At 39.9% G+C, this 71,445-nt stretch overlaps 3 protein-coding genes and 6 long non-coding RNA genes across 11 annotated transcripts; 1 reads left to right on the plus strand and 8 right to left on the minus strand.

The window, feature by feature from the left end:
- Positions 1-5,684: 5,684 nt before the first annotated feature.
- LOC133713844 (uncharacterized) lies at positions 5,685-8,136 on the minus strand. The gene is made up of 6 exons (XR_009848274.1): positions 8,012-8,136; positions 7,171-7,368; positions 6,898-7,030; positions 6,663-6,716; positions 6,504-6,568; positions 5,685-6,089 (listed from the first exon to the last, which is right to left on the minus strand). It is a non-coding gene; the product is annotated as an uncharacterized LOC133713844 (long non-coding RNA).
- A 6,816-nt stretch (positions 8,137-14,952) lies between these two features.
- Positions 14,953-17,822, minus strand: LOC133715830 (uncharacterized). 2 transcript variants are annotated; one of them, XR_009849238.1, is made up of 6 exons: positions 17,417-17,822; positions 16,798-16,965; positions 16,620-16,731; positions 16,292-16,509; positions 15,527-15,617; positions 14,953-15,201 (listed from the first exon to the last, which is right to left on the minus strand). It is a non-coding gene; the product is annotated as an uncharacterized LOC133715830 (long non-coding RNA). The 2 variants fall into 2 exon arrangements; XR_009849237.1 differs by having other exon boundaries at positions 16,620-16,965; positions 17,417-17,821.
- A 1,681-nt stretch (positions 17,823-19,503) lies between these two features.
- LOC133716217 (uncharacterized) lies at positions 19,504-20,022 on the minus strand. The gene has a single exon (XM_062142936.1). It carries the CDS (start codon positions 20,020-20,022, stop codon positions 19,504-19,506), a length of 519 nt encoding a protein of 172 aa, XP_061998920.1.
- Positions 20,023-23,714: 3,692 nt separating this feature from the next.
- On the plus strand, positions 23,715-27,363 carry LOC133718692 (uncharacterized). The gene is made up of 4 exons (XR_009850513.1): positions 23,715-24,136; positions 24,251-24,357; positions 25,362-25,813; positions 25,922-27,363. It is a non-coding gene; the product is annotated as an uncharacterized LOC133718692 (long non-coding RNA).
- A 4,387-nt stretch (positions 27,364-31,750) lies between these two features.
- On the minus strand, positions 31,751-33,012 carry LOC133717538 (cytosolic sulfotransferase 15-like). Its single transcript, XM_062144256.1, has one exon. The coding sequence runs from the start codon at positions 32,964-32,966 to the stop codon at positions 31,974-31,976; it is 993 nt and encodes a 330-aa protein (XP_062000240.1). The 5' UTR covers positions 32,967-33,012; the 3' UTR covers positions 31,751-31,973.
- Positions 33,013-35,563: 2,551 nt separating this feature from the next.
- LOC133717539 (uncharacterized) lies at positions 35,564-59,917 on the minus strand. The gene is made up of 3 exons (XR_009849715.1): positions 59,773-59,917; positions 36,528-36,617; positions 35,564-35,892 (listed from the first exon to the last, which is right to left on the minus strand). It is a non-coding gene; the product is annotated as an uncharacterized LOC133717539 (long non-coding RNA).
- LOC133718079 (uncharacterized) lies at positions 47,842-49,244 on the minus strand. Its single transcript, XR_009850098.1, has 3 exons — positions 49,133-49,244; positions 48,440-48,479; positions 47,842-48,341 (listed from the first exon to the last, which is right to left on the minus strand). It is a non-coding gene; the product is annotated as an uncharacterized LOC133718079 (long non-coding RNA).
- Positions 49,247-51,299, minus strand: LOC133718078 (uncharacterized). 2 transcript variants are annotated; one of them, XR_009850097.1, is made up of 4 exons: positions 50,870-51,299; positions 49,802-50,062; positions 49,619-49,696; positions 49,247-49,475 (listed from the first exon to the last, which is right to left on the minus strand). XR_009850097.1 is itself a non-coding variant. In XM_062144881.1 (4 exons), exons 1-4 carry the CDS (start codon positions 50,993-50,995, stop codon positions 49,469-49,471), a joined length of 306 nt encoding a protein of 101 aa, XP_062000865.1. In that variant the 5' UTR covers positions 50,996-51,299; the 3' UTR covers positions 49,247-49,468. The 2 variants fall into 2 exon arrangements, 1 of the variants encoding a protein (XP_062000865.1); XM_062144881.1 differs by having other exon boundaries at positions 49,968-50,062.
- An 8,397-nt stretch (positions 59,918-68,314) lies between the features above and the next one.
- LOC133714356 (uncharacterized) lies at positions 68,315-69,967 on the minus strand. The gene is made up of 2 exons (XR_009848620.1): positions 69,784-69,967; positions 68,315-68,972 (listed from the first exon to the last, which is right to left on the minus strand). It is a non-coding gene; the product is annotated as an uncharacterized LOC133714356 (long non-coding RNA).
- Between the last annotated feature and the right edge of the window lie 1,478 nt (positions 69,968-71,445).

Below are 71,445 nucleotides of genomic sequence, written 5' to 3' on the forward strand. Positions count from 1 at the left end.
AATGTGTTTCTACATGATAACCGTTGGCACGAATATCTTTGAAACTTAACAAAGGTTCGATTAGCTCTTGGTGCATACAGAGCGTCTGTGACTTTAAACGTTGTGCCGTTAGGCAGCAAAAATTTGGCAGTTCCTCACCCTTTTATTACTTGTGATGATCCAATCATCGTAGTCACAGAGGAATTATAGGCTATTAATTCAATGAATAATTGCCTATTCCTGAATATGATGTGGGTAGTCCCACTATTAACTAAGCACTCAAGTTCTCGTCGATTCATTCCTACAAGTAAATGGGAGGTTATTAAATAATTCGAAAATATATCTCATTTTCTTTAGAGTATTTCTATTTGGGTAGAATGATATTCTTTTCATTCTAATAATTTTTCCTTTTTCTAGATGTATTGCTTTACATCTTTATAGTGCTATTTCGAACCATGCATATATGTGTATTAAATAAGCCAATGATAATCAAATCAAGGTCTTGTTCAGAAATCTAATTCATCAAACCATTATTGAAATAAACTTTAAGACCAAGCAATACTCTAATTAAAAATGAGGCATTATGCCTTCACAACTGTCTTTGGAAAATAAAGTAAATAAAGCAGATCAGTCAAAATCTAGTGCATCCATTGACTGAGCAAGTTCCTCGTTGCCATTAAAGTCTGCAATTGTTGGGTTGACGTCTGGGTCATGGCCTCCTTCTTCCATATAGTGAGCCTCTTTTTCTTTAGACTCCCTATACTCTATTGCTTGCTTGGCAGTTCTTGTACCATGAATGTTCTGTAAGTGGCTGCTACTCTATTGCTTGCTTGGCAGTTCTTGTACCAATGCCCAATGACTCCACACCTATAGCATGGTTCATTGCCAACTCTTTCCTGTTTGACTGAAGGTTTCTTAGGTGCCTTTTGCCCACTAGGGCTAGCACCACCATCTCTACGCCATACATTGGGAGGGCCTCCACGGCCCATATCACGACCCCCATGTCCCTTGCCACGTGGGTAGGGATCAGCACGTCCAACCCCCTTTGCATTGGGGTTCTATCCACCTTTCATTTTGCCATAATTAGCCTCGGGAATTTTCTTTGTCCTAACGATCCTGGCATTGTTGTTCAAAAGAACCTCATTATACCTCTCAGCCACTTGCAGTAGGTTGATCAGCTTATTGGAGGTTGTGATTCTTTTGTTGTCATACTCCAGCCTATACTGGTTCGCTAGTATAAGTGCTGAAGTAGGAAAGGTGGAAATAGTCTTTTCGATCATCTCATTTTCTGTGAGTTCCCTTCCACAGAAATTGAGACGTGTCTTTAGGCGCAACATGTCCTTGTTGAAGTCATTGACCCTTTTGTAGTCAAGAAAGCTAATTTCATTCCACTAAACGGTTAGTTCTGGGAGCAAAGTGTCATGAATGTTCCTAAAACGTCCCTTAAGGGCATCCCACAGTTCTTTGGGTGTCTTCAACTGAAGGTACTCCCAGCGGAGGCTAGGATCAATATGTCGCCTTAGAAACATTAAGGCATTTGCTTTCACTTTGTCAGACGATCCATCATGTTTGGGGTCGGTGGGAGTTTTGATGGTGGCAGTGTAGTCTTTTGCCACAAAGGCAGTTTCCACATCGGAAACCCAACGATGGTACTCAATTCCTTCTGAGTCCAAAATGTCAAATTCAGGTCGAGTTGGATCAGTCATTTACATAAACAAGAGAGAATATATATAAATTATGCAGTCATAAAGACATCCATGTGAATTATTTAAAAAAAATATGAATTAGATTTCAAGACCAAGATTCGTAATGGTCACATTTTTTTCCGAAGCTATGTGAAAATGCTTTATCACGATAAGTATGTATTTATAATGCGCATGAATTTTCATTATCATGGCAAAACGCAATTTATATGTAGCATTCTAAATAAAACAACATACATAGGGGTAATTATATAAACATAAATAAAAATCACTAAACGTGCTCAAAATTTTCTTAAATAATATATAACAATATATATATATAGCATGCTCAAAATAAAATATAAATAATAGAATAATATAAAGGCATGCGTAGGCATAATTATATAAGCGTAGATAAAATAAAAACATGCTCAAAATTTCATAAATAATAAAAACATAAACAATAAAATATAAGGCATGCTTAAAAATAGTAAACATAAATAAAATTCACATGCTTTAGATTCCACGAATATATATAACACATATAATAAGATGAAGAGTGGAATATAAATAAGGCAGCCAACAAAAAAAAAAACATACTTAGTTTCGAGAAAACAAAACAATCCTAGCGCACGTGCGTGTTGATGCAAGCGTGCGTAGCGATGCTTTTGGGCTTAAGAAAAAACTGGGCCGCTTCCTCTCTCTTTTCCGCAGTGGGCCACGGGGCCTAATTTTTTTATTTTTTTTTCTTGCTGGGCCGCAGCGTCTTTTTTTTTCTTTTTCTTTTGTTTCTGCTGGGTCGCGTCACCACTCAGGGCCCATTTTTTTTCTTGTTTTTTTTTTATCTGGGCCGGGATTCTTTTTTTTCTTTTTTTTCTTTTTTCTGGGCAGCTTCTTTTGTTTTTTTTTTTTTTTTTTATATATATTTGTTGTTGGGCCGGGTCTTTTCTTTGGGTCGGGTCACCCCCTTTTTTTTCTTTTCTCTCTTCTTCCTCCTTCACGTCTTCTTCTTTCTTCTGGTTTGCAGGTGGGTTGTGCAGAGCGGGGGGCCGCGCTGGGCAGTGGTGTGCGGGTGGGTTGAGGCTGAGACTAGCTGCAAAGCGCGGGGGTCGGTCGGTGATGCAGGCGCTGGGTGAGCTGCGCGGGGTGTGGGGATGTTGGGCGAGATGCGCAGGCGTGGTGCTAGAGGCGGGCTGCGCAGGGTGCGTGGGGGCTGTGCAGGCGTGGTGCTAGAGGCGGGCTGCGCAGTGTAAGGCTGATGCGGGGGCAGTAGCTCGGGGGGCGATGTGCTCGTGTGGAGGCTGGAGACGGAAAATTTAGGGTGGCGGCAGAAAGAAAAAAAAAAAAAATTCTTCGTAGGGTTTGGATTTTTTATTTTCGAAGCTAGGGCTAGAGGCTCGTGTTGATAACGTGTGTAAAAGTAAATTGGAATTGGTCTACTCATTTCATTTCATAGTCCATTTATATAGGGATAGAATTACAATGGAAACATCAATTACAATAATGATAGTAAATGCTGATTGAGCTGTGATTGCAATTCCTTGATTCCCTCTTCGTCAGTTACTTTGACGAAGGCACATAATGTGCTTTTCCTTTAACATGAATATATTTTTACCAGCCATCACTAATGGTAGAGGTTGAAAATAAATAGTTAATTCTAAATTGATTTTGACAGTCTCATCCATTATAAATACTTGCGTCCAAATTAATTTGGACAGTCTCGTCTATACTCACTACTGACATAGCCCACTAAGAACCTTATAGTTGTATTTTTCACTTTAGTATTTTTTTTTTTTTTGAAAGATGAGAAATTTTACTAATTCACACTAATAACATCGTACACTAAGGCATCCAGGATGAAATCCGGAGCATATGTGAACGAATCCTGATGAAGGTTCGAATCAAAACTAATGCTAGCAAGTCTATGAGCTACACGATTTCCATCTCTTCTAACATGGTGCAAACAAATATTAGGACATTGAATTAGAAGCCCCTTGATATCAGCAACTAGAGGACTCAAAGGAGATAGATCCTCACCGGAGGAGGAAATTGCCTGGACCGCTAGCAAACAATCACTTTCCAGTTCAGCTTGTAAGTAACCATGCTGCTGCATGAATCGTAGACCTTGTTGTATAGCTAGTAATTCAACATGTAGGGGAGAACTGACAAAGTCCTGTCTATAACAAAAGGCAGCATCAAAGGTGCTCATAGAATTGCGCAAGACACCCCCTACTCCTCCATGCTGAACAGTAGATAAAAAAGAGCCATCCACATTCATTTTCAGTAACTCACCACGAGGGGGAATCCATTTCTTAATCATTGCATGTTTTGGACTACTAGAATGGTCTCTAAATTGCGTAGCCCTTAGGTACTCCTCATACCATGCCATGGCAGAAGCAATTAGCATGGAGTTGTACTTCTCCTTATCATTCCACAGTTTGTCATTACGGTTCATCCAAATGCTCCAGAGAATAATCAACAGTTTATCAAATAAATGAGAAGGAAGAGATAGTACCCGTTCCAGCATCCATTCTTTCAAATTAAAGGCCGGAGAGACATAGATTGGAATTGAGAAAGGAGGTGACTGTAGGATAGATTTGGTAATAGCACAATCACATAAAACATGACCAATAAACTCATAAGGAGCTGAACAAAGAACACAATGCAGATCACCAGTGTAACCTTTAGTACTTAAAGCTGCTCGAGTTGGAAGTATGTTGTGGCAAGTCCTCCAACCAAAGATAGCTACTTTACTGGGCACTTTAGCATTCCAAAGAGCCTTCCAGAGCGGCGCATAGGGATCTCCAGAAGAGGTAGAAGCAGAATAGTTCCCCATAGACAGCTCGCTAGCCACTCTGTAAGCTGACTTAACTGAAAAGAAACCTTTTGGTTCTAATTTCCATGCAAAACTATCAGTGTTAAAACGTCTGCTTAGAGGAATACACAAAACTTTAGCAGCTACATCTGCAGGGAAACATAGATGAACAGCAGCCACATTCCAAGCACATAGATCGATCAAATAAGCAACTAACTCAAAGATAGTATCCTCAGGTTTATTCAATAAATGGTGAGGAATATCTGGAATCCAATTATCCTCCCAAATACTAACCTTGGTGCCAGTTCCAATTTTCCAATACAAACCAGCTTGTAAAACTGAACGAGCTTCCAAAATGCTTCTCCAAGAAAATGTGGATCTGTCACCCATATCAGCAGTGAGAAAGGTACCATGGGGGTAGTAAACAGCTTTGAAGACTTGAGCAACTAATGAATCTGCACTACTAGAATTTTGTTCATAGACATCGGCCCAGAACCGATGTTAAACTAATTTTCGACCGATGTCTTAGTGGGTGTAGAGAAAGATATAGACATCAGTATAAGCGCGTTTTTAACCGATGTCCCAGACAACATCCAACATCGATTCTAAAAAACAAATCGATGTATAATCGTTATAATCATCATATTTTTGTATGTTAGGTATGTCTAATTCTTCATATTTTCACATTTTATGCTTAATAAAGTATATGTCGAACAATACCTACGTGAACATTTGCATCGATTTCTATTCCAGAAGCGATGTCCAGTACACTTGTAGACATCAGTTGCCATGAGTATTGTTTGTTCGTGGGCATTTTTACATGTAGCTTGGCACATTATTTTCTTAGGAACGATGTCTGTATCTTTAGGCATCATCGGTTTTTTTTTAAGGACTGATGTTTCACTTAACACAGCACATCGTTTTCATTTAAGCAAAACGATGTTCAATGGTTTTATGTACATCGCTTACTTTTTCTAGAACCGATGTGTTGTTTCATTGTAGACATCGCTTTTGTTTTGTAAAATCGATGTGCACTGATTTTGAGTACATCGGTTCTGCGGACACAACTCGATACATTAATAATCATAAGACATCGATTTTCATTTTGATACTGATTTCTAATCTCTCAAGTGACTTCGTTTTCCTTGGCATTACTGTTTTGTTATGCTTTTATATACTTCACTTCATTTTGACAAGCGTGATGAGCTAAGTTTGCATCTAGCTGCTGCTGGGAAAAGAAATGCATTTCATAATCATCCAAAAATTGGGGCTTTCCATTAATTTTCTTTCCAAATTCATGATTGAACATATGTCACAAAAGAAAACCCCAAAACCTACAAAGGATATCCTAGAAACATATGAGCAACAATCTACAAAATTTCTACACCAAGCTTTGCTTCAAAGCAAAAAAGTAGCCTTGCTCAAAATTCATCTTGGTAGTCAAGTGCAAGAGAAATATGTATTAAGCTAAAGGTTCACATGAAGTGAAGTTAACAGCGGTAACCAGACCAATGTGACTAGATCACCTTATCAGGCTTGCCCATCCATTTCACTTCACACCCTAGCTCTTCATATTTGGCAGCCAAATATTTCACAACTTGTAATCCAAGGCCCTGCAAGAGAATGACAAAGTCAGTTTCACAGTGCAACATAAACCATTAGACAGTGATTTTTGGTATTACTAAACTCAACAAAAAGAAATACCGACATGACTGAGCTTAAAAGGTACTAAAAAGGCAGTGAATCTCAATACTAATATAACTAGACTTTACCAAATGTAAACACACATAAATTAATGACAAGAAAATTATAGATCCACCTATACCGAATGGCAAAAGACCGAACTAGTATAACATGAGTTTTCGTGATTTTGAATCTAGTATAACATGAGTATTCATGATTTTGAATCTGCAAATGGAACAACTGAAAACATAATCCTGAAGAAACAGTCAATAGGGGAAGCGCAAAGAAAGAATCAATCAAGCAAAATAGGAATAAAGACAAGCCTCTTGGACTATTTCACTGACAAAATTCAAGCCTCTGGGTGACTGGGTCCAATGGCAGATCCTGCTAGTAAGTATCCAGTAATGACCTGAAAACATTCAAAAGTAAAAAAAGATAAATTTTTTGAAAAGAAGCAGTTCTAGAAGCAAAGAAAAAACTCTGTACAAATGCCAAGGCCTCACTCTTGAGTTTAAACTCTGTAGCTTTGACATTGTAGCTGCTGTTCTGCTTTAAACCTGCACAAAAGAGTTCAGTTAGCCCCAGCTTTTGGTACTTTGTATGGTTACGTTCACAAACAAATCAAAAGCATTTTGTGAACTAAATGTTTCCGGGGGAGTTGACAGTGTACCAATTCAAAAAAAGAAGAAAGAAAAGAAAAGCACAACCAGTGCAAAGAAACTAAAAGAAAATAGTTACCTCAGTTGGGCCACCTCAAACAACGGCAAAATGAAGAATTCTCTCCTTCTCCTCATCATTTACAGTTGGCAGGCTAGCCTTTTCAAAGCATTCAATAACAGTTCTTCGTATCTTCTGGGGCATCTTCTACTTCCTGCATGAGGCAAGTATCTCAAGATGAGTTAGTAACAAAGATGCATACATTGATTCCCACTACCTGAGAAACCTCATTCCAGAAGAGATAATTTTAAAGTATTGCAAGACATGAATATACAAGGTTGCAAAGGACATCACCTTCAAGAAATGGCAGTTCTCCATCACACCAGGAGTATTGAATGTATTAACATTTGCTCCCACAAATATTACAAGGTAGTCGTAGTCCACTCAAATTTCTTTTTCCCCATTCTCTAAATTAGATTGGCAATAGACTTTCTTCTCTTTTACATCAATCTTGAGACACTCAGCTTCGGTGAATTGAAAGCCAATCTTTTTCTGTATAAAAACGTCAAGAAAAAGAAGTTAAATGACAAGTAATTGAATTCTGGCAGGCATTGCAATCATACAAATTAATAGAGACTTTATCTGCAGGGATATGAACCTAATTTCCAGGTTAACATAACTTCAAGTTACAGCATGCACAATTGTCTAATCAAAAGATTGCTGACATGTAGTCAACCAAAGACTGGTAAAAGTTTAATACATAATAAGGAAAATAATGTTTACCAGAAAAACAGAGACAAATATGCAACAGCTTATATTAGCTCACTGTGATTTACCTTTCTGACAATGTTACGAATTGGTTCAACAATGCTCCGAACCAAAGCCACATGTTAGGCTAACATTGAGCTTAATTGTCTATGTTATAAAGCCAGAGAAACGTAATAATTACTTCCTATTTGAAAAAAAAAAAAAAAAAACAACCATCTCTTTTTTGTTTAATCTCTTATATTGTTTTTCTAAGCAAACAAACAAAGGTCAAATCTGAAACAAAGCTCCCTACGCACTCAATTCATTCAAACTTCACCAATTCAAAGCCAAATCACACACACAGTAAGACCTAGATTCCAGAAACCAAGCCAGCATTTCAAAGATCTAAAATGAAAACGAACCAGAAAAACCCACACAATTCACTCACCCTTAGAATTCTCAAAGCTTCAGAATATGTTGTCTTCTTCAAGGAACGCAGATATCCCTAAATATCCACCCATCTATAATTCAATTTTCGATTGTTTGAGCTATGAAAATATACAAGCTCTGTAAATCATAAAGCCCTAAACCTGTTATTCTGTTTGACACATAGAAATGTTCATCAAGGACAATGAAATGATCCTACAGTAAAAATAAACCATATTCTCAGTCTTGTCTCCTTTGTTAGTCATCTTAATGTAATTGTTCCATCTCTTTTTAAAGTTTCACATTTCTTTTTCAGGATAAATCCCTTTGACTTTATTAACGGAAACTCTTCCTCCAAAGCAGTATCAGTAAAAAAAATAGTTAAGACATGAAGTCTGATGTAATAGAAAGAATAACTAAAACTTTGAAGAGAGAAAATCCTTAAATGAAAGAGTCAAATCATCATCAAAATTTGCATTTGTTTAAGGTCCACAGGATAAAGTGAAAAGGCACTGGCAGCAAGTTAAAAAGAAAATAAGTAACAAGATAACACTAGTTCATCAGAACTAAATATAACGAACAAATTCAGAATAAGCAGTTGGAACTTACTCGACAAGTTTCTCGCATCCTCTCAATTTGATCAGGAGTTTTGATCTTCAAAATGAATATATCATTAATGATTTTCCAAAATAAGAAAAAAGAACACCTAGAGAGCAGAAAAGTCTAACTTGATTGCAGTCATAGCACATCAACCTATACCAAACTGGAAATACCAATGTAAACTGCAAAATGAAATACACATGGATCAAATGAAAGAATTTGACCTGCGCTGTCCTTTGGACTACCATCTGTGATAATTAAGGAAGCAGCAGCAGTAGAGAAATAAGAGAAATAAGATATATCACTCTATAGGCAGCATCGCAATCAATACCGATACTAACCACAGCAAAGTGCTCATCAAGAGTGAAGTGCTAGACAGCAAACAAGCCATCATCACTGACAGTAAAACCACAATTAGCCCACAGAAAAGCACTGATTAAAATGAATGAAGTGAAAGTTATGACGCATAAGGAAAAAAAAAAAAAAAAAACTGGCAAAGCACTCATGCTAATGAATTTGGTCTCTAGAACAAATCAGCTTTCTTCTTTTGCATGTCTTGCTTCCATTTTGGCAGTTGATAGAAAGCATCTTTCGTCATCCCAAATATGGTCTGAAAGTCTTCATCAGAGAGGTAGGCCTGCAAAGCCAAACAGAAAATGTAATTACCATTTCAAAACAGATGATGAAGTGTAAAAACATTCACAAATGACCAACCTCTCTTCTCTTAAAATCAATTCCAGTTACTGGATTGTCAGATTTAACCCTCAGTTGGTCATAACTGAAAGTACTTTGACTGCTTTCACTGCCATTTTCATCCTGCTCTTGCTTTGGTTCTGATCGTAAGAAATACCAATGCAAATGGAAAATTAAAGCTTAATTCAACAAAAGTTCCAATCTTTCAAGCCATGAACATTCAAGAAATCTCATAATCAAGTATTTCTGATTCAGTAGCATCAAGATTATAGCTTTATTAATCAAAAAAATCATAAAGATTAGCGAAATTGAAAAAAAAAAAAATTGAGAGTGAGAAATTGACATACTGAAGATTGGCGGGTTTGCTGCAACGAGCACACGACTGGGTGGCGAAGTCGGCCATGATCGCATTCAGTAGCCTCAGGCGAGCTGTGAGACAAGAGGAGGAGGGGCTAGGGTTTGAGTTGAGAGGGAAAGTAGCTCCAATCGACCAACATATTCAGATTATCAGGATACATTCATACATACAATTTCATTACTCTAGGAATTCAATTTCAATTTCAAATGGGTTATTCATGAATCAATCAGATTAAGAAGAAGAAGATAAGAAGAGAAGAAGAAGAGGAAGAGGAGTAGAAGAAGACGGAGAGGGAGACTGGGAGAGAGAGATACCTGGAGCTCGGAGACGGAGACTCGGATATGGGAGACCGGAGAGGCGGAGACGGAGAGTTAGAGACGGCGGAGACCGAGACACGGAGTCACGGAGAGAGTCAGAAACGGCGCAGTTGAGTGCAGCTGGGTTGCTGTGTTCGGGTTTAGGGTTCCAACCCCGACTTCGGTGGGGCTTGAGAGGAAAGAACCATTCCTCTTTAATTTCTTCAACTCTGCCAATCTCAGATCGAGGCCGGGCTCAGGATTTAGAGTTGTTACTTCAATTTTATATCGAGGTCGGGATCTCGGCGCTTCAGATTCTGCCTGAGAATGGAGGAGGGAGGATTGTGATGGTGAGGAGGAGGAAGAGGAGCTCGAGTTTAGGAGGAGCTCGAGTCTGGGTTGAGAATGGAGGTCGACACTGAGCTTAGGGTTTGTGTTTCAGTTTTGGGGTCGGGCGCAATTTTTTTTCTAAGTGTGAAAGTTTTGAGTTTTAGTCCCCGCTTCTTCATTTCACTTAAAAGACTTAGCGCTTTTTGCAAATATAGGTTCCCGCAAATTTTCGAACTAAATTTTTAACACCAGTCATTTTAAGAACTGATGTTAATGACATACATTTAAATCAGTATTTTTGTAAAACGATGTTAAATTACTTTTTTACATCGTGGGCAAGTCTAACCGATTTAAATGATGTGATGTAAATGAACAGATTTCTAGTAGTGCTGGGTTGGAAATCAACCTCCAACCTTGCTTGGCTAGCATGGAAAGATTGTGGGCATGCAAATGCTTAAAGCTCATACCTCCCTCTTCTTTAGGTAGACACATTATCTCCCAAGACAGCCAATGGATTTTTTTTCTTCTGATCAGTACTCCCCCAGAAGAAATCAGTGCACAATTGTTGCAAATCATCACATAAGGATTTCGGCAACATATAGCAACTCATAGCATAGGTTGGAATTGTCTGAGCAACAGCTTTGATCAAAACTTCTTTTCCTCCAGCACTCAGTAACTTGGAGCGCCAACTAATGAGTTTTTAGTTAGCCTCTCCTTTAGATAAGCAAAGATAGCCACTTTAGAATGCTCTATATGAATAGGCAAACCTAAATAGAGACCATGCTCAGAAACACATTGCACTCCAAGGATGTCTGCCAATTGAGATTGAGTTTGGGAGTCAACACTACCACTGAACACAACACTAGACTTATGCAGATTAATTTGTTGACCTCAGGCTCTAGCGTAGACATTGAGAATCTGTTTAAACTGAGTACATTCATTGGTAGTAGCTTCCCCAAAAATAAAGCTATCGACAGCAAATAGCAAGTGATGAAGAGTAGGAGCAGAGGGAGACATAGACAAACCTTTGATTGTACCATGTTGAACTGAGGGGAAATCAAGGCTGATAAGCCTTCCGCACAAAGTATAAAAAGGTATGGAGACGAAGGATCTCCTTGCCTAATTCCCCTTGTAGGTAGAATGAAACCTGTAGGTGCACCATTGATTAGAATAGAATAACTAACGGATTTGATGGTTTCCATAACCACATCAACCCATCTGCTACAAAAACCCAACCTCAATAACATTGCCTCAAGGTAAGACCATTCTAATCTGTCATAAGCTTTGCTTATGTCTAACTTCAAGGAGAAGAAACCATATGCTTGGTGTCTTAACTTCTTCATAAAATGTGCTACCTCAGTAGCTGTAAGTGTATTATCCGAGATTAAGCGACTAGGGACAAAGGCGCTTTGAAGTGGAGATATAATCTGAGGGAGAAGAACTTTGAGTCTATTAGCAAGAACTTTGGAAGCTATCTTGTACACCACGTTACAGAGTGCAATTGGTCATAGATCCGAGGCCAATTTTGGTTCTTTCACTTTGGGAATAAGAGTGAGATGAGTAAAGTTCGATTCCTGAGAGAGCTGCCCAGTTTGCAAAACATGCTTAATAGCCAAGCAAACATCATGATGAACTACATGCCAAAATTTTTGAAAGAAGAAAGGAGACATACCATCTGGCCTGGGAGACTTAGAGGGATGCATTTGGAAAAGAGCCTTCTTAATTTCTTCATCAGTATAAGGAGTAAGAAGTACCTCATTCATCGAAGCTGTGACTTTAGGTTGTAATGCTTGAAGCACTATAGAGGTGGCTGCACTATCAGATCCCTCAGTATGAAAAATGTTTTCATAATATCTAACAAGTGTCTCTGAAATCTGATCTTGATCAGAGGTCCACATCCCTTCCTCATTTATGATTCTTGTCACTTTATTTCGACTCCTTCGATTAGATGCTCGACGATGAAAGAAAGGTGTGTTCCTATCTCCTTCCTTCAGCCATTGAATACGAGACCGCTGCCTCCAGTAAGTCTCGTTGATTGTGAGTAGCTCATTAAGCCTGAACTGCAAAGCTTTCTGCTCCTCAAACTGAGAAGGTTCAAAAGGTTTACTCATAATAGTTGCAAGCTTATCTTGTACAAGTCTCATCTCCACATATTATTTTTCACTTTAGTATTATTTTGTTGTTCCAATGACATATTAGTAACCTCTAACATGCTATACATGTGGTGAAGAATTAGAAAATACTTGCATCCAAATTGGTTTGGTCTAGGAGGTCCAAATTCTCTCTTATTTGTATACATTTGGCAATCTAAATATATGATTTAACTGTTCAAAAGTTAAATAAACTTTTAAAGATTATGAAAAAAATCAATGCACAAACAAAAATAGTTTACTCATTCAATTGCATCAAACAAATGTAAAATTTTGGTGAAAGTTAACAGCCTCATGATCAACCATGCATTTGTTTGATGCAATCAAATGAGCACAACATTTTTTTTTTTGGACTAAATACTGTTTTAGTCCTTGAACTTTTGACCAAAAAACACTTCAGTCCCTGACCTTCTAATTTCACACGTTTAGTCCTTGTACTTATCAATTTTGGACCAATAGGTCCTTTCCGTTACTCTCCATCCAAAACCTCCGTTAAATAGTTGACGTGGTAATTATTTCCCCACTAAATTGTCTATTCTACCCTCACCTCCGTTTGTTTTTTTAATATATATATATATATATATATTTTTTTTTTTTCTCTGTTTATTTTTTCTTCTTCCTCCTCTCTCTCCTCCACCTACTCAATCTTCCTCACTTCCTCCTCCGAGACTCCTCAATGCCGTGCCCTTTTCGTCCTCCTCTCTCTTCTTGTTGTCCTCTACACCCAGATCGAAGGGACTGATTCATATACAACATATATGTTAGCTGTTTGGAGCTCGATTCGGATCGAAAATTGAGGCCGAGAGAGAAGATGATCCATCTAGGGAAAAGATGATCCGATTTGGGGCGTTTTTTTTTTTTTTGTCAATCTGTTTATCTCTTCTTCTTCCTTCTTCCAGCTCCACCCCCTACATCGTCCTCTTCTCCACCCTCTACGACATCCTCTGCTGCGTTTCCAACACCGCCCTCCCCATTCGCCACTTGCTTCAGCACCTCCCATAAACAAAGAAAACACAAGCAAGCCAGATACCCAAATCATTGAGTTTCAGAAAACAGAAAATCAAAGGCAAGCCATATACCCAAAATCAAAGGCAAGCCATATACCCAAAACACAAACACCATTACCCCAAACTCAAATCGAGACCCAATCCAAAATAACCCGAATTGAAACCCTAAATCCCCAAATCAACCACAAAAGAATCAAACTTTGGGAATCAGCAACGATTTAGATCAAGAAATGGATTTTCGGGTGAAGATTCAGACGACCTATTTGTATGATTCCAATTCGGAGGTTGTGGTGTTTTGGGCTCCCGAATCCTTTTCGCCAGATGCCCAGCCATAATTGCGCGATATAGGCGAGAATTTGAAGCTTCGAGAGCAGTTGATGCTTCTCCTCTTAGGGATTCAGGTTCGGATGGTGGTCTAGTTCAGGTTCAGGTTTCTGGCCGGACCTGCGGGGGCGCTTGGTGGGGGGAGAGCAAGAGGATCTAGGGGTAGGGTTTGGGTTGGGGTTGGTGTTAGGTTGAAGAAGAAGGGTCTGGAAAGGGTGGATGGCGTGGGAAATGGAGTGGGAGAGAGAGATGGGGAGAGAGATAGAAGGAAAGGTGGACGACAACGTTGGGTTAGGGGAGAAGAGATAAATAGAAAAAAAATCAAAACAAAAAAAAGAAAAGAGAAAGAATAAATTAAAAATAAATAAAAATTAAAAAAAATAAATTTAAACAAAAAAAAAGAAAGCAAGGGTATAATAGACATTTTGACGTGAAATGAATGCCACGTCAGCAACTTAACGGAGGTTTTGGATGGAGAGTGACGGAAAGGACCCATTGGTCCAAAATTGAGGAGTACAAGGACTAAACGTGCACTACGCCAATAATACGATCAGACGACAGTTTTTCGCTGTCGTCTGATACCCCTCTTTGCTGTTGACTGAGTGGGTGCCGTCTGATGTGAGTATCAGACAACAGCAAGATTCTGTCGTCTGAAGAAAATTTGGACAAGAGCAAGAACTAACAAACCTGTTGTCTGAACACCAGAAAAGACAATAGTCAACTTAAAGTAGCTGTTGTCCAAAGTGAATTAAGTCAGCATAATCTAAAGAAAAGTAACTTCTGAGGTCATTAAGACAACATAACTTATAGTGTAGCATTGTCTGTTAAAGTTTCACACTCTATTTTTCTCAAAGTAAACTCTTGTGTGTTGTTTGCTCAAACAACAACTTTCTAGGTTTTGCAGTTATTGAAGTTTATTTCTAACCATGGTTTTCCTACTTTGATGTAGTGGTTAATGAAGTGAGACAATAGAATATATACTTTGACATTGTGTTTTACAATGTTGGGCAATAGAACCAGTTTAAAAGATATTGTTGTTATGTTGTACAGACAACAGTTTTTTTATTTGATTTGTTTGTGCTCAATTATCAGACAATGGTTTTCTGGTGAAATTGCATTGTTTGAGATTGGATAACAAGACATACATTCTGGATATTGCATCTAACAAAACCTATCAATCAACGCATCCACAAACACATCCAATATTGATACCAAAAGCTTTCCATTGAATCCAACAAGATCTACAATATTCCATCAGCAGTAGGTTCATCCCAATATTAACACATACTAACCTTGCCAATATACTTAAAGGCCAAAAACATAAACTTGTCGATAAATGTGTCCAATGCACATTAACCATGCCTATATATACCTAAAGAGTCTAAATACCAAAACAGATAAAGGTAAGAGGATCTCCACAACACTTCAGTTCCTACTTGCAGCTGCAACATCTCCTGTGGTGCAATAACAAGTCTATCAATTAGTAAAAGAACAGAAATCATGATTGTTGCCTTATAAGGTTTCACTCATAATAATCTATTGAACATAAGCAAATATCTAACTACAAAGCAATCTGGTTATAAGTTTAAGCTTTGTCAAGCATTTCCCAACAAATATCTAACCAAAGCAGTCCATAATAATATGCGGATATGTTCAATAATATATATGTATTTATGTGTATCTAACAAAATATCCAAGCTATATATAGCTTCAGAAGCTATTGAATACAAGATTAGTAACTAAACTAATTATAATAAGCACTTTGGTAGGACTTCATACCAGTGCTTCTGTGACCTTGCAAAATTTTATAAAATCTTGGCCACCTGTCAGTACAAACCTTCAAGCCCCACTCATGATCTGATTACCATATCTGCCAAATACAACAAAAATATTATCATTTTAAGAAGTTGAAACGGGATCGTAAAAGATACATTAGAAAAGGAAAGTTTGTTCATCTTGTCATCTCCATAAAAGAGTCTCAAGAGTCGCAATTATATCAGCATTATATAAGGAAGATGATAATGAGTACTAAGTCCTGGTTTACAAAATCAAGTATCAAGTAAAAGAAAAATGACTTCAGTTATTTAGTGAGAAAATCTCTATCAGAAACAATCGGACTTTGAATCACACAGCGAGACTTAAATTAATGTATTGAGCAGGTGTCAGCATAAGAAATAAAAAAAGCAAAGGTTTTGGCTTATTCTATATTAATTAGATCATGAAGGTTAATTGTAAACTGTAATCTTCAGTAAGGGATTCATAAAGCTGTAAAGATAGAATAAGTGATCCCACAATATTGGGTCATCTTGAACAAAAAAAAAAAAACAATTAACCACTTGGTGCAAATGCATAGATTCTATCGTCTCACTTCCAAGTAAAAGAAAGGCAAGACAAATGTCAGGATGCAAAGCTATCCCCAGTGTAGCAACTACGTACCACCAAAATGAAGTGGCTGAAGGGCCACCTGGACCTATCAAAATCTACTGCCACAGTACCACTAGACATCTCCAAATTAACAGAAAAAGGGGGGACAGCAGGACTTACGTGTCTCCTGTAACTGCAGCCTTATAACAATCACTTCCTTTGCCTCCGAGAACCCGTCTCGATGTACTTCTTTGCGTTATCCCAGGCACCACCTGCCGTGTTCAGGAAAAGAGCCATGAGAATACCAGACACTGTTTCAAACATCAGCATGGAAGCCACAACTTTAGCACCAAGTAGAGGCTGCCCAGTATAGTATCCAAATATCCGGAACGCAATACCTGCAAGGGATTCAAGCAATAATTATTCCTTCATGATCTAATTAATATGGAAGCAACAACAAACTTATCTCCACTGCATGCCCAAATTTATAAAAACATAATTGACCTACCAACTGCTATAGGTGAAACAATAGCCAAGGCACCAGGTTTTATCATCTCCCTCAAAGATGCAGATGCTACAATAGCAACACAACGTGCATAACCTGGCTTCTCCTTATATTCCTGCAGAAACATGTTAGAAAAGGCATTATTAAAAGGAATGCAAAACATCAAAAATTCACACTGTACCTTGAGCAATAGGTTAATAGGCAATCAAAGTGATCCCAAGTTTGTCACAGGTAGCCTTAACTCCATTCTCCTCTGGTGCCTTGTATATGAGACTGTAATTCACTTGCTTTGATGCTAGTGGGATACCTCTCTTTTTGAGTTTCTCATATGCATCACGCAGTCTCTTTTCTGAAATAAGAAACTTTATGCATCATGTTCTGATTAATTAAGGAGGGCATGCAGTTTCGTTAAATTGATATATTTTCAGTGTGCCAATATCTTCTATACTTACTAAACTAAAGAATAAAATAAAATAGACAGATGCTTATAATGTAGAGAAAGTATTTCATTGTTCGCTCTGCTAACTTATATCAATAAGAACAAGACAATAGACTTGTCTTTCTTTGGAAGAAGCACAAGATAATATATAAAAGTCATAGAACCATGACAACTACCAAGAGCACTACCGTCAAATTCAATCAATCTAATGCTTTTATACATCAACAAACCCTGGAAATTTCACACAGCCACTCAATATCAACCCGATTAGAAGAAAATAAAGGGGAGAGAACACCAACATTAACAATCGGAACCAGCACAAAATCTAAATTAGGAAGGAAGAGAAAGAGGGATTGGGTACCTTTTGGCAGAGTAGGAGAATGATTGAGTGAGAAGGCGTCACCCGGTGGTCTTTCAGCCTCAATGGTCGACGAAACTCTTGGATTTTGAATCTTGGTCTGAGCACGTTCGTGGTGGCCGTGTATTGAAAAATGGACGGAGATCGAAGAGGGTTAAGGAACAGTGATGTAGTAGGTTTGGGAGTCGCGTGCGGTGGTCCGGTGATCTCGATCGATGGAAGGGTGGCTGAGGTTTTATTCTTCATCGCTTGGGCTATCTTTTGGTGGTGGCGGTGTCAAAGTCGACGGCCGGAAGTCGAGCTTTCCGGCGTGACAGAGAGAAGGTGAGAGGAAGAGAGGGAGAGCAGAGAGAAAGAGGCATGTGCGGCTGAAAGAGGAAGAAGGAGAAAATGAGAAAGGCTAGGGTTCTTTTCTCTAAATAATAAGAAATGAAATGTAAAATTTGGTAGAATGGAGGGAAGTGAAAATTGAAACTTTGGCTAAGTTTTAAAGTCAATTAACTAGGGCGCCAACATATTGAACCCTAAAATTTAGACAACATCAATTCAAGTACATTGTCTAAAAGAGAGTGGCACAACAGAAGATTAAAAATTGTTGTGTGAATCAAAACAATCAGACGACATTTTTTTCAACCATTGTATTAATATTAATTGCACAACAAAGAAGTAATAACTGTTGTGTGATTAAAAACAATCAGACAACATCTTTTGCCAACCATTGTGTTAATCAATCTTGGACAACATCAATCTAATAACTGTTGTCTGAATTGATTGATTCAGACAACATCGGAAAAACAACCATTGTCTGATTTACAATTGCACAACAGTAATGTAACAACTGTCATCTGATTCGAAAATTGAGACGACAGAAAAATTCTTGCTGTCGTCTGATTATTTCAGACGACAGTTAAAATGTTTGCTGTCGTCTGATATGTGTTGTCTGATTCCGAAATTGGCGTAGTGGTGTGAAATTAGAAGATCAGGGACTGAAGTGTTTTTTGGTCAAAAGTTCAAGGACTAAACAGTATTTAGTCCTTTTTTTTTTTCACATTGATTTTTTGTTTAGAGATGATATTTAATGATTGATTTAATTTTTGAACAATTAAATAATGGATGTAGATTGCTTGTTTTATGCAAATAAGAGAGAGTTTTGGCACACAAGTCCAAACCGATTTAGACGTAAGTATTTTTCTTTTTCATTTTAGTATTATTTTGTTGGGCCAGTGAAATACTGGCAACCTCTCAAATGTTAAACAAGTGGTAAACAACTATAGCAGTTTCTTTTAATTGTCCAATGACATACCAGGAACCTCTCATATGCCATTATGTTGTGAACAAATAGCCGTTTCTTTTGGTGTATGATCTATTCATCTCTTTCCCTAAAACAGAAATCTAAGGAAAGTAAATCGTTGATTTCTCTCTTGTGTAAAAGGATTTTTTTTCTTTTCTTTCAATCTAGATTCTCCATTATGGTTGTGTGATCAATTTGTTATTAGTCATTAATGGTGCGGACATGAGATTTAGGTTCTAAGTGAAACTAAAGCTTGGAAAGAGATGACTTTGCCGGAGGATGCCATAACAGAAATAGAGAACTACTCGATCTAGTTGATAGATATGATAATCAGATTATAAGAAATATGATAATTACATGGTCTAGCTAGTTACAGAGATTTGAGAGAAGAGGATGGACAGATCAGAACGTATGCGCAGATCCATGTTGTTTTGATATTTTCACTTGATCAGTATTTGGACAGGACAAAATAATACTAAAATAAAATACATGTACAGATGTCAGCTTTTTTGTGGGCCACGTCAGTGAGTATGACTGAGACCATCCAAATCAATTTGGAAGTAAGTTTTTTCCTTATGATTAATAGAGCTTATAAAAATCATAATATTTAGTGTAGTACATCTTTCTGGATTTTTTGAAGGAAGAAAAGATTTTATTATTGATTCATACAAGTACAATCGTAAATGAGGGCATCCGAAACAAACTTCAGAGCAATTGTAAACCATTCTTCATGAACATTGAAATCAAATCCATGGCTAGCTAACCTGTGAGCTATAGTGTTGACACTTCTATAGGTATGTTAAATACCAACAGCAGACAACTCATGCAATAAATCGTTAATATTCTCTACCAAGATACCAGGTAGAGACAGATTCTCCCCCGGTTCACCAATGGCCTTAGTAGCCACCAGGCAACTAAGTATAATAACATTAGTCAATTCCAATGCTTGGATCAATTCCAATCCATGCTTAATTGCCAACAAGTCAGCATGCAATGCTGAAACCACATGGCTTTTTCTAGAAGAAAACCCAGCTATAAACTCTCCATTTTCATTTCGTATAACACCACCCATACCACTGTAATTCAGAGAAGGAACAAAGGCACCATCAGTGTTCAAGTGCAACATTCCGGGTAGGGGAGGATTCCAAGATGGCCTGCCTTTCAATTTCGGTGAAGCAGGTTGGACAGTGGGTTTATTAGCTTGCGTAAACTCTTCGTACCACGCCAAAGTGTGAGCCACAATTGCAGGACCAGGTTTAGACAAGTTGTTCCAGAGTTTATCGTTTCTATTTTTCCAGAGGCCCCAAAGAAGCATCATTAGTGTAGCAAAAAGATTGGCAGATAGATTGAAGGCCTACTCCAGTAGCCATTCTTTAAAATTGAAGGAGGGCGTGACAACAGTTTAAAAGGCAAAAGGGGAGACAGTAAGTATGGCCCTTGTTGTTGGGCATTCACAAAAAACATGTCCAATGGACTCAAGCTTGTGTGCACATAGAAGACACCCTAACTCATCTGTGTAACCTTTTCTGCTTAAACTCTCCCTTGTTAGGAGCAGATTATGGCAAGCACGCCAAATACATAAAGCGACTTTACCTGGTACTTTGGCTTTCCACAGAGTTTTCCAAAGATGACTAAAAGGGTCTCCAACCGAAGAGGATGCCAACATATTACCCAACACCATATCACGAGCAATCCAATATGCAGTTTTAGTAGAAAACATACCTTTCTTATTAGGCTTCTAGGTGAGTTAATCTTTGTTACACCGAAAACTCAAAGGACCTCATAATAGCAGCCACAATATCTTCTGGAAAAATAGCTTGCAACAACCCCAAGTTCCAGGTCTTATTACCATTTTTTATAAGGGAAGTTACTGAAGATAGTCTACATTGAGCAGGTTTATGAATACGATAGATTGGAATATTAGGAATCCACTTGTCATGCCAAATATTGATGTCCGTCCCGGACCCAACTTGCCAAAATAAACCAGCTTGAAGCACCGAACGGGCTTCCATAATATTCCTCCATGAAAAAGAAGGAGAGTCTCCCATATCCGCTTCTAGAAAGAACAATCCGGAAAATACACCGCTTTATGGAGTCTTGCAATCAAAGAGTTTGGCTTCGAAAGCAACCTCATCCTTGTTTTGCTAACATCACCAAATTATGCGCATGTAGATTCTTGAAGCCCATTCCACCTTCATTCTTAGTCAAACACATGCGATCCTAGGATCTCCAGTGAATTTTCTGATGATCGTCAGTACTACCCCAAAGGAATTGTGCACAGAGTTGGTGTAAATTGTCACACAGAGCCTTTGGCAATTTATAGCAGTTCATGGTATACGATGAAGCAACTTGAGCTACAGCCTTGCTAAGAATTTCTTTGCCTGCAGAACTTAAGATCTTGGTACGCCAACTAATCAATTTCTTTGTTAACCTTTCCTTTAAATAGGCAAAAATAGCAGATTTAGACCTACCAACATGAAGCGGAAGACCAAGATACTTTCCATGATACTCAACACATTGCACCCCTAAAATGGAAGCCAAATAGGACTTATCATTTGGAGGCACATTCTTAGTAAAAAATACACTGCTGTTCTCCAAATTAATTTTCTGTCCAGAAACACGCTCGTAGACATTTAATAAAAACTTGAAGTGAAGACACTTTGCTTTTGTAGCCTCAACAAAAAGAAAACTGTCATCAGCGAATAAAAGGTGATTAATATATAACTGGTGCCCCTGGACACATAGACAAGCCTTTCAAAGAGCCATGAGAAACTTCATATGAAATCATCGCTGAAAGACCTTCAGCACAAAGAATAAAAAAGTAGGGGGAGAGGGGGTCTCCCTGCCAGATGCCCCTGGAAGGGATAATATAGCCCACCGGAGAGCCATGCATTAAAATGGAGTAACTGACTGGTTTTATAGAACAAAGAACAACATTAGCCAATTTTCTAGCAAAACCCAATTTAGTCAGAACAGTATTGGGAAAATTCCATTCCAATCTGTCATAAGCCTTACTGATATCAAGTTTGAGAGAGAAGGAACCTTCACTTTGGCAACATAATTTATGCATGAAATGTGCGGCTTCTGTGGCAACCACGGTATTGTCTGAGATCAAACAACCTGGGACATAGGCACTTTGGAGCGGAGAAACTATATCAGGTAAGATAAGTTTAAATCTATTCTTTAACACTTTAGAAGCAATCTTATAGACTACGTTGCATAAAGCAATCGGTCTAAAATTTGAAGGTAAAGTAGGCTCTTTAATTTTGGGAATGATTGTGAGATGGGTGAAATTGCTTTCTACATCCAACTACTTCATCAACAAGAAGGTCTTCACTGCTAAGCACACATCATAATGAACTATATGCCAATATTTTTGGAAAAATGCAGGAGACATCCCATCCGGACCCGGCGATTTTAAAGGGTGCATTTGAAATAAAGCTATCTTAATTTCCTCATCAATATACTCAGCCAGAAGAGACAAATTCATATCCTCTGTGACACAAGGTCATATCTTATCAAGCACCAGATTGATAGCCTCCACATCAGAACCCTCAGACCTGAAAATAGTCTCATAGTACTCAATGAACATATTGGAAATCAACTCCGAGTTAGTTTGCTAATTGCCATGTGCATCCATAAGGCCTTTGATCCTATTCCGACTACGTCTATTAGATGCTTTTTTGTGAAAAAAAAGAAGAAGCAGAATTATGGTCACCATCTTTCAGCCAAAGGACTCGAGATCGTTGTCGCCAATAAGTTTCTTACAATGAGAGCAGTTCATTATAACAAAACAGTAAAGCTTTCTATTGGTCAAACTGCAAGTGATCAAAAGCCTGACGCATCAAATTGTTCATCTTATCTTGCAGCAACTTCATTTCAGATTGTCGTTGCTTGAATGTGAGAACATCCCAAGTCCTCAACAACTTGCCAGTGGTATTTATCTTTAAACCAACCTTCTCATTGGATGACCAGTAGAAGGAGTCGCCCGACCTTTTTGAATGATTGAAGGACATTCAACTTGTTGCATCCACATCTCCTCAAATTTGAATCTCCTCTCTCTTGACACGCTTAGAACAGGCTCAGAACTAATCTTAATCATAATGGGGTTGTGATCTGATTTGTTAGGGGGAAGAGTTATAACTCTAGAGCAAGGGCACATGTTAGCCTAGGTGTCAGAACAACATGCTCTATCAACTCTTCTCCTTTGTGAACCTATTGAACCACGTAAAACATGATTTAACGTAACCCATATCAGACAAGTTACAATCCATACAATCCATCAGCGCTTGCTGGAATTTTTTTATTGGAGCCGCCCCTCTTTGTGGGCCTCCAGTGTAGACCCCGTGAAATTTCGAACGTCACATTTGGACGGGATAATTTGTCGCGACCTTTGTTTGGCCAAAGACTTTTGGAAATAGTTTGGGCTTGGGCCTTAGGCCCAAAAATAGCTTAAGGTTAGGGTCCATAATTTACTTTGGACATCCAACAAACGGGTATGCTAGTGAACCTAACCCAATAAGTTAGTTGACCTTTGACCCGAACATCTCCCTTGATCCAATAAGGTTCTTGTAGCTCATAATAACATCCTTGCATAATTTTGAAATCTACTTGTGCGTGCATTTACGATTTCTCATTTTACTTTATTTCTTAACAATTGGTTGAATTCCTACTCGCCTTACCCGACGCTTACTCGTCAACCATTCCTCCGACTTTATAAAAACACTATTTATTTACTCCTTATGTTTTTCAAACTCGAGCAAAATTTCGACAAAACTTACTTTGCCATTTTTCTATCTAAATACAAGTTTGGTGAGGCCCAATCCTTATTTGGTCTTGCCAACACTTTAATTTGAGTTTTCTTGTATTTACTTATTTTACTTTTATTTTCCCCATCGTTTTGGTTTTTACAGCCTATTATTTTTACCCTAATTCTTTTACTTTCCCCAAGCTGAGCCTCCTCCCTCACACTCAAAACCCAGCCTTTCTTCTTTCCTTGTTCACGTCAAAGTTGGGCAGAGAGAAAGGGGAACCTCGTTCAGCTCTTCCCTTCCACGTTGCCATCATGCAAAGGGCAACTCCTCCTAGAGAACTATCCCAGGCCTTCAAAAGGGAGAACCCAGGCCAGAGATTGTCGTCCACCCTCTTCTTCTCACCCTTCCTCTCATCCCTGTGCATATCAGTGTGTTTACGTGCCTCGAAATGCCTATTTAGGGACCTCCGATCAAAAACATTTCTTCATCAAAGTTGTTTACCTCTGTCTCTTATATCTAACCTCCAAATTTCAGCTCCATTGGAGTCATTTTGAGACCTGTACACCCCTCGAAGCGGGAGCTGCTCAGAAACTAGCCTGTTCCGGATCTCTGCTTGAATTCCTTCTCTTGCTCTATCCGAATCCCCCACATCTTGTTTGAGACTAATACCAACAGTTGGTAAGATTCTTGAACTATCAAGTTCCTATTTCTTTCCTCAATTTTTAGGCTCAATACGTTCAAAACAACTCTTCCACATATTGAGAAGTTTTTGTTTCACTCTGCATGTTCGAGATTGAGTGAACTTCTTTGCCTGCAACTGGGCTCGATCCAATCAACTCCCTCAGCTCTCTTTCCTGTTGAAGCCCTCAAGAAAAACTCACCTTTTTGGTTAGTCTTTGGTGAGTATCATCCTTTCCTTAACACTCTGTATATTTTTGGTTGTTGTTACAAACTCTTGCAGATTACAACTTATCACTATTTTTGTTGGAACCTTGTTGCTTTAACTTAGAACCTTTCATTCTTTCTGATCTGTTGTATTTATGCTAGACCATGGTTATCTTGAACATTAAAGTCGTGCTTGATCCAAGAGTTTATCTGTTTTACGGTTGTCCAAACACCATGTCTTCAAAACATCATGTTATTGAGCTACAAGACCTCCTCTTTTTAGTATTAAAGGATGACTGACAATTTAGGTCTTTAGGAGCTTTAGATATACCCTATAGGTGTCTTAGAGTCTACGTAACTAGCCATTTTGGGTACCAAAAGAGCTTTGAACAAGAGAACTACTTTCTGCAGCTTTTCAGTTTTCAGTACAATCTGACCCAGCTGCATTCATTTCAAAACTGGAGCTAAACTGATGAGAATTTGGGATCAGTTCCTTCTAGAGAAATATAGTAGATACAAAGATGAACATTCCAGAATTTGAATCACTCCAAAATCATTTTTCTAGAATTAGTTATGTAATTTTAAAATATGTGGACAAAAGCTGGTATTTCTGGAAAGAATCTGCACATCGTTTTACTTTAGCCTTTAAAGCCTTTACCCTTCACATGGCTTCACTTAAAATTTCATAACCATTTCAATCTTACTGAGTTGGTTGTTAAACCATCTTTTTTCCAAAATTTTCCCAAGAATTTACCTCAAGTATTTTGAACACTTTTCCTTGACTCTTGACAGTTCCTGTTTAAACTCTGTTTCCAGCTTTTGACAACTTGTCTTTTAAAGGTGTTCTTGCCACTTTTTTCTGAAAAACCAACTCTCCCTTAGAGCCCAAATGGTCTGCTTATTAGTTGGTAAATTAGATTAAAGGAGAGGTTTTCTCCGGAGAGCATTGAGAGTGATTAGCTAGTCATGTATATCGTTATTAATGTCGCTTATTGATCTAGGCTCGATATCGTTGTAGGATCTTGTGAAGTTGGTGGTTGCTACAAGGTTGCATATATTGAGGCCAAGTGCTGCAAGAGAAAGCTCGAGTTCCAGGTAGGGGATGCCTTTAACTCTATCTATGCTTTTCTTGCATATACTATGTTTTATATGAGGCCTCATGCATGGTTTTTTGGAAATTATCTGTTATTTTTACAATTGAAATGGTTTGCGTGGTTGGATTGATGTGTTGGCAATTGATGGGGATGTAAGGAGAGGTCTGTTCCTCCTTGGGGATTGAAAATGCCACCAGTGGTAGGCAGTGTGCACCATGCCCTTGTTATTGAATTATCCCCTTTGTCTCTAGCCTTGTGATAATTGAATTCCGGAAAGTGATTGGCTAGATGGACGGTTATGATGGAAGTTGTGGAAGAAGATCAATTGCCGTGGGATTGTAATTACGTGGTGACGATCACGTGGAATCGCAAACCGGTATTTATCTATTACTTTTTATCAAAGCGATAACTCATGTTTTTTAAACTTAGATATAGGGGCGGGCATGGGCAATGACTGGATGTAGGAGCCTAACCCCTACTTTAGTTTGTTTTGCAGGCTGTTGTTGTCGAAGGTTGGGTATGGAGGATAATCCTTGGAGGCCACAAATTGTTTTATTTAAAGTTTATTTTTATTTGGCTTGTTCGATCTCGTTAAATTTTTGTAACGTTATGTATGGTTGATGATGCGTGTGATTGCTTACCACCAAAGTGGAACCCTAGGTTTAGAATCTCCATTTGAGTTTAGGTCCTAGTGGGCTAGACCTAGAAGACTCACGTAAAATTACCGTTCAATGAACCTAATGCAAACTTGGGCTAAGAACTAAAAAATGACTTAGGTTCTAAAACTCAACACAACACCACCTTCCTTTCCTCTTCTTTGCCTAGTTCGTAATCTTGTGGTTACGAGCCAAGCCCACTATACAAGCCTAAGAGTTTCGGGCTTATAGATTTCTTGTTCTCCAACCTAAAGGCCTTGTCTCTTTGAGGAATTCTAGGCCCAAAACACTTACTCCCTAAGTGTCGTGGGTGTAGGGTTCCTTGGGGAGGCGGCGCTGTGGTAATCCGGTCTCCGGGTCGCCACAGACAAACTAGTCGTAATTGCTCAGAATCTCATTACAATCTCCTGCCACCAGCCACAACATTGATGTTTGAGCAACCAAAGTGCGGATCAAATTCCAAGTCCATATCAGATCTCCATGAGATGTGAAGCCATATATCCTAGTAAACCTCCAAATCTCCGATGAACCCAATAACCCTACCTCTACGTCAATGTGATGAGGAGAATAGTTGCGCAACCTTATTGGAGTATCATTCATCCAAAACAGAGCCAGACCACTAGAATCACGATCCTTAGGCGAGCAGATGCAGCCATCAAATCCCATGCGAGTACACAATTCCTCCAATAAACTCGGACCGACAAGTGTCTAAGAGAGGAACACTATGCTGGGTTTTTCTTCCTGACCAAAGTAACCAGAGCCTCTCGTGTTTCAAAGTTCACCAACCCCCTACAATTCCATGCAATGATCTTAAATTAGAGCATCGATATGATTTAGATAAACTGAACTTTAGATCAATCGAAGAAGGCGAGGAATGACGCATGCACGACTTAGGGTTTCTCAAAGGAGAGAACTTTTTAAGAACCATCAAATATAGTACATCTTTCTGGATGATGAACCTCCATTCTCTAATATCTAGTTTAATTTGTTGTTTGGTTGTTTGTACCAATTTTAGGGAAATTGGCTTGTAATCCCTTAGCCGATAGATGAGAAAAATATGGTGCTTTTATTGTTGGTACTTTTTTTTTCTTTTATCGTTGGTATTTCAATAAAATTTTATTTTTTATTAGATTTTATGAGATATTAATTTTTGGAAAAGAAATTGAAAGGGAAGGAAACAACAAACAATAACTAATTCTTCGAGTAATTAATGCCGATATTTAATTGATTTTGAAGTCATTAGAGAAAATATTGCATAATTAAAAGCAAATCAATTATGATCGCCGCCGCAAGAAGAAGGTAATTATGGTGCCATTAAGTCCGAATTTCTTGATTGTAATTCCTTTCCTAAACCTTATGTTTGTAATTGTATAAATACGACCCTCTAGCTCCTTGTAAAAGGTCCATGCCAACACATGAAGTATACATCTACAACTTTCAGCTAGGGATGGCAATGGGGCGGGTTGGGGATGGGGATCACAATACCATCTCCATCCCCGAGGTCATTTTCCACCCCCATCCCCGCCCCAATCCCCAATAAAAATATACTGGGGATTCCCCGTCCCCATCCCCATTGGGGACGAAGCCTCCAAACCCGCCCCAAATCCCCAATAAGAATTTAATAAATAAAATAATTTTTTTCTCATATTGTCTTTTTTAAAATCAAAATCTACAACAAATAAAATTAAAACATGATTAAATTCATAAATCATAATTTAGTGAGTGCAAAAGTAAAAAAAAAAACTATTAAAGTAAAAGTGTAGCCATTAAAGTAAAGTAATAAATGTATATATTTGTGATTTATATATATATATATATATATATATATATATATATATTATTGGGGCGGGTTTGGGGATGGGGATCACAATATCATCCCCGCCCCATCCCCAATCTTAGATAGCGGGGATTGGGGATCCCCATCCCCATTCCCCATTTGTCCCCCAATTCTCCCCCAATTAGGGGCGGGTATGCAATGAAGCTCCGCCCCGCTGGGGATTTTTGCCATCCCTACTTTCAGCAATACCATTTGTTGTAGCTTACTCGAAATTTATCTACTTTATTACTCTCTTACATTCCGTAGTTTTTTTCTCTCACTTTACATTAAAATCGCGATAAATGAATGTTTGATAAATTAAAAAGCTTGATTAAATAATAAATTTCTCCATTCCTGACTCGGGACCAGTGTACGTTACTAAAAACCTCGCTAAATGCATAAGATAAATAATTTTTCTAGACATCCTTAAGGACGCAGTGAATATATAATGTAATAATTGATGAAATAAATGAAAGAAATATGTAAAAAAATTACTAATTGATGAAGTACATAAAAAAATAGTATATAAAAATTTTAAATACATAATAAGTAAAAAACTTTTAACAATTTATATGTTCTCAATTTAACTAATTCTCAAAATATATTTTTATAGTCCTTTGCTTTTTCCTTGTGTCTTAACCGAACTGAACTTCATTCTTAATTTATTCCAATGCATGAACTGAATTTGGTAAATTGTTTTTCATTTTGTAGCAAGCAGTTATATATTCAAAGTTATCACTTCTTGAAATGTCTCATTCGAATAAACATTTGGTATAGCGTAATTGTCACCTAGATCTTGATATCTTTGATAGACAACCTAATCAAATTAGACTATAATTGAATTAGGAATAACATAAAACTCTCTATAAAGTAATAAATTTTCATTTATCAATAATATAATAACCCCTCTAAAGTAATATAACACCCAATGGTTCGTGCGTCTGCGGTGCAGTGATTAGTCTGGCTATGCTGGGATACACTGCATGGGTGTGTGTGTTGGTTCTATTGACGTCTTCCACTCAAAAAAAAAAGTAATAATTTTTTGCAGTCCCAACATTATTCATTTATAGAAGTTTTACTATACTTTCCAGCCCTCTAAGTTAATTGCTCTTTCCTTTCAAAAAAAAAGTTAATTGCTCTTTAATTCTAGCATTTACTTTGTTGCTTTTTTACTTCACACACCTTCATTTTCTTGAATCTACATAAAAAAAATCACAAAAAAAGAAGAAGCAACATTGGTGAAAATGCCAAAAGTCCTTGTAACAAAAGCAAGAGAACCTAGCTAGTGGCTGAGAATGTTCCTTGAAGTTAGAATCAAGCAGAATTCATATATATCAAAATCTCACTTGGCCATTTGACTGTGAGTTGGCACGCTCGCGCAATCTAAAAGGACAATTGAACCGCAAATTCCTCGAACTCTAATTTAAACCGAGACGATTTTGAGGCAAACATTGGTTAGGTCTGATAAGTTCTTACTGTGTCGAGCTACGATTTGGTCTTATTGTTGTGTCATGGTTATGGCATTATTCTCTGGGTGTAATTGTTTTATAATCAGTAGTGCTAACAAAAGACCCTTACACGTAGTCTGATACTTATAGGACATAGTATGAAAAAGGGTTCAACTTTCCTTATTGTAAATTATGAGGATTTATGAAAACTCTCAGAAATGTTGTCATTAACTTCTGGAAAGGGGCACTTAGAGCGGTTGGAATTTAGGTCCATTTTGGATCATGGTGTTTGTAATCGTTGATTTTCTTAGGGTTTAGTTTATTTTTCTTCCTTCGAACGTATGATTTTGGTCCTTTGTTCCTTCTCTGGATATTTATGCTTTGTGACTGAATGAAAATTATATTTTTCTATAAAAAGAAAACAAGAATTTGCTTCTTTGCTACGTTCATATTTGATATACTTCATGTTAAAACTATTGCACCACCAAACAAGTTTAACACATGCACTGTTTTGCAATGTAACTAGTTCCAACTGTTCACCACCAATCTGTTTTGCTTGTGATCCTAGTTCTTCTAAATGTCCACATCTATTTCATCAAATTTTGCGACGTAGAGTAAATGCTCTATCATAAAGTTGTAAGACGCCTCACCCTAGAGTCATCAGAGCATTACATTTTGAAAGGTTGGTTTCATTCAACCTAGCTAACTTTATTTTTGATGGATTTGAGGTGCCGGTGTCTATTGTGTGCAAGAGGAAAGACATAGATAACTTTAATATGCTACTTCTATACTTAACCCATACAATAACGTTAAAATGATATTTTTAAAAAGGGTTAAATAATGTTTACTCCCTGAACTTTCAGGGAAAAAACAATTCAGTCCCTCCCTTTTTAATTTCACACGTTTACTCCCTCATCTCTCAATTTTGGACCAATAGGTCCATTCCGTCCAATTTCTCGGTTAAGTCACTGTTGTGGTTATCCCTTTCGTTGTAAAATGTCTATTCTACCCTCAATTCTTTTTTTTAATTAATTTATTTTTTTCCTCTCTCTCTCTCGATCTCTCTTTTCCCTTCTGCTTTTCTCTCTCTCTTTTCCCTTCTGCTTTTCCTTGTCCTTTTTTCTATTTATCTCTTCTTCTTCCATTAGTGTCTCACAAATTCTCACCGAGCTGTGAACCCCAACCGGCCTCGTCTTGCCAGCAGCCTCAGCCCAACACCGCCAAACCCCAACCGGCCTCGTCTTGCCAGTAGCCTCAGCTCTACGGTGGAGCAGCTATTTGGAGCTCCAATTCGAACCCGAAATAGAGGCTGAGAGAGAAGATGATCCAATCCAGGGAGAAGCAGATCCGATCTAGGAAGAAGACGACGTCGGCCGGTGGGCTTGGGGATGTTTTTCGGTGGCGGCTGAGCGAAGATGACGTCGGCCGGTGATTCTCTTCTCTTTTCCTCTCTTCTCTTTGTCCATAAACAAATTCCCAATTTTTTTCTTTTGGTCTGATCCCACCTCGATGAGTTCGATGGTGGCGGAGTTTTGGTCTTCATCGTCTTCCTCATCCTCTTATGGCACCCGATCTTCATGATCGTTTTCTTGATCATCCTCGTCTACTGGGTCTGCGGTTAATTCTCCTGCGCTGCCGGCGCAGTCGTGCTCTTCAACCAGACTTCGACGACGGTGTTGTCCTCTTCGCGCTCAGCCTCCTCCCCTTTGGGTCACAGAAGACTTGCATTTCAATGAGGAAAGTGCTGCTGAAGGTGGGTTGGTTTTTGTGAGTGGATCAAAGTTGTCGCGCTCGGCCTATACCCGATTTTGAAATCGGGTTTTCCGAATTCATATGGCTGTTGATTTTGAATATTTCTTGAGATGATATATGGAGCCTCAATTATTAATTGTTTAACTTTTGCTGATTGTGATTGAAATTTTGAGTTACTAAGCTTGAAATGGTGTTGTTTGGTTGAATTCGAAACAAGTAGACATGGATTTCTTGTTGTGTTGTGGTTTTTGACATATTCTGAGTTCTGACAGAGAGAGAGAGAAGATACATCTGGTAAGGATTTCGTTTTGGCTTAGGATCCACCCAATTTCATCGGTGGTGGAAGAGGAAGAAGAGAGAGAAAAGCAGAAGGGAAAAGAGAGAGAGAGAGAGAGAGAGAGAGAGAGAGAGAGAGAGAGAGGAAAAAAATAAATTAATTAAAAAAAAGAATTGAGGGTAGGATTGACATTTTACAGCGAAAGGGATAACCACAACAGTGACTTAATCGAGAAATTGGACGGAATGGACATATTGGTTCAAAATTGAGAGATGAGGGAGTAAACGTGTGAAATTAAAAAGGGAGGGACTGAACTGTTTTTTCCCTGAAAGTTCAGGGAGTAAACAATATTTAACCCTTTAAAAAATATTTAATGCAATAATACATATATAAAATGATACTACAACATTTTTGTAGTGGTAACAAGAACATTCATGTGAAATGTATATATGTATTAATGTATACATACCTACATGATACATGTTATTGTTGAAATGCTCAATATAATACACCCAAATTTTACAAATATGAATGAAAAGACATAGACAAACCATAATAGTGAAACCTTGAAATCTACCTTTGTTAACTCAGGGAAGCACATTGAATTTCAAACCTGAACCTCCCAACTTTTCTTCAAGGACTTTGGACAACCTTTGAACCATATTAGGGGTCAAATAATTCGTCCAATCCCCCACCTCGGCTTTTCTAAATAGGTTCTTATTCTCAAAGTTCTTAATAGACTTGCCACTTCTATTGACCTCCAATTTCTTCATGTTCTCAAAACCACAAAGCTTTGCTATTTCCTCAATCTCACCACCTCTCTCCTCCTCCAAACTAAAAGGGAATCCCAGAAACTTTGCCAATTTCTTTAACTGAAACACACCATTTTCCTTCATGTCCTCATACTTCAAGAACAAAACATTGTCAGGTCTGTTCAAGCTCTCTTTCCAGTACCCCAACATGTGCTCCCAAAACGGACCAAACCCAACTATGCCCTTGCAATACATATCAAAGGCCTCATCGAGAGAGATCGGAGCTTGAGATTGTGGCTTCACTTTGTTAATGAAATGCCAAGAGGACACAAATGTATCAAATGGGTTTCTGCAAATGTAAACAATCTTACAGTTGGACTTTTTTATTGTACTCAGAGAAGGATAAGGAATGTGTGTCCCAAACAGTCTTGGCTCAGGAAATTTGGAGAGATCAGGAAGTGAGTTGTTTGCATAGAGCTTGTACTCAAGGAAAGGCACAAGATCATGAGGGTTGGAAGTGAGTAAAGGATGGGACTTTGAGACTGCGAAATGGCGTCGGTTCACAATAGCGAAAGTCAAGGCTTTTAACCATGTGGTGACTGATTTTGGAATGCTGGCCAAGACTATGTCTGAGTCACTAGTTTGGAAGTGGTTTTGGAAAGCGAGTATGGACTGGATTTCGGCTGATTGGCACCAGAAGCCTTGGAATTGAAAGAGGTGAAGGGTTCTCCAACCTTTCTCTTTTGGGAGAGAAAGAACGAGTTTCTTGCACTCATCACTGAGTTTTTCCTCTTCATGATCTAATGGTGGGTTTTCAGTGATGGCCATTGATCCAACTGGTGGTGGTAGCTAGAACCATAGAAGATGGAGGAATTAGGTCATAAATATCCCCATATATATAGTAGTCTTAGAAGCTTCCACGTTTCCATTATGGTCCTGTTTAATTGAGCACGTTCCAACGAGCGCATGTTTATCTATAACTGTTATGTAGGGTACGGTGGCGCCAGCCTTAAATTAAGATGTGGCCAACTTTTGACTATTCACGACTTAAAAATGGGCCGAAACTGACACGGTTGTTGTTTTTCTATTCGATGCACTGTCAGTGCATGGATACTGGCAGCGTGCTAGTCACGTGCCTGTTAAAATAGGTTTTTCTTCCGTTCCGTTAGACAACATGGTTAGTCAATGTTTCGGTGGTCAACAAATGAATATGTGAAAGGCCGTAAGTAAAAAGAAAATTTTACCACATAACCACACGCGATGCACGTGGGAGCTCCAAGGTGGGTTTGAGTTGCAGCCGACTGAAATCTGAGTAAGACGGACAAAATCGCGATTTGAAGAAGATATTGAGTGGCAGAGCCTTTATTTGAATCGTCGCCGGCTAATGCAATTTCGTTCTGGTTCGTGCAGCCCAAGTTCAATTCTGTTTGTAATTAGAATTTGAATTGAATTGTATCCACGAGAGCCTTGCGAAGGTGATTAAGCAAGTGGATTTGGTCGCCAATTCATCGGAGCAGCTTGATTGCTTAACCAAAATAAGAAGTTATGTTTGTGTTTGTATTCCTTAAGGGCCATTGATCTAATGGTGGGAGGACGCCTCAATCTTCTGAATTTTATTCTTGGAGTGTCTCTATTTCAATACTTCTGATCTTTTGTCTTATATATATATATATATATATATATATATATATATATATATAAATTGGTCGAAATGAAGCAACATCCTTTGCCTCCCGCGAATAAAACTGGGCAAGAATTTTGTTTTTGTTGCTGGGTCATTATCTCACGACATTGCATGAAAGGAAGGTTAAGCTGTCAAACATATTAGATTCCTGTAGTTGCCTTTTCATCATATAAAATTTCCTCTTTAGCGCACAACTTATACCCTTAAAAATAGGTTCTTTGACCCATTAGAGTAGTCTGCATATTCTGAGACAAACAGGCCCTGCATCACTCAAGTCTGATGCTTCCAGTCAGTATCTCCACCATTTTGTCAGACTGATAGCAAAACATGAACTGGTATTGATGAGCGTAGCATCTTCACCAATTCTCTCATTTTCTTGGTATTGTTTAATCTCAGCCCAAATTACATTGAGAGTTTCCACCTTACTGAAGGCGCAAATCAACAAATTTCACTTGTAATGATTGTCTATTGCATTACTAAGGTGTGCATATTTTGAGTGATTTCGACATCTCTTGTGAGAATGAAGGTTCTTGCCACATAATCTGTATGTGCCTGTGCTCGGTCCTCTGGTCACATGCTTTATATTATGGGGTTCAGAGTCTAGAGTTTATGGATTGTGATTGAGTGAATGCATATATTTCAGAACACAGAGCACTTCCATTTCTAAACTATGAAACCCTTCTGTAATATTTCTTTGGCCCTTGTTTCTTGCTGTGGTTATCATTTGTATTTGAAGTTGATAACTCCCTAAAAATAAAATGTATTAGGATTGCATGTCAACGGTCTGAATTATAATATGATAATTCACTCTTGGATTCTTGGAGTGAAGCTTGGTATTCTCTCTTGTATATAGGTCTAGAAATAATGATTGTGTTTCCAATATGTGTGTGTGTGTGTGATCTATATGGATGTATGGCTCCAATATAAGATTTTCACAGTTCTACAAATTTGAGCTCTAGCATGCCATGAGCAGATGAACTTTGTAATCTGGCCTCTAAAACTGATCAACTATCTGTTTATCTGATTTTTTTGTTTTACCATCATCCCTTCCCTTTATTCAATGTGAATGGGGTCAATCACATGAATACTCATTTATTATTAAAATCTAATTTCCTAGTTTAGAGTTGGTCATTTACAAGGTGTAATTTTGGCAGAATTTCCTCCACTAAGTGATATGTTGACGAAATATATATGAAGCTATTGGGGAAGAAATGCTTGCTTATGCTGTGAAGAAAATAGCCAGAGGATTTCTTACTTCCGAAGACTGGCGCGGTCCTGAGTCCAAGAGATTGTAGGAGGACGCCTCAATTTTCTGAATTTTTTGTTAGCGTATTTCTCGAAGTCTGTCTCTTTCTATCTATTTCAATGCTTCTGATTTCTGATGTTTATCCCATGTTAGATTTTCATCTGGGTGCGTGTTGATGCAACTTATTCAAAAATCCATGAACAAGTCTTCTGTTTATATATATAAATTGGTCTAAATGCTGCTCTAATTTGTGCGAATAAAACTGAGCAAGAATTTTCTTTTTGTGATGATTGCTGATGCTGGGTCATTATCTCACAACAGAAAAAACCAACAAAGCTCTTTTTTTTTTTTTCCCTGTTCAGTTTTTCATGGCCATCCTCTCATGTAGATTAATCGTATTTTGCATGATTTGGTCCCAAGGTAATGAAATTATACATGGCTTGGTTTCTGGAGTAAGCTTGGGTGTGCCTAAAACTATAACTATTTCCCTTGGAAATACTTTGTAATTTTGGGTTTGCTAGTTTGGTAAAAGTCTGTTAATGCTGGAGTTGCCTTGGCAAGACAGCTTTTGAGTGCCCGAGTCATAATAAAACACATTTGGCAGAAACATAAATTCTGAGCAAGTTTTACTAGCTGAGGTACATTGGCAGTCCTTTGATACTTGCATGGGTTGATTAGAGTAGTCCTTTGGCGCTTGCAACTTTTCTCTTTTGTGATTTTTGTATACTTGATGTTTTGATTAGAGTAGTTGTTGCTGAAATTGGTGAGAAGATTCAAAGCTTCCCTAATCTCAAAAGTTCACACCACACTTGCTCAAAATATCCCTGACCACAAAAAAAGAAAACCATATTTTCATATTTATATGGCCAGTTATTTCAAGCACTTATGAAGAGATAATATGGATGAAACATGAATTCAGAAAATTGATACAACTAAATGTAGATAGAATAGAAGCATTCTGAAAACAATTGAAAGTAGTGAGCCTCAGCTGCAGCAATAAAGTGAAGCAATAGGAGCTTCAAAAGATAATTTTAAACACGAGGAATAACAGGCTTATACTACATCTTGAAAATTTTCAAGAACACAATGACATAATTTTTCCTTTTCAATGACAGCAACACATAATGAAATAGTTGATAAAAATGAATTTTCGTTGAATACTTGAATGAATGTAAACCACACATTTTAAACATGAATTTGCTATCGATCAGAAACAAACATCAAAGTTTCTTATTACCAACATCAAAGTTTCTTATTACCAACCTCATACACAATTTAATGTTATAATCTACGAATTTCAAAACTGTTTTGCAAGTAAACATTCTTATTTTTGGGGTCCAAGCTGAAAACATGGAGCCTTCAAGTGCATGTAGCACTGAATCCAGCAGAACCAAAATAATTCTTTTAAACAAATAGAGAGTGTGCATTCAATCGCGCTCTGGCTTAAAAAGAAAAGTACCTTTCTTTTATCCTCTGGTGCTGATTTGAAGTTGCCATTTGCAAAATGGATGTGATTTAGCAGAAACCTTAAACTCTCAAGAATAGGTGCCTGGAGAAATGAAGCAGGTTCACTGAGCAAATGCTTGCTCTTACTAGCTACAAATAAACATATGTGAAACTTTAGAGATGGAAAAAAAAAAGGAATGAAACAATCCGCCCAAATCCAAATCTCATAAAGCATTGATATTGATAGGAAACCTCACATTCACACGACTAATTTCAGAAACAACGATGGAAACAGTACTAAATGAAGAAAAAGCACAATTTCAGATATCACATATAAACTCAAGTAATCATAAATAGAATAACTAACAGTTTTTTCAATGAAGAAAGCTACTTGAGCCTAGAAAAACTGATTTTCATACTCATTTAGAATAACCAAACGTCAATGCCTTTTAAAACCTCAAAGTAATATCAGAAAGAAAACACCATTGATGCAGGTAATTGATGGAATTTGCCAATTGCTAAAGCTACACAAAGTTTACAATCTATCGACTAACTACAACAGAAAAAAAAAAAAAAAAAAAACTACTGCGATTAGGAAACCTGGATTGCAATACACCCAAACTACAACTATGTAAAACTACAATCAATTATTGATAATCAGCAATAGAGCGAAAAAGCTATCAAGGCAAAAACGAAGCAGAACAAACTAAAACACTAAGGATATTTTTGCATTTTGGTTTGACACGAAAATCAGTGCGGTACAAACTGTCTCTTTTTAATGCGCGAGCGTGCCAGCACCGTGGGGTGCAGTCGTCGGAGAATCCCTTGACCTGACTTCTTGATCAAGCGTTGTGGACGAGGAGAGCACCAACCTCGTCACAAGGCTCTTTTCTCTGCCTTCCGAGAAAGGACTTCTTGCCTTACGGATAAGGGTTTTGGTTGTGATCTCTTCGCGTCACTGAATCGATACTCAACGTTGTAGGTTGAGCAGAGCAATCACTGGGAAGTTCTGAGAAAGCACGGGTTTGCTAAAGCATGACTTTAGCTTCGCTGGGTTGCGAGGGCGTTACCCTTGCTTCCCTGGTAGTATCGGTGGCAGTAGCACTAACAGTCGGCTCTTGGAGAGACTGGGACTGGAAGTACGGTCGCCGGGTTTCAACTAGGTTGAAGGTTTGCTCCGGGGAGGCTTGATAATCGTAGAGATTAGTTGATTTGAGAGTTTTCCTTGATTTGTCCTTGAAACCTGGTATTTATACCTAGGCTTTCGACTGCTCCTTGCCATAGAAGGATTATTGATTGAAGTTTCCTATTCAATCTCCGCTACCTGACTCCCATAAGGGCTCGTTTTCCTTATGGATTTCGGAATGGGTGAAGCTGTAACCCAATCCCAAGCAGACTTATTTTTGGGTCGCAGGTATCGGCCTGCTAAGCTAAATCCACTAAAGGATCTTGCCAAAATTACTTTTGGGCTCAAACATTGCCCCCCAGGCCCCGAAATTGGGCCCGCGTAACTGATTGAAATGGACTAAAACGACATGTCTGGTGATCGAAACTATGTCATTAATGAGGGTTGCGTCTATTCGCTTGGCAAAACGTCTTTTCGTCGCATCGTTTCCCTCACAAAATCTTTTATTTAAATACCGCAGCCACTTCAGACCTGTCACATCAGAAACCCTTCCAGTCTCCTAAACCCAGAAAACCTCTCGTTCCATACCCACTTTACAGAAACCCATAAATGGCTCCCCCAAAGAAGGTGATCATCGATCAGGAAGAAGAGCTTAACGAGAAAATCGCTCACATTTGGGGAACCAATATCGGTGCCCACTGTCACATCCACACTTCCGTCCCAAGACCTCTGCTTCGCAGGCTTCCAAATCGTCACGCTGGACTGGGTCCGGCACCGCAAGATTCCATCCCATCCGACGCTATCGTCCTCTATGGCCTGCCCATTCAAGTCCTCCGGAGGACCCTTGGAGATTTCAGTAGTTGGGGTGCGCAGAAACATTCGGGAAAAAATAGGGCATTGGCCATCTACCATTAGCGCAGACGAGGTCTCCTGCTATCGCGAAGTATGAGCACGAGATTTGGCTCGCTGGAACGCGGCAGGTATTACCCATACTATTGATTTATGCTTCCGCCTCCCGCATGGTGGCAATCGCTCACCACTCGCGGCTTTTCTTTGCTTTTGGAATACTGCCACCAACACCTTTGATTTTCGATTTGGCCAAATGAGTATAACATTGTTGGATATTCTCACCATTACTGGCTTACCCATCGATGGCGAGCCCTATCTTCATGGCCAATTCGAATCTGACACCTTCGCATCAACTATGGCCCAAACCGGTCGCAGTGCTCATAGCAGCTCCTATCCGCGGTGCCTGGCCTATTATCGCAAAGAGCGCAATGCGACTGGTGGAATTGCTTTTCTGGAATATTGGCTTTGTAAGTTCATCTTCTGTATCTCCGCCAATAAACCCACTGGTCCTTGGACTTCCCTAGCCACAGCCCTCTACAACGGCCGCCGCGTGGGGTTAGAACAACCAGTGTTGGGTGCCCTCTATTGCACTCTATACCAGGCCACTATGCATCCTTTCGAGACCAGCATTTCTGGCCCTTTTTGGATCCTTGACTTCTGGATTCAAATTTATTTCCCATTCTTTCGTCGCGACGACATTTCACTGTTACCACCGGCTGACGCCCTCCTTGGTCAATGGCTTTGTCGCGAGGCAAGGTACACCTCCCCACCTTATTCTGAGTGTTTCTCATACTTGTACCTCCTGCACGAGATGCCCTACTGCGATTTGGTACTCAATAGGAGATTCCCTACTCCTCTTGAAAGTCGGTTCCTTCCTGGGGCTCCTAATTATAGTGATCGCGCGCGCTTGGCTTTTCGCCGCGCGATCTCTTGTTCAGACCTTAGGCTTGCTGCTGATGAACTCAGTTACGAGCTTTACACTCCCAACCACTTTGCTCGCCAGTTTGGTCTTATCCAATTAGTGCCATTCCCCTTCTACGATGCCTGGAACTATAATACCTCTTGGCGCAGAATTGGCCCCTTGACTAGGCCTCCACCAGTACAAAGCATGCTTGTACCGGTTGATCTCCCTGACTGGGCTAATGACATCGCTCCCGTGGATGGGACCGCTGAAGATTATGATCACTGGTGGAAAGAAGTCTCTGTTAATTGCTGGAGGCAAAGGGATGACGAAATCTTCGTGGCCATTTTCGAAGAATTAAGATATCCCTACGACGCTGATACTGAGCTGCTTGCTCGCTTTCCTGAAGATGAGGCAAGATCTCCGCTACCCGAACAGGCTCCGAGACCCGCGCGAGCCCCACGCTCGGTTCAGGCTGGGATTGTAATTCGCGAGCCCCCTCCAGAGGTAATTGCCTTAGTATGTTCTCAGTTTTCTCAAACACCCTTCATCTTCACTTCTTTTCCCCTAACTTCTAGTTTAATTTAGCAGGGACGTGTACCGCCTTCAGGCAATCGCGCAGTGGGTGCTTCTCCGACCACTGGTCAGGCCGCTAAACAGAAAGTAATATTGACAAAGCCTGAAGTAGAGGACTCTTCCTCTGATGATGATGACCCACAAACTGTAAGGATTCTCTTCTAAAACCTCAAAATTCGACAGTTTCTTTAAGGCCTAATTTGATTCTTCTTTAATCCTGACAGATTGCTGCTGCTCTAGCCCGCAAACGCAGTCGCGCTCACCCCCGGACTGATCCATGGGCAGAAGATGAACCAGTCGCTGATCGACTGGTAATACTCATCTAAAATGAGCATTGACATTTTGTTTTGTTATGTATGACTCTATAACGCTCCTCCTCTGCAGGTTCGTCGTAGGTCATCAAGGCAAGTTGGGGAAGGATCCTCCGCTGCTAGCGAAGGTGCGTCTGGTTCGCAAGCTCAAAAGCCAAATGGTTCTAACAATCCTCCCTCTCCCATCGATGCTGCAAACAACATGCAGTTGGTTATGGTCCCAGTACAGGTCATAGATGACAGTTCGCCTGAGGTTGAAGAAAGGACGTCGCTCCCTGATACCTCCCGCGATCAACCAATCGCAACCCCTATCCTGGAACAAGTCGCGCCAGATTCGGCTCCAGTGTCTGGTGAGGTCGCTCAAGAATTAGTACCAATGGCAATTCTCTGCGAGCCAACTGTTGAAGAGGTATATTTCTTGACAAAATGTTTTACCATTAACCCCTGGCTTGGTTATTCTGACAATGCCTCTTTCTAGGATCAAAATGCTACTCCAAACGAGGAAGCGGCTGTCATAGCCAGAGAGATAGCGGCTGAGAATCCTGCTGAACCAGTTCTCGATGTGGTTGGTCAGGAACCTGCCCCCCAAGTCATTGAAGCCGGGGAATTAGGAGAACCCCCTGAACCAGTGCCAGAGGCAGTACCTGTCGCGGAGCCTCTTGAGGCCCCTGTCGCTGAGCAAGCTCCTCCCTCTACTTTAGAACGGCTAGCTCGCATACTCGAGGTGACCCCACCTGGGGTCGTAGATGATGCCAGAGAAGGCCTTCGTCGCCTCCTAGGCCCTGATATTCTGATTCCTGGCGCGCCCATGAAAGTTTTGGAGTATCTGAGGGTACTTCTCCGCGAGGGTGCTATCACTGAAGACCAATTTCAAGAGGTTGACCAACTGCTGCAGGATCTCCCGCAAGGGCTCAATGAAAGGACGGTCGCGACCGCGCAAGCCAGGCAGACCGAGACACACTACCAGACCCTTATTCAACAGACGGACACTACGCGTGATTTCTTGGGTAACCGGGCTAATCTCATCAGGGATCTGACGCCCGGGAGAAACCATCTGCGGTCCCAGATTCAGGATCTTCAGGCCCAATTAACTGATGTGACGGCTAGGCTTGCCCATGCGGAGCCTCAACTGGAGCAGCCCCTTGCCGCTTTCGAGACGCTGACCCATGAACTGGCCCAAGCTCGTGTAGCAGCCCAACAGGCTGCACAAGCTGCTGTTGATGCTAGCTTTCGCCTGGATGAACTTTTCCTCCGCTTAACTCATGCAGGCCGGGGACTTTTAGGCCTCTGATATTAGGCCCATTAATTTATATGAACAATATTACTACCAATAAGTTAATTATTTAGCCCACTTTGTTGGCCCAAATTTCGTTTATCTCGTAGGCAATAACTCTGTTCAAATTTTCTTTATCTGCGCAAAACAGTTTCAAAAAGATAATCTCGAAATGGAGCAGTTACCTCCTTGGAGACCGTTCTCATCCACGCGTATTCAATTCCGTTCATTTTCGAGATCTCAGCATTGAATTCTATTGATATTCCCATTGATGGCGTTGAATTTTCTTCAACTGCCCATATCAAAGGGTTGAGACCACTGAGGCAGGCCTCTATAAATATCAATACTCTGGAGAGGTGAAAACTTACGCAAACATGGCTTACCTAGAAATGACCTTGCAAGCCTTTCTCCTCTTCCTTCTATTTCTCAAATCTTCTCCTTACGATCTCGCCCTTAGCCTCTAGATCTTAGGCTTTATGGCTTAATCTCACTGCCTGGGTAGGCCTTATGGCCTAATCTCAGGCAACCTCGTGTCTTTGGTCTATGAAAGCCTGGATGGAACATCCTAGGTTTTGGGTAGGTTGAAGAACACGAGGAGTTCCTAACACAGGGCACCACATTATGGGGAGTCCCTCTCCTCAGATTTCCCTGCGCGGAGCAAAGCGAAGAAGGGAGAAAGGCCACTCGAGGCCGATCGTTCTTCTTCCGCGGCCTACCTCCGGGGTCTGATGAGCCGACTTCTGTTTTCCCCCTGGAGGTAGATGAGGCAACTGGGTCGTACTCCAGCGCTGATTCCGTCTCCATCCCGGAGGATAACCAACTGGAAGGGTTGCGATGGATTATTTCCTTCCCTCTTCTTCCAGTACAAATGATAGCAGCTGTGACTCAGATCAGAGGAGGGTGAAGAGAGGAAGAGTAAGAGTGACCATCTCACCAACCCTTCTTGCCGCAAGATCCGGAAGGTCTTAGAAGACATGAATCCATATGGGTTTTTTAGCCACTTTTTGGCTTTGTATACCACAAATGTAATTTTCTCGAACACATTGTATTGCTCTTGGCCGCAAAGCCACTTTATGAATGAAATTCTCTGATTTTTATTAAACATTATGATATAATAAGGCCTCTGGTATAGGCCCTTACACATATTCCTAACACATATTGTCAAGGATATTGAACGAAAATGTACAAAAATTTGCCAGATGAATTACTGCAAAAATAATGGCCACAATAAAGGCCTTATGCATAGAGTGTTGCCCCCTAGTGTTCTTAGGTGGAGCGAAGACAAGTGAACGAGGACACAATAAAAAGACCTAATTACAAGGGATGAGGGGAGCCAAGGGACACTAGGTTTGCCCCCCTGTCCCAGCAACGGAAGAATCTGGGGGATCTTCAAATTCCCAAACGCTGGGGTAGTATTTCTTTAAGAACCTACCATTGATAGGGTTGCGGTGGAGGTCGCCATCCAAATATTTGAGGTGAAAAGCCCCACGTTCCAGAATTCTATGAATCACAAAGGGCCCTTCCCAGCGCGGGGTCCATTTCCTGCGACCAGTCAACTTCTCGCCAAATGGAAGGACTGCCTTCCAAATGAGCTCGCCCTCGTTGTAACTGCGGCCGCGAGTTCTCTTATCGTAGGCGCGAGCTATGCGTTGCTTTTCCATCACTAAGTTGTCCAAAGCCTCCAAGAGCTGCCCGCTAAGGTCTTCGTGCTCCTGCCACATAGCCTGGATGTAGTCTTCACCAATCAAATGATGCTGATCTTGGACGCGCAGGGATTGAACATTGATCTCCAAAGGTAACACCGCGTCGTGACCAAACATGAGTGCATAGGGCGTCGTGGCAGTAGGAGCTCGCTTGGAAGTGCGATAAGCCCACAACGTTTCATACAATGTCTCGTGCCATTGGCGAGGGTTTGTAACAAGCATCTTCTTCAGTAGGGTGATGATAATCTTGTTACTGGCCTCTGGTTGACCATTAGATTGAGCATAATAAGGTGTGCTGTGGACAAACTGTATGCCCAAGTCGTGGACGAGCTGCTCTACGTCACCACCCATAAACGCTGCCCCCCTGTCCGATACTAAAACTTCAGGGATGCCAAACCTGCATATAATATTTTGAAAAATGAATTGGCGAATGGTTGCTCCAGAGGCCTCCTTCAAAGGCTCAGTTTCCACCCATTTAGTGAAGAAATCAGTAGCGACGATGATGAACTTGTGTTGGAGTGACGAATGGGGATGAATCATTCCAATCAAGTCCAATGCCCAACCTCTCGCAGGCCAAGGTTTAATAATAGGCTGCATGGGAATATTGGGAATATGCTGGACTGGTCCATGAGCCTGGAAATCCTGACAGCCTTTCGCGAATGAGATACAGTCCTTCAAAATACTAGGCCAATAATATCCATGTCGCCTGATGAGCCAGCGCATCTTTGGACCTGCTTGAAGGGCTCCACATACACCTGCGTGTGCCTCGCGCATCAGGCGTTTGGCTTCGCGGCCAAACACACACCGGAAGTCTATGCCATCTTCGCCGCGTCGGCGCAGCTCATCGCCTCTGAGGAAGTAATTTAGTGCAAGAAAACGAATCTTCCTGTCTGCAGTGGGATCTGGCTGCTTTAGGTAATCAATCAAAGGGATGCGCCAGTCGACGTCAATAGGCTCGAGGACCGCAATGACTGGATCATCTGGCTGGTCAGGTCGCGCGAGCCACGAAGGCAGCGTGCGTCGTTCAACCTTCAAGATTCGCTCGTGAACCCCATATTTCAAAGTAATGCCTGTAGCGAGTTGAGCAAGTTCGTTGGCCGCAAAGTTGCTCTCGCGAGGAATGTATTCCAAATCCACGTCGTCAAATTGGTCCAGAAGCTCAATGGCGCGTGTCAAATACGGTACGGAGTAAACAGCTGACACACCTGTATTTCTTGCGAAGCTGATTGATCACGAGCAAGGAATCGCCGCGTATCTGGACATCTCTCACTCCTAGTTCCAGTAGCACTTCTAGGCCTATAATGAGGGCCTCGTATTCTGCTTGGTTATTGGTGCAACTGAACTCTAACTGGAAAGCATAAGAGAAGCGATCGCCTGCTGGGTTTTCCAGGACAACTCCTGCCCTCGCTAGTGTTTCAGTTCTTAAGCCGTCAAAATACAATACCCAGGGCTGGAGGGAGACTGTGGTCTAATACAACATAGCATATTCTGGAATTCGAGCCAGGTCTTGTCTAGCCATGATCGTGGTGGCGACCTCCAATTCTCTCACCGCCGGGACGTCCAGCATAGGATGATGTGCCAGAAAGTCTGCTATGGCCTGACCTTTTACTGCCTTCTGTGGAACGTATTGTAACGAGAACTCGGATAAGGCAAAAACCCACTTGCCAATGCGACCTCTCAGAATAGGTCGCGATAGCATATATTTGACCAGGTCTAGGGGTCATCATTTAGCCCGTGGGCCTAGTGGGCCGATGGAGGCCCGCCGGCCCGCAGGGCCAAAAGCCTGGCCCGGCCCGCCAAAAAGCCCGCCATAGGCCCGGCCCGGTGGGTAGAGGGCCGGGCTTGGTTTATGGGTTAGAAACCCGGCCCGGCCCATAGGCCCGGCCCGCCAAAAGCCCGCTAGACCCGGCCCGCCAAAAGCCCGCTAGGCCCGGCCCGTAAAAGCCCGCAAATAAATATATATTATATAAAATTTTATATATATATATATATATATATATATATGTATGTGTGTGTGTTTATATATTTAGGTTTATATAGATATATATGTGTGTGTTTATAGATATATATACATGTGTGTGTTTATATATATATATATATATTTGTTTGTGTGTCTGCATGCATATATTATATATATATATATATATATATATATATATATATATATATATATATATATATATATCCATATATATAGAAATATGTGTGTTTCACTACTACAATAACATGATTTAAGGACACCTAAACCGTGTCCTTAAATACATACAAGGACTCTTTAAAAAAGAGTCCTCTATCCGGGTGTCATCGTAAGTCCCAAACAAGGACACTGAAAATGTGTCCTCTTATCTATACGAGGACACAGTTTATGTGTCCTAATAGCCCTGGACATGGTGTCCTTAAATCCATAAGAGGACACCTAAACAATGTCCTAAAAGCTCTAGAAACTGTGTCCTCTTTTCTATACTAGGACACACAAACTGTGTCCTAAAAGCTCTAGAAATGGTGTCCTTAAATCCTTGAGAGGACACAAAAAAATTACTCATATGTGTCCTTAAAACTAAAACAGGACACTTAATAAAGGTAATAGAGGACGTTAAAAAAGTGTCCTTAAAACTTGAAAAGAATCCAAAAAAAAAAAAAATTAATCAAAGAAATCTTCCTCCAATTATACACAGCTCAAAATACACCACCAAATGCATTAACTTAACCAGAATATCATATCCATACATATACCCAAAAAATTTCTAAAGTGTAAAGTCTGAACACACATTATATGTCAATCATGAACTAAAGAGTAATTACAGTTTACATGAAAATGCTAAACTTAGATTTGCCAGAAGCAAATGCCAAAATAAAAGTACCATCCTACAAGACTTGTTGAAAATGATGAGACCTTGCTGCCTGTACTGCCATCAGTACTAACAAACTTTGAACCTGCACAAGTATATGCATAATTAAAGAATAAGGAGCAGACTGATTAATAGTAGGATTCTTAATACTAAGATAATTGAACAAAAGGTTCTTGTGAATGCCATTTAAAATACCATTCCCTTCCCAGACTTGGTGATGAGTGTTCTGTTCTTAAGTTTATATGAATAATATGTTTGACTCATCAAGTTATATGCTTTATGCAGAAGACGTAGGCATGAAAACACTATGTTTAGAGAGACATTTTATAAGCATTCTTTTCTGGATAAACAGGGTGTCACTTATTGAAATTTGAACTTCACTTTTTGTCTACATTGACTAAATGGAAACATCATTTACTGGAAAAAGGGTTGCAGCACATCCACATTTGAAGTAGAGAAAGAGCAAGATAACATACTGATCCATCCCACAGACCATGGTTCCACATGAACCTGCAGAGGAAAGTAAAATGGCAAACGAATATCAGAATGAAATTCAACAAAGCAAACAGTAAAGTGGCAAAAAAATATCAGAATGAAATTCAACAAAGCAAAAAAATCAAAACAGTTAAGCAAGAGGAGAAGAAACATAAGTACAAAAAGAAAACTTTGTTTTGTAGCAGGCAGTGGGCAGTTGGAAGATCATTACCTTGCCCAATCCTCTCTCCAATTATCATGTCTTCCCATAAGACTTCATAGTCCAAGCAATCAATATCCACATCCTCCTTTTTCGCAGAACTATTGATACTTCCAGAGCTGCTACCACTGCTTGTGCAATTTACATTAAACAAAGAGGTCCAGGCTCCTGAAGCTTCATTAGTTGCAGGTTGATTACTTTCATTCACCTAATTTTCTGGTTTTAAAGCACAATTACCCTCCTAAGGTATTGAATCATTTCCTTGATCATTATGAAACCAGGTCCAATTTGTAGGAGCATATCTTGTTGAAATAAGAAAGTCTGGAGTCCTTACCTAATCATTTCCCCTTGTGCCTCTCGGAGCCACAGGAAGCTCCAATAACATCCTTCTTCTCTAATATATTGGACTTCGCCATTCATGAGCTGTTTATCTTCCTCCACATGCTCCAGGCTTGGCCCTCCTGAGCTGAGTCCTCTGTCGACTGCTATAGAACTAGTTGAGGATAAGAGATTCACCGGGGCATACCACCACTCATACCACGTTAATTAAATATCAAAAGAATAATAACATTAATGACATGCACAAAATAAGAAATTAAGAAGGACAGAGTTGCACTAAGCTAAGTGATCTTTGTATGGAAGAAGATGGCAGATAGAGGAATTTAGAATTGTTCTACAGAAAGCGCATTATCTTTCGACATAGACTGCTAAGAAAATAAACAATAATAATTACCAATAACACTTTCCAATACCAGGTGGAAGTATCTGAGAGTGGCTGCTTCCTCTACCAATGTAGTGAATGAAATAATGAAACCCAATGAACAAAAACATGGCCAGGTGGAAGTATCTGAGAGCAGTTCTAGAAATGTTGGCCGGTTAGCTGGATCACTGATGAGAAGGAAAAATAAATCCTTGCAATCAGACACCACAGCATAATAAACTGAAGTTGACAATAAAATGCCATCGTGTCCATTGGATCCAATGAACACATCTAAAACTACCTTAAATGGAAAATGAAAAAAAAAGTTCAGGGTGTTGCCTGATGACCACGAACACAAAAAAAAAAAAAAAAAAGAGTCCTACAGCATATTTAGGAACAAAATTAGGAAGTAAAAGTTGCGCCTGTCCTGGAGCTGGTGTAGCTATACCTAAGAAAACTAGGCAAATCATAATCTTATACATGAATTATATCCAACTGCAGAAACAATTTAGGTGACTTCCACATGTGGTACCATGCTCTATGATCAGTTGATAACACATGTCAAAAAGAGAATTAAACCTTACAGGGATAAATCCTTTGGAACAAAGAGAATGATCTGACCACACCAAATTGAATTGCAAGTTCTCTAACATCCAATCCACTCCAATAATAAACAAACTACTTGGGGAAAAAGAAGAGGAACAGACCTCAGCATCTTATGATAATCATCGTGCTTGGGAGGAAGAAGCTCCTGATATAAGTTTTCGATACTCTTACACTAAGACAACTCTTGTAACAATGATCACGGTGTGCACGTGGTAGCACAATTTTACTCCAAATTGGGCCTAAGAAAAACCACAAGAAGGATGCTCTGTCATAAGCTATACAAAATTTTAAATATTGAACTTCACCAAAATCTGGAGGATGGGAAAGAAAAACTTACTGGAACCCAAACGAAGAAGGCAACCTCAAATGCATGCATTCTACAAGGTCCAAAACAGTAATGTTAGTAATGTATTCAAGTTTGGTTCCTAGGACCAGAACGACCTAGAAAAGAAAAGTTAATGACTATTTGGAAACATAGGTACCAGAAAAATTTCAATCTATTTCTTTCTACTCATTGACATAGCAACTTTGAGACAGTAATTACATCATATGGGTATCTAGAAGTAGGAGAAAGAACCCACATAATTGCATTATGCTGTCCAAAAATTTCTGCAGACACAAGAGGCATATTACTTACATGTGAGTCGCATTGGGGGGTAAGACATATGGAATTTCACCACCAATGCTATTGGAAGTAATATGCCTTAAAGAAGAAAGAGGAAGAGATTTAGCAACAGGTATGCTTACACAACTATAGTAAGCTGTAAAAACAGTAGAACCAATTACAGTTGCTTCAACTGTAGAGATAATAGATGTTTCTGTTCCAGCAATTCCATATAGTAAGCTATATATGTTTATGTTCCAGCAATTCCATATAATTAATGATTCAGATAATGCTACTTAATTTTCATGACATGCATACACACACCAATAAAAAATAAAAAAAACAATTTGCTAGATATAACATCAACAGTAAGCTAGATCGAAGGAATTAATAACAGGTAAATCCATCAATTGAAGTATTGCTAACCTTATTTATAATTGAGCTGCTTGGAGTTTCAAGAATATCTTGAGCTGTCCATCCATTGAATTCCTGCAAGCTTACAACTGAGTTCTTGTAGATAAGAAAAAGAAACAAGAAATCATTCAAGCAGGAAGCATCAAAAGTAATCTAAGTAAATTTGAAATAACAAATAGAGAAAGACCCATAAGGGCTTCAATTAATGCATTGGTACACACTAAGGAGAAGGGGAGAGAGAGAGAGAGAGAGAGAGGGAGAGAGAGAGAGAGAGCGAGAGAGAGAGAGAGGTGGAACCAGACTTCAGGGCTTTAATCTAATCATCTGCTACTCAAAAGCCTTGATCTATCATTTTCTGCAAGCACATATGTAAACGAAGCATGAAAATGCTTTCAACATTCATACTTAGTTCAACTATTATAAAACAGTACATAATCAAATAAAGAAGTTAATTTGCATAAGAAGTTTATCTTTTAGCTCAAATAAAGAAGATAGTACCTCAAGATAGTTGTCATTATCAATCTTCTTAAGGCAAATGATAAGTACCCTGACAGCTTTATTGAAATTTTTAAGTCCCTGAGGCATTCATCAGTTAACATAGAAAATTTTACTTTCATGTACATTTAAGCATTAATAGGCCAAAAAAATTTATGATAATCATAAAACCATGCAACAAACTACTTGTGAAGATTATCATAGCTTGCGACATAGCTTCTAGTGTTTGTTATGCTTTTCTAACATTGCTTGCGACATGAGTAAATTGACCCATCTCTATGCTGACCAGAATGGAACACATGCACATATGAACAGTATGCTTTGATGTAGGACAATAATCAGGAGTACAAACATAGCTCTTAAAAGCATCCCCAAGTTGCCATGAGAATAATGGAAATCTCCAAAATCATTGTAGCCCATTCTTATGCTTTCTTTGATCAGATTTGTCTGCAGAAAAGCATTAGAAGACAGTGAGACATCATAGAAAGAGCTAATGGGAACTGCACAAATAAGTTCAAAATATAAAGCTGCATTTGGCAACTTCCCTGAAGTTGATTTTTTCAGCTTGTTTGACGACACCAAAGAACAGTGAAAGATACTTCAATTGAACAAAAATCATGAATCCATGATCCAGGATGCATGTTCTAGCATAAAAGCAAAGGCTACCACCTCCTTATCAACCATAAAATAAAGAAAAGAATTCATTCGAACCCTTTTATATCTTTCCACTCTCATCCACCAAAACATGTGCAAATAAGCTAAAATCAAGGAGTGCTGACCAACATTGCCTTTAAGACAAACAATAGCGTATAACTCTCTTGTACCTGATTAGAATAGCTTATTAATAACCATAGTTGTAGATACGGGATAACCCAAAAACAAAAAATTCTAGCAATAAGACAAACAATGGACCTGATTAGAATAGCTCATCCATAACCATAGTTGTAGTTGTAGATACAACATAACCCTAAAACAAAAAATTCTAGCAAACACATTTCAGTAAATTCTTCTCTCATATAAACCTCGATCTCTCTGCACTGTCCACACAGACATAGGATGCGAAACCAAGAACACCATAAGCAATACAAATATAATTAGGCCACGCATCACAATCAACCCAGCAAAAGCCAGAACCCAAAGCAATAAAAAAAAACAAAGTAAACATAACCAGAGGCAAAACCTACAAACACAACAATTATACCCCAAATTTGAGGGGACGGTTGTCAAGAGTCAAGACCAGAAGAAGTTACATACAATATTCATCAGAATGAGCGATAGAGGTGGAAGGGAACATGTTGCTACTGCTCCTTCGATCAAGTGCCTTCGCATGCCGCTCGGACGAGCCTCACACAAATGACCCGGCCATCGAATCTGAATCATCGGGTTCGACAAGAGAGGAGACTTAAATTGAGATTACCCAAAAAGAATAATCCCTGAATCCAAGTCAACCCGAGGGCCATGAAGTTCTTCGAAGTTCAATTTGGTGGGTGACATCAAGACCGGAGAAAAAGAGCAAGAGGGGCTGTGGAGAAAACGAGGGTTTGAGGGAAAACAGATTCAGCAAAAGAATGTAGAGGCAGATCGAGAAGGTGAGAGAATCACCCATCCGTGGTGAGTGAATTTGTTTCATTCGACGAGGAAGTGGTGCAGATGAGAGAGAGTGAGAGAGCGGTCCACTAAGACGTGTGTGGGAAAACAAAAATTGTGAATTTGAACTTTTGGCCAAAAAAAAGGGCGGGGCAGCACCTGTTTTCTCGAGGTCGTCCTTGAAAGGTTACTAGGACACCTCAAAGAACATGTGTCCTTATAGGGTGTCCTAATAGCTAGTAATTGTAGTAGTGTTTACATATATTTGTTTGTGTGCCTGCATGTATATATATATGTGTGTGTTTATATATATCTATATATATATATATATATATATATATATATATATATATATATATATATATATATAATATATGTATATATATATATAGATATATATGTGTGTGTGTTTACATATTCATATAGACACACACACACATATTTATCTTATGTCCACGTACATCCATCGATGAAATATTTACAAACGTGATGTAAAAAAATAAGTAAGTTTTGTGGTCATCACGCCATCGGTCAATCAAGAAAACATGCAAGCGATTACGGTTGACCAATCCGATAGGGTTCGAAACTATGGTGAAATTGACTAAATTTTTAATCACACTCATAATTTATTGTAATAATCACATCCAACGGTCGGTTTTCCCATTTTCTTTGAATTGGTAGAGGCTGCTCTTTGGAGTGTGTGATATATAAATATAGGTTTGTAAGAGTAACTAAGTTTGACCTAGTTGATCGAATTTGAAATGAGAACCAAATTGGCTGGAATTTTTACAACCAACATAAAATATTACAATCTCTCAATCAAACGGTTGGTTTTTCCAAATTCATTTTCCACTTCATGGTTGCTTTAGAATGAACCTCAACAATTTAAATGCAATGTATAAGTCATACAACTTTAAGAGGCAAATTGGTATAGGTCAATGTATTTGTAATTAAAATTGAAATTTGTATCTTATATCTACGCACATCCATCGATGAAATATTTACAAACGTGATGTAAAAAAATAAGCAAGTTTTGCAGTCATCACGCCATCGGTCAACCAAGAAAACATGCAAGTGACTACAGTTGACCAATCCGATCGGGTTCGAAACTATGGTGAAATTGCCTAAATTTTTAACCACACTCATAATTTATTGTAATAATCACATCCAACGGTCGGTTTTCCCATTTTCTTTGAATTGATAGAGGTTGCTCTTTGGAGTGTGTGATATATAAATATAGGTTTATAAGAGTAACTAGGTTTGACCTAGTTGATCGAATTCGAAACGAAAACCAAATTGGCTGGATTTTTTACAACCACCATAAAATATTACAATCTCTCCATCAAACGGTTGGTTTTTCCAAATTCATTTTCCACTTCATGTTTGCTTTAGAATGAACCTCAACAATTTAAATGCAATGTACCAAGTCATACAACTTTAAGAGGCAAATTGGTATAGGCCAATGTATTTGTAATTAAAATTGAATTTTTTTATCTTATGTCCACGCACATCCATCGATGAAATATTTACAAACGTGATGTAAAAAAATAAGCAAGTTTTGCGGTCATCACGCCATCAGTCAACCAAGAAAACATGCAAGTGACTACGGTTGACCAATCCGATCGGGTTCGAAACTACGGTGAAATTGACTAAATTTTTAACCACACGTATAATTTGTTGTAATAATCACATCCAACGGTCGGTTTTCTCATTTTCTTTGAATTGCTATATGTTACTCTTTGGAGTGTATGATGTATAAATATAGATTTATAAAAAATTAGTGTCTTTAAAAATTTATTTATCAATAAATTAGTATCTATATATAAATATAGATTTTTTTGGGTACAATATAGATTTGTTATCTTTGGTTGTATTTGATCATTATCCAATGAATTTCCAAAGCTTGATTAAAAAAAAATAATATTTGTGTCTTTAAATATTTATTTATAAATAAAGCCCGCAAGGCCCGGCCCAAAAAAGCCCGCAAGGCCAAGCCCGGCCCGGCCCGAAAAAGCCCGCAAGGCCCGCTTTATATGGACGGGCTTGGATCCTTCGATTTTTAATAAAGCCCAGCCCGGCCCGGCCCGCCATTATTTAAAAATATAGCAAGGCCCGTTGACGACCCCTAACCAGGTCAGTCTGAGCAATGATGCAAGTTGTAAAGGATAACATGTAATGGCGCAACTTGCATACTGAGAAGTAGAGGGTGAGACACAGCTTCTCCATTGGCGTGTACCGTGTTTCGCAATCTGTAAGTGTCCTGCTGAGGTAAAAGATGGCATGTTCCACGCCTTCCTCATCATCTTGGGCGAGAAGGCTGCCAATGGAGGCCTCAGCTGCTGAAATATACAACTTCATTGGAAATCCAGCTCTAGGTGGTGGTTTCCTCGCTTCTTGGACTTGACGACTACATCATCGATATAAACCTCTAGGATCTTCCCAAGGATGTCGTGGAAGATCAGGTTCATGGCTCTTTGATACGTTGCCCCAGCATTCTTTAAACTGAAAGGCATGACCACATATTCAAAAACTTCCGCGAACCCTGGGCAACGAAACGCGGTCTTGTGTCTATCTTCCTCCGCGAACGGAATCTGGTGATACCCTGCGGTGCCGTCCATGAAGGACAACAATTCATGTCCTGCCACTGCATCTACCAACATATCCGCGACCGGCATGGGGTAGACATCTTTAGGCGAAGTGACATTAAGGTTTCTGTAATCCACGCAGACCCTCATCTTGCCATTCTTCTTTCGGACTGGCACTATATTGGACAGCCACTGGTTATATTTGGCCACCCTAATAATGCCTGACTTGTGCATTTTTTCAACTTCCTCTTTGACCAGAACTTGGGTCTCAGAGTTCATCCTCCGTGGCTCTTGCTTCACAGGCCTCTTGTCAGGGAATGTTGGCAGCTGATGGCATACCAAGTCCGGTGACAGGCCGGGCATGTCCTCATATTTCTCTGCGAAGCAGTCTTTGAATTCCAGTAATAAGTCAATAAGCCTCTGTTTCTCGCTAGGCTCTAAGTAAGCGTTGATGGCCACTTCCATAGGCTCATCTGCTGTTCCAAGATTGACTTTCTCGGTAGGGTCCCTGACCTTTGGGGGGGGTGTCATCCAGCGCTGCCAGAGCCAGCTGAATCTCTTCTTTGTCTTCTTGGTCTTGGTCAGAGAACTCCTCGTTTATGATTTCTAAGGTCGCGATCCGATCATAGGCCTCTTTTTCCACCAAGTACGAGGATAGTCTTTCGTACAGCGAGTGGAAGGCCTCCATCCCTTCCTCTGGAAGGTCGTAATCCATTAATCGGTTAAGGGTTTGGGAACAGCGTGGCCAGGCCTTTCCAAGCCTTCCTTTGCGAGCGTTAGCCCCCACTGTGCCAATTCAGAGGCCGTCACCCCTGTAGGGCGGCCTTTGTCATCAATGCCACTGACCTACAATGGAGTGATTGGCTCCAAGTAGTACCTGGCATCTACATATTTCGCGGACACTGGAAATGGACGAGGATCCGCTTTAATTACCTCAGCTTTATCTGTTACCTTGCTCCACATTACCAGTTCCTGGTGGAGAGTTGACAGAACACAATAGCTCCGGTGAATCCAGTCGCGTCCTAGGATGGCGTAATAGGCCGCGTAACAGTCTGTCACGAAAAAGGCATAGACTCCCTCTGCTGGCCCTACCTTGATACGTAGAAACAATAAGCCCAAGGTTTTTGTGACTGTTCCCGCGAAGTTCTTCAGCGTGAGGGATGTAGACTGGATCTTTTCTTTCTTGATCCCAAGTAAATGCATGGTTCTTGTAGTGATAACATTGACAGCGGCCCCTGTGTCAACCATAACCTTACTGACCTTAGTGCCAGAAAATTCCACCGTTATATATAAAGGTCGCATATGCTGGACCATCGCGGGTGTTGGTCTTGTAAAGCTCATAAAGAAACCTTTACCATCAGCATCTTCAGTCTCAAGAACCACTACCTCTGCCAAAGGTGTTGTTGAAGCCGATGTAATCTGCAGGGGCTGGTCGGTACCTTCTTCATTCTCCACACATTCCTGCGCGGCTATTGGCAGAGCATATCTCGCGGGAAGTACATAGACCATGTTGCAGGAAGTATCAGCCACCTCGGTTTCGTCTATGTCGTCCTCCAAGTTGAGCTTAGGTTCCCCAACCGGGATGTCGGTGTTGAACTGCTTAGCCAACCGGTCCACTAATGATTCTTCTGTAAGGCCCTTTACCTCACACTGTTCTTGTTCCTGTAGCACAGCCAACTGCACTGGCGAGTCTGACCGTTCTTCCCCTGCAAGTATCTCCTGTGGGGGCGCGACCACCAGACTTTGGACTCTTTTAGGTCTCCACTGTAAAGCTTCTGCGGTGTTGTCCTTGCCCCCCAATCTCTCAAAAACTGAAGGTTTGGCTTCTGGTTCCTCTCGAAACAACCTGCGCCTGACATGTGGCCGCCTAGTTGGTGAATTGTCTTTCCTAGCTGGCGGAGGTGTCCTTTCTGTCGTGATCCTACAGAAAACACTAGGCTTAGAGGCCCCTGATTCTGAGCGCGCCTTCTTTTGAAAGCTGCGAGGAGCCACCAATGGCTTAGCAGCTAATGCCTCCATCTCCTTCTGATATTGCTCAGGAGATTTAACCAGTTGCGACGGCTTGATTAGGCCTTGATCCAGAGCTTCTAAAGCGCGCTTGGCTTCTCCGAACCTGCGCTGCAATTTCCTTTTCTTGGAAGGGCTGATTTCCACTGCTTTCCCCTTCTCTCTGGTGTACCATTTGCCTTCCTTGATGGTGGACGTTGAAGCAGGTGGAATGTAAGGTTTGGTCATGATATCTTTGTGCTCATTCCAAGCCCTTCCTTCTTGTTTCTGATCGGCCGCGACCGCTTTCAATTTCTTGAACAAATTGGAATCTTTTGGGGATGGTGGTGACTTTACCTCATCTCTCACCTTTGGGCTAGAAGGCTGATAATTTTGTGATGGTGAAGCCCATTTGATTGGCGGGAGAGAACCAAAACGAAATGTCTGCTCCACTTCTGCGTGCGACACTTGGATGCTGCATTCTTCTTTGCATCGCGAGCAAAGGACCACTGGTGAGGCTTCGCTGATGGGCTTAGCTTTCTTCTTTACAGGGGTTTCCTCCCCTTCATCCCTCTTTTCTTCCCCCTTTGTAGTCAAATCCAGGGTTGGTTTCCTCTGGTTCTTCTTGGGCCAGTTCACATCAACCATACTGACTCCGGTATCCTGAAAAGGGTTCAAGTCTACTAGCGCTGCCGCGGCTGTCAAAGCTTCTACCTGCAAACTGCCGTTATTGAGCCATACCTGAATCTGGTCCTTTAGCTTTACACAATCAGCTGTGTTATGGTTCCACAAGTTGTGGAATTTGCAGTATTTCTTTCCTTTCAGCTGATCTGGTAGAGGGAAAGGGCCAAAGTCTGTTTTCACCATCTTCGCGGCAATCATCTCATCCAGAATCTCATGTGCCTTATTGGCATCATATGTATATGTCGTGAACTCAGGTTTGGTGAAAGCCACAGACTTGAGTTTGACAGGCTCCTTAGATATCTTTAACTGCTTGAGGGTTGAATTCTTCCTACCTGTCAACTCTAGCGCGGAGACGTCGTTCTCCTCTTCTTCAGTTTCATCTTCACCCTGGAAAACCTCTTCCCCTTGATGGTGATAGTAAGGATCATAGGTGGGCTATAGGTATCCAAGAGCTACCACTGTGCGGTGTTTCCCTGGCACATATGTTCCTTTGGACGTATTTTTCCTAGCATCAGTCTCCCTGAGGAGATGCTCAAAGCTACCCACCTCTGTGATCAGTTCTCCCATTGACTGGATCATGCTGCCATGTTGCTTTTTTCGCTGGCGTGGTTCCAAACCCTTGATCGCTAGCTTGGCCAATTCCTTTTCAGGTAGGATCATACTTAGTTTAGCTTTCTGGATCTGAAAGCGTTGATGATAGGCAACAGCGGACTCGGTGGGTTGTTGGGACATCTGAGTAAGAGAGGCCAAGTCGACTTCAGGCTCTATAGCTCCAAAAGTTTCTCGGAAGAGCTTTTCCATTGCGGGCCAATCTGCTACTATTCCTGGGCGGAGCTTAGAAAACCATCTAAAGGCAGCCCCGGAAAGAGAAGTGCCAAATATCCTGCACTTGAGGACGTCATCATTCTGATACTGGCCGCATTGCACCCGGAACCTGGCCAGATGAGTGGCAGCATTTTCAGTGTCTTCTCCTGAAAAAGTAGAAAATATATATAATATTCTTGTAGCCCCTAGGAAAAGGCACGAACATTATATGCGGCGGGAAAGGTCCCTCGTAGATCCCATCCATTTGGGCCCTAGGGTTAGCCAGCCTGATCATCTCCTCAACCTCTTCACGCCTCACAAACTCAGGACCAGGAGGAGGAGGTATCGCCACATTCTGGCGAGCAGCCTGCAATGGTATGGCCTGGCTATCAGTCGCTGTTTGCTCCCCTAGATGAATAGTCCAGGGATTCGCGGACTGCTGAAGAGTCATTGCCGGCACGGCTGCCTCTTTGACCAGAGTTGTTATCTTGATCGGATTGCCAGCCAGGTCAATGCCATAGTAGTCTCCTGTAAGCTCTTCATATATATTTTCTACCCCATCACTGTCATATTGCACGAATGCGGCAGAATCGGACGAGAAGCGCTCGTTGGCCTTTGAGGTTTGATTTTTCTGTCCAACAGAGGAGGTAGTTTGTCCGCCCTGAGTGATCTTCTCTTTGCTACTGCCGATTACCAGGGCTATTTCCTTACTCTTGGCTGTCGCAGCAGTGGTCGTCACAGAAGGTGTAGCCGTGCTGCTGCTACCCTTTTCACGAGCATTAGGAGGTATATATTTGCCAGTCCCCGAGGGTTGGCCAAGAGACCCAAGGATAGCATTGGGGTCGCCCAACGCCTTATTCAGGACTTCTCTAGTCTGATTCAACTCGGCCCTCTGCATGGCCACTTCGGTCACGAGGTTTGATCCGTCTTTCCGCATGGCGGCGATCGATGCCGCGGTTTCCTTGCTCTGGGTATTAGCTGTGTTAATAGCACCCAAGAGCTCTCGGTAATGAGCGCGGTTTGCCGTAGCAACATTGTCCGCTTGCATTATAGCCGTTTTGGCGAAACTTTGTGCATTTGTTTTACCCTCTTCGGCAATCCGGATCAAACGCTGATCCAACTCACGAATTTGTTGTTCCGTTTTCGCGATCGAAGCTGGCAGATGCTTCCCATAATTTTCGCTGTGCTCTGTAAGGATGCGAAGCCTCTCGTCCAGGCTAGCATCTGGTGGAATGACGAGTGGCTCGAACTCGTCAACTTCAATGGTATCACTAATGGAAGTAGTTTCGGTAGTCGCAGGGGCCTTGACTACCTCATTCGTCGACTCTTGCACCGACTTCTCACCCTCAGTAATGGGTGGTTGATTTCCTCCCTGCTCTGTCGACATCGCGGGCGATGATGGATTGAGAGAAAATTCTTGAATTATCTGTTCCTCCGAAAGACCACGACAGTCTGCACGAGTATGCGGCCTGTAACTGGAGGTCTTGTGTTTCGGGCAGTTAGCGTAAACCTTTTGGTAAGGGTTTTCGCTTGATTTCCCAATGGTTACGTTCACGAAGAAATACTATGTAGGTCCCACTGGGCGTGCCAAAATGTTTGACACGAAAATCAATGCGATACAAACTGTCTCTTTTTAATGCGCGAGCGTGCCAGCACCGTGGGGTGCAGTCGTCGGAGAATCCCTTGACCTGACTTCTTGATCAAGCGTTGTGGACGAGGAGAGCACCAACCTCATCACAAGGCTCTTTTCTCTGCCTTCCGAGAAAGGACTTCTTGCCTTACGGATAAGGGCTTTGGTTGTGATCTCTTCGTGTCACCGAATCGATACTCAACGTTGTAGGTTGAGCAGAGCAATCACTGGGAAGTTCTGAGAAAGCACGGGTTTGCTAAAGCGTGACTTTAGCTTCGCTGGGTTGCGAGGGCGTTACCCTTGCTTCGCTGGTAGTATCGGTGGCAGTAGCACTAACAGTCGGCTCTTGGAGAGACTGGGACTGGAAGTACGGTCGCCGGGTTTCAACTAGGTTGAAGGTTTGCTCCGGGGAGGCTTGATAATCGTAGAGATTAGTTGATTTGAGAGTTTTCCTTGATTTGTCCTTGAAACCTGGTATTTATACCTAGGCTTTCGAGTGCTCCTTGCCATAGAAGGATTATTGATTGAAGTTTCCTATTCAATCTCCGCTACCTGACTCCCATAAGGGCTCGTTTTCCTTATGGATTTCGGAATGGGTGAAGCTGTAACCCAATCCCAAGCAGACTTATTTTTGGGCCGCAGGTATCGGCCTGCTAAGCTAAATCCACTAAAGTATCTTGCCAAAATTACTTTTGGGCTCAAACACTTAGCTACCCAACACACCACCTGAAATGAAACTACCACTCTAGTGAACAAGGTTAAACAGAGCTGATACAAAAGTCATAACACAGCAAGTATAACAATTTAAAATTTTTTTGATAATTGCATCAATAATTATCATACATTTACTTTATTAAAACTGAACTGGAAATTATACATACCTGGAGTCAAAATATTAATTGTCATCACTGTGTGATGCACCATCGTAGCCCTCGTCGTTGGGGAAGGGCCTGAAATGTTGAAAGAAATTGGGAACTCCGGTACAGTTTGGGTTAGAACCTTCATTTTCACTTCTATCATACCCAGCAAAAATTGTAGTAATTGTATCATACCCTTCATCGTAGTAATATATTGTAGAATCTGTCGACCTCCTCAATCGTATTAAACTCAACTTCCTTCAAATCATCTAATGTCAAATCCTGATATGGCTTCCCTCTGAATAATGTGAAATCCTGCATATCTTCCTCTTTTGTAAAATCTGTGTCTTCCATATCTGCATCTGAACTTCCATTGCTAGATCCTTCCTCACTATTCAAATCCATGAGAGAATCGTAGTACTTATGTTCAGAATATCGCAATCCACTCTCCATCAACTAAAACCTGGTACGCAAAGCATGTGTTAGTGTCTAATTAAATAACAACAAACAATTCAACAGAACCACATATCTATGTCCATACTTTTCCTTAGCAATTATATTGAATATCTACAAAAGGCCAGATAGTTATAACCTGGTGTTGTCAAATCCAACTTTAGTAAATATAACCTGGTGTTGAAGAATATCACAATAATTGACAATTAAATGGTCTAAAATCTGAGAATCACATCAGTACACTTTGAGGACAATTTCCAAGCAATTGACAAGCAACAAGACAGATCAGTCCAACAGAAAGGATGACATGATCGACTGAATAACAACACAGAAATAGAAAATAAAAGGATACAGAGCTGAACACAATAGGAGTTTAAAGTAACATGGTTATATTGTTTACATGGCTCAAAAAAGATTACTGAGAGTGACTCATTAGATGGCTGTTCTAGATGTTTATACGAGACCAAATGATCCTTTCAAACAGATTTCTAAGCTTAATTTCCCAAGACCAAATGAGCCTTTCAAACAGATTTGCACAGAATACGTAGATTGAAAGTTAAACAGTTTGCTGTTACTTTTCAATCAGGACAAGCTTCTTGGACTAAAGATTAAGTAAATATCTAATTTAACATACTAAAGTTTAAGGAATGACAAAAGTGTGAAAATTTTTCAAATCAATTGTTTTGTAACAAGGTTGCTGCAAGAGTTGGCCCAAATTTTTCAAAAAACTGGTAAGAAGAAAGAAAAATTCACCAACAACTATTCTTTCAGTGATTTCAAGCACAACTCTCCAGATTTGACGTAGACATGTAAAGCTATTATTTCGCAAAATTTCATGTCATTTGCAGTTCTAAAGAATGGTCAAACAAGAATACAAAGTAACATAAAATGCTGATTTCTGCAGAAATCCGGAAACACTATACGAACTTCAAAATAGCATAATTATCTCATTTTAATTCCGTTTTTTCATGAAACTGAGTTCAAATTGATCATTGAAGAGTCTACTTTAAGGTGTCGAAAACTGAGATTAAAAAAAGAAGTATAGGTTTTTTAATATAATAGAATAGCCCACTAGTTCAGCGTGGTTGTTGTCTTTGAGGCATATCATCAAGCACATGGTGTGCAGTATTTGAACTTTGATCTTTTCCAATTCTATTCATCCTAATGGAGTTACCAAATCTAAGTAATAATCAAAAGTGTATTCCACAACAACCTTGAAAAGTGAATACTTTATTTTGAAAGGCATACATTTCTATTTAACCAATGAAGAAGTTAGACAATCCTACTAGAAATATCAAAATTTAGTCGTCGATATGAGAAATGAGAAATGAAAATTGGTGGATTCAGGGGAAATGAGAAATGAGAAAAGTGTCGAATCCTCTTCCGTTTTTCTCATCAACGAGGCCGTTTATAAACAAGTAATGACCAATTACTAATGAGAATGAAATTAAGGGGAGTCATTCTCATTCTCCTTGCATTATAAGGAGGAATCATGCTCGACTCTTGTTTCCTTCTCTCTCTGACCTAGAACGCGCTGCACACGCTTGACAAGTTCTGTGAAATTTTATGCCTTGTCCGACGGCACGCCCTAGTGATGTCATCGTCAGACGGACCCGAGGAGATCAAGTGTTCATTGGTACATGGCTCAGCCGGTGTAGACGCTGCGAGGGGACGGAGACGCTGTCAGATCGTTGAGAGGGTCTAATGTGGATGGGCGGCGGAGGATAGATGGTTGGCAGGCTGGGCGGGGTTCGTTTTACCCCAGAGAGGTGTGCATACTACTTGAAGAGTGGTTTGAGTGGTTGTTGCTGGATTGGAGGTCACCTGGTGGTAATTACAATGTGGCGACGGGGCTGGGATTCGCTGTGCTCAAATTTGAGCTACACTAACCCTATTCACCCGAACATCTTATAAGATTGCCCACTTACCCAACAAATTACATATTTTTTGCCCTTACATCCAATTAAGTTATTTTTTATTATTTTTATTTTGCCCTCTCTCCCTTTGTCACATAGAGAGAGAGAGAGACTTCGCCAGACTCCGGTCGCCGACTGCCAGAATCCTGTGACGGCTACCGGAATTCGGTGATCGGTTACCGGAGTCCGGTTTTATTGCCCCCCAATAATACCCAATAAACTTTCTATTGTCCCCAATAAACTTTTTATTGCCTCCCAATAAAAATTTATTGGGTTTTATTTGGGGGGGGGGGGGTAATAAAAGTCTCTGACGACCTCTTTGCCAATTTTCGGCAACCTCTGAACCCTTAATGGAGTCCGGCGTCCTGTTTTATTGCCCCTAATAGTACCCAATAAACATTTTATTTTCCCCAATAAACTTTATTGCCCCCCAATAAAAATTTATTGGGGGGTAATAAAAGTCTTTGACAATCTCTTTGGGAACCTCCGGTGACCCGATTCTGGCTACCAGTGACCCGTGTCCCGTGATCAGTGATCGGAGTCCGGCAAAGTCTCCAATGACTTTTTAATTATTTGAAGGGCACACTTGTCGTTTTACATTTAAATTGGGTAAGTGGGCACATAAATCTTTTAGTGGAGTAAGCGTGCATTTATTGGGCTCAAATTGGCTAAATGGTCAAGAGCACTTTTATTTTCTATGTTATTATTTTTTACTTGAAGTTAAACGTAGCTTCTTGCAGGCAATAAGTTTCTACAGTCATTTGGTAGGGCGACGTGGGCTTTGTCCTGGCTTGCACACTCAGTGTGCCTTGTCTGGTCTAGCGAGTTTGTGAGCAGTTTACTTGATCAAATGGATGCAACCTCTTATTAGCAGGATGGAACAGAGTGTTGCCAGAATTATTTCCGTGCGACAACATAGTAGGAAAGCTGTGCTATTTGTAATGATGCTTCTTCATGATAGAGTTATCTTTCCGTTATGTCACCGCTTTGTTAAACCAAATGGAGTAGCTTGTAGAGCACTCTTTGCTAATTAGTGCATGTTAGAATACATAAATTTAGTGGTGTTATTTTAGGACGTCCTCTTGATGGTTTTTGTAATTTGGGGTTCAGGCTCTATGTCATTCCCTTGTATTCTATGGTTTCATTAATCAAGGGTTGAGGGCAGCCGTACAGCCCCCTTTCAAAAACAATAAGGAGGAATCAAATAATATGGGACTCATGCCAAAATTTGGAATGATTCCTCTCTTTTTACTCCATAAGAGGGGGTGATAGTAATTCCTCCTCTCTGGTGAATCAATTTTTTCATTCCAAAGCTACTCTCATATTTTTATGATAATCCAAAACTACCTGTACAAAATTCAATTTATATGATGGGAAAAGTTGTATGTGTATGTCAATAGTGCATTCTTGCCATACCCAGATGAATAGGTGATGGATCTGTATAATAATTCTAGTTTTAATGGTTAACTGGTGGTAATAATTATGCTTGTTCCATGGGGTGGGTCTCACAAGTTGGTCAAATATGCAATTATCACCATAATCTCATGTTTGTCCAATTTCATAATTCATTTGCCTTAGATGTAGTTGATTGTCTATTAGGATGCAATTGTTTTTCAAACATGTTTTTATGTTCTTTTTTTTAATGAGTGATTGAATATGAGGGTATTATAGTAATCAACTTCATTATAATTCCTATTCCTACATTTTAGTAAGCAGTTAAATGATAACCATTTCTGTTTCTAACAAGTAAACACTGGAATGTGAATGACTCCTTATCTCTCTCGTTCATTCTCTCTGCGATTCCTTCTCAATCTCATTCAAGTATAACGTAAACGCCCCCTAAGTTTTTCAACTTCCAAAGAAATTATGGTTAAGCTTAAAGTTTATTTTATTTTATCTTTTGTCAAATTTTTATTAGCCAAAAGATTATAAAATTATAAAATTACAAAGTCAACACACTCAAGGACTGAGCCAAAAGTTGATATAAGGCGGGGCATTCACGAGTTAACATTTAAAAATAGAATTTTAAAAAGGGTGTGGCTATTTGCCACTAAATTATTTTCTGAGTTCACTCTACAAACATTTGAATTATTGAAAGACTATGTTACCCAAGTGCAAAATGACTAATAAGTACACTAATTTTTTAAAATCTAAATCTGTAAGGAAAACTATATACATAACCAATTAATTAAATACAAATACTAATTAATTTCTCATTGAATAACATTAATCTTCATATTCTCCACCATGTTGAAGGATACGTAGTTGGTGTGTCTGGCCCAAACTCTAGTTACTTGTTTGAGTTATAATAGGGTTAGTCTTACAGATATTCTTGGAGATATCTTATTCATTGTATAATTCAGTTTCCTTGTAAGACTCGTATTCTGTGGTTGTAATCCTTTATATAAAGAGGCTCATATTATCAATGAAAGCACAACTCATTCTCTCCCAATTTCTGATTCCCTAAAACACGTTATCAGCGCGAAACCCTAACCCTTAAACCCTAAAATCATAAACTTCAAACCCTAGCTACCTATGTCGCATACCTTAAAGCCCTCGATCCCAGGAGTCCAGAACCGGCCGGAAAAGCCCCGAACCGGCTGTGTTAGCCTCGCTAGCGCACCCCTATGTCTACCTCCGTGCGCGCCCCTGCACCCCTCTGCCCTGACGGTTGGCTTCGCTTCCCCCTCCTTGGCTAGCCTCGCCTGCCGCGCACCCTTGTGCCTACAGGTTAGCCTTACAAGCCACAGTCCTCTCCTTCGCTAGCCTCACTAGCCACAACCCCCACTTTCGTGCACCAATGTGCCTGCAGATTAGCCTCGCTGACCCCTCGGTTAGCCTCACCAGCCACAACCCTCGCACACCCTTGCCGCTAGCCTTGCACACCCCAGTGATGACAGCTAGCCTTGCCATTTGCTGAGCAGATTAGCCTCGCCAGCCTCACACCTGCACAGTTACAGCGCCCCTGCAACAACCCAGCACGCATGTTTGCGATCAACAGCCCCAGCCAAGCCTCCGGCCACGCACCTGCTTGCTCTGGCCAGCGACTATCACCTCCGGCCACCGGCGAATTTTTTCGGCCACCTCCGGCGACCCCAAAACAAAGTAAATTTTTATAAAAGTTTCCGCTTTCAATTCTTTTCTTTTCTCAGGGACTTTCAACCTTCCTTCTTCTACCCCAACTTCTTCTTTTGTTGGGAGATCTAAGCCAAACTGTGGGGGTTCGTGCTATCTCCAAGATTGCAGCTTGTTGAGATCTCCAAACTTAGATTTTGTTGAGAATATACGATCGACCACATACGTATCATTGTTTCGATCTAATCCAATACATATTGGAATCAAATTTCTTGGGAACGATTACTCTCAGAAATTCCTAATTTCTTGGAAGCGACTATGCTCAGAAATTTTTATTGTTTTCGTGGTAGCCTTTTCCGCTCTGAAACTAACCCCTCTTTTCTTGTTGTTTTTCAGGATGAGTAACTTGAACAAGTTGGACTTTGCTCCATTGGGGACAACAGGCTCTGGATATCACAAGGTGGTTCATGATGTCCGCCAGCATCTTAAGGCTCAAGAAATCCTTGAAACGATTCTTGAGCCTAGCCGGAACGTGCCTATTGCTGCCCAAGCTGCCGCTTTGGAAGCGAATAGAGATGAGTTGGAGGCAAACAAGGCAAAAGGCGTCATCCTCATGACTCGTCACATGGATGACTCGCTCCAATATGAGTGCCTGAATGAAGAAGGCCGTAGATTGTTTTGGGTCTCACTCAAGGAGCGATTTAGCAACGTTCGTGACTCCCTAGTTCCTAATTTAAAAGTGAGATGGCACAATCTCTGCTTCTGTGATTTCAAGACTATTCTTGACGAAAACTTGGAAGCCCTTCACATCAAATATCTGATGGAATTCTGTGAAAAGAATATCACTGATGCGATGGTGATCGAGAGGACTCTTTCTACCTTCCCCGTCTCTGCAATGATGGTTGCTAAGAACTATTGGATAGATGTCAATGCAGCACGCATCACAAGGTTTTGTGAGCTAATTGGAGCCATGAATGTAGCTGAGAAGCACGACAACATCCTTGTGAAGAACTATAACTCTAGACTCGTGGGAACCAAGTCTATTCTAGAGTCTAATTATAGTCGCGCCCCTAAGGGAGGGCGCTAGGAGCGAAATCCTAAACATAGGGATAATTCTGGACGTTCTGGTCCATATTCTCGCCCCAATGAGGAAGGTAACCGCCAAAACAAGCGAACACAGAATAGTGGAGGTCAACGTGTAAAGAGAGAGGAGGCAAAGCCTTTGGCTATGGTGGTGACACCACCAAGGGTAATGGCCATCCAAAACGCTCCCCAAAGGTGCCTCGATTAAGGGAGCCAGATCATAAAGATGCTTGTCTTAGATATGGAGCGCCCGAACATTGGGCAAAAGCTTGCACTGCATCCCAGAAGGTTGCCAACGCATACAGAACATATCATGAAGCAATGGAACAAGAAGATCAAGATGGTGATCTCGATATGAGGGTGGAAGACTTCAAAGGCCAAGATCAAGAGACTGGCGATTTTGTATAAGTCTTTTATTTTTTCCAAGAGATGTATTATAGGCACTTGCCATATAATTTTTGTAGTAAATGCCAATGGTTTAGTTTTTCTTCAACTAGGCTCATCCAAAGTGTGATGTCTAGGAAGGTTTTGAGATAAGTGGTACTTAAGTGAGCTTTGCTCCACCGACATGTTTCTACTCACCTGGTCACATTTATTTTGGAGTTATCGAAAGAAGTCAAACAACTACCATTGTTTTGCATTATCTAGTATTTAGATTAGATTTTCTTTTGGTCAAAGAAACAATGATGTACTTCGTTGGCTTATGAATAAAATTTTGAGTTCTTTTTAGGATTCATTTCAGTTTACCTCCCTGAGGTTTGGGGGTGTCATCATGTCACCCCCTCTATTCTCAATTTTGAATTTTTACCCCCCAAACTTTCCAATTTCAATCAGCCGTGTCCAATTTCTCCTATTCCATCCAAATTGGACGTTAACTCTGACGATCGGACCCACTTTGAGGGCTAAAATGGTCATTTCAAGACAAAAAAACTATAAAAAAAAAATGGATTTTTTTTTTCTATTTTTTCTATTTTTTTTTCCTTTCTGTTTCTTCATTTTTATTATTTTTTTTTTTGTCTTCAACCTATACACCACAAGTTATAATAGGTTTATAAAAATAAAAAGATACTCTAGGTGGTTGAAAGCCGCTCGCTGGTCTACGATATTTATGATATATCTCCGATAAAGTGAAGAATTTTAGGATATATCCCTAATAAAGTGAAGAAATATCTGTAAAAAATGATTTTACACTTTATCTGTAAATATCTGTAAAAAATGATTTTACACATATATTTCTTCACTTTATTGGGGGTATATGCTAAAATTCTTCATTTTTTACAGATATTTCTTCACTTTATTGGGGATATATCCTAAAATTCTTCACTTTATTGGATATCTATCACAAATATCGTAGACCAGTGAGCGGCTTTCAACCACCTAGAGTATCTTTTTGTTTTTATAAACCTATTATAACTTGTGGTGTATAGGTTGAAGACAAAATTAAAAAAAAAAAAAAAAAAAAGAAGAAAAGAAAGAAACAGGAAAAAAAAAAGAAAAAATAGAAAATTTAAAGTTTTTTTTTTGTCTTGAAATGACCATTTTAGCCCTCAAAGTGGGTCCGATCGTCAAAGTTAACGTCCAATTTGGACGAAATAGGAGAAATTGGACACGGCTGATTGAAATTGGAAAGTTTGGGGGGTAAAAATTCAAAATTGAGAATAGAGGGGGTGACATGATGACACCCTCAAACCTCAAGGGGGTAAACTGAAATTAATCCTTTTTTTTATTATGACTCCATTTTAATTCTGTGCTTTTCTTTTAGGAATGGATTCGGGAGAATTGCAATGTCTTGCGGATAGTGCTACTACACACACCATTCTCCGTCATAGGTAATTATTCTTAGAGATGTTGCCTACATATTCCTCTGTGACTATAATGGCTGGGTCATCAGGATTAGTTCAAGGACATGGAAAGACCCAATTCCTCTTGCCAAATGGCACCTTGATTACTATCACAGAAGCTCTCTACGCTCCTACGGCAAATCGAACCATATTAAGGTTTAAAGATAGCAGAGCCAAACGATTCCATGCAAAAACACATACAGAGAATGGAAAAGAGTTCCTTTGCATTACCTCTAATGATTGCTGATGGAAGGGCATTTTAGAGAAGCTTATGTGTTAATCTGGTGAACATTATGTCACTACAATTCGACCTATTGAATCCAATAATGTAATAAGAGAAGATCTCTTGGATTTTGACATATATTGGCTTTGGCATAACCGATTAGGATATCCTTGTCGTGATATGATGATCCGTATACTAAAGACTTCATACAAACATTAATTCTTTTGAGCGAAACGAAGCAAGAATCAAAGGTTGATTCCTGGACTGAGTGTGACCGCCGCCGCCTCTGCTTCTGGCGTCACCGCGGTCCACTGCCGACCTAAGGCCATTGCCGCCCCCCTCCATGACTCCATGGATTGCGTTCATCATGGTGATGGTGCCCTAGGTGATGTTGTAATCCCCAACTTTGCTTTCAATAATGTTTCAGATGCTTAAGCCCAACCAAAATCCTCATTGGTTGCTTCTAAGGCCCCTCGCTTATTTTGGAAAGCCCGTTCCTTAGGGAAATTAGGACCGAGACCGTCTTGCGCAAATGATTGATATGCTGTAAGTAGCACGCAATTCAACCCTAAAAAATGTCATCATTAATATATGGTAAATGGGGATTGTTCAAGTCAGGGATTGAGGGTACACCTGTAATTGCATAAACAAATAAAAAATTAACAAAAAGTATAAAATATTATTTACAAAAATAAACAAAATTACATGAGATCGAAATTTAGGGGGGTTTTAAGATTATAAAATCAAAAATTAAAATAAATAAAATAAAGAAAATGTAAAGACACGTATAGAATGGTGGAACTCAAGGAACAAAGATTAAAACCATGCACGAAATCCGATTACAAGTCCTATAGTTGATTTTCTATGTCATGAGAAAGAAGTTGACAATGTGAAACGTTAAAAAGCAAACAATTTCCCATTTTTTACTTTCCTTGAGTAATTAATCTAAGTGGAAGCACCTAAGTTAATCCTATTGAACATGCAATCATAGTCTAAAAAGTTAGCTACTGATGAACATATTCAATGCATGAGGAATAAAGAAAGGATGTCAACTTAAGTGCACAACTTAGTATGAGAAAGTTCATGTACTTGTAATCTTCCTTACTTGATTTCGACTTTTGTCCAAAGCCTTTACTACTTATGATTTAGGGTTACAAAACTATTAGGTAAATTGTTAATCCTAAATCTAGCACCAATTACATGTAAATCCTAAAATTTTCAAACAAATTAAGATTAACTTATAAGAAATTTCAATAAAACAAAACTAATTGAGCAAACTAACATAAGCAACATGAAAACCAACATATAGAAATTGCAAATTTCATTCAAGCATAAAGACGGGCTTTAAACTTTGCCCTTAACTTTATATGTTAACTAGAAATCATTGTTCACGAATTCAAACAAAGAAAAACGAAAGAGTTTACAAGGAAAAAGATTGAATTACCCCATGAAGGGATGGATGAGGAACACTTGAGATGTTGAACAATTGAATCTTGAAAGCAAGACTTCAATGCTATAGCACAAGGGTGGATGATGGTGGCTAGGGCTTGCTCACGGCTTCTTCTTCTTCTCCTCTTTGCTTGAAAAACGTAGAAATTTGAGAACCGAATGGAGAGAGTTTTGACGTATGAAAGAAAGAAAGAATGAATGAGACTTGACGTTAGAATGGTGCATATTTAATTATTTATAGGGGATGGCAAGCCTTAGTCTCCAAGTCTTCTAGACCCTTCTATTAATTTCTAGGAATTATTTGATTGTTCCACATAGTTCCAACCAATCAAATAAATCCATGTAAGTTCATCTGCGTCAACCAACCAAGGAGAAGTGTCTAAAATCTTAGATAAGATATATTTGCAGAAATAATAATGGATTTTTCTGATTTTTATCTTCTAATTTCGTCCAAATAAGAGTGTGAGCAACAAGTAATGTATCTGGACTTGATTCCATCATTTCTGCATGTTATAATCCCTTAAAACTCTCCAAGGATGACACCAAACCCTTCTAGAATCCTCTATGGACAGCACATGTGCAATATTATTTGAAATATGAAGTATAAATTTGTCCATGGGCTTCCTGATGTGATTTGGGCCTCAAAACAAAAATTCTCGTCAAATGTCAGATTCACGCGCAGCTTGACCTTCCTATACTAAAGCAGCCATAACTCCTAGTGCTCTAAGGTTTCCTAGCCCCATCAGGACTCCTTGTGTCTTCAGGATTCCTAGTCAAACAAGGACTCTTCACATGAAATATTCTTGAACCTTTCGGAATCTTCTTTTGCTCTCCTAATTCAACTAGGACTCCTTGTGTCATTAAGATTCATTTTCCTGGCAGGAGTAGGTTTCTTAGTCCAACTAGAACTCTGCATTTTTCGCTTTCTCCGAACATGTTTCCTAGTTCACCCAAGATTCCTACTTTGACTGAGATTCCTAGTCGGACCAGGAATACTCCATTTCTTCATTTCAACTCATTTCTGCATCCCTTGTGCCTTGCCTTTGTCATTTCCAAGGTTTCCTTTACTTCTCATGCTCTTTTAAGTTCATTTCTTCTTAATCTGCTCTAATGAACCTAAAATTAGAAACTAAGTTAAAAATCGATTTAGTTAACTATATCGGTGTCACTTTTAGAAGAAAACCTAGAGAGAAAAGTCAAGATCGGTGCTAACCTAGACTCCAACTCCGGGACGCCCTGATAAAATTCCTGAGGCTAACCAACTAGTGTTCGCCTGGTCATACGCTGACATGCCAGGTGTCTTGCCATAACTAATTACACACAAGCTCAGTAACCTTCCATCACAGATAGCGGTACATCAGAAAATAAGAGCTTACAATGAGGAAAAGTACAAGGCAATGCAGGCCGAGGTAAGGAGATAACATGATATACATTTCATATATGAAGTCTCATATCCCACCTGGCTCTCCAACGTGGTGATGGTGAAGAAGGCAGCGGGAAGTGGCGAATGTGTGTTAACTACACAAACCTTAACCGAGTCTACCCTAAGGATAGATTCCCATTACCTCGTATTGATCACCTTATCGACTCTACCACTGGGCGTAAGCTACTGAGCTTCATAGATGCCTATTCTGGATATAACCAGATAAAAATAAAT

This window comes from Rosa rugosa, chromosome 6 (genome assembly GCF_958449725.1).
Source record: "Rosa rugosa chromosome 6, drRosRugo1.1, whole genome shotgun sequence".
NCBI classification, from domain to species: domain Eukaryota; kingdom Viridiplantae; phylum Streptophyta; class Magnoliopsida; order Rosales; family Rosaceae; genus Rosa; species Rosa rugosa.

Excerpts from the sequence above, each read along its gene's own strand:
- LOC133718078 (XM_062144881.1), bottom strand. The coding sequence starts at position 50,995 with ATGATTCAGATTCGATGGCCGGGTCATTTGTGTGAGGCTCGTCCGAGC. Across the intron at positions 50,063-50,869 it reads CGCTCATTCTGATGAATATT|ACAAATCTGATCAAAGAAAG; the intron begins GTATGTAACTTC and ends GCTTTTCTGCAG. Across the intron at positions 49,697-49,967 it reads GGGATGCTTTTAAGAGCTAT|GGACTTAAAAATTTCAATAA; the intron begins GTTTGTACTCCT and ends TGAATGCCTCAG.
- LOC133716217 (XM_062142936.1), bottom strand. The coding sequence starts at position 20,022 with ATGATGCTTCTTTGGGGCCTCTGGAAAAATAGAAACGATAAACTCTGG.
- LOC133717538 (XM_062144256.1), bottom strand. The coding sequence starts at position 32,966 with ATGGCCATCACTGAAAACCCACCATTAGATCATGAAGAGGAAAAACTC.